This window comes from Cricetulus griseus, chromosome 6 (genome assembly GCF_003668045.3).
Source record: "Cricetulus griseus strain 17A/GY chromosome 6, alternate assembly CriGri-PICRH-1.0, whole genome shotgun sequence".
Classification (NCBI taxonomy): Eukaryota; Metazoa; Chordata; class Mammalia; order Rodentia; family Cricetidae; genus Cricetulus; species Cricetulus griseus.
The window spans coordinates 86541513-86610759 of record NC_048599.1 but is presented as its reverse complement, the minus strand read 5'-3'; the positions used below and the strand labels follow the sequence as shown (position 1 = coordinate 86610759).

At 39.3% G+C, this 69247-nt stretch overlaps 4 protein-coding genes and 1 pseudogene across 4 annotated transcripts; 3 read left to right on the top strand and 2 right to left on the bottom strand.

The window, feature by feature from the left end:
* Positions 1–502: 502 nt before the first annotated feature.
* On the bottom strand, positions 503–1429 carry LOC100763145 (olfactory receptor 4C3). The gene has a single exon (XM_027421049.1). It carries the CDS (start codon positions 1427–1429, stop codon positions 503–505), a length of 927 nt encoding a protein of 308 aa, XP_027276850.1.
* An 8937-nt stretch (positions 1430–10366) lies between these two features.
* LOC113836338 lies at positions 10367–13345 on the bottom strand (annotated as a pseudogene).
* Positions 13346–16965: 3620 nt separating this feature from the next.
* LOC100765183 (olfactory receptor 4C5) lies at positions 16966–17898 on the top strand. The gene has a single exon (XM_027421048.1). The coding sequence runs from the start codon at positions 16966–16968 to the stop codon at positions 17896–17898; it is 933 nt and encodes a 310-aa protein (XP_027276849.1).
* Positions 17899–39858: 21960 nt separating this feature from the next.
* Positions 39859–40785, top strand: LOC100764897 (olfactory receptor 4C45). The gene has a single exon (XM_027420906.1). The coding sequence runs from the start codon at positions 39865–39867 to the stop codon at positions 40783–40785; it is 921 nt and encodes a 306-aa protein (XP_027276707.1). The 5' UTR covers positions 39859–39864.
* A 24773-nt stretch (positions 40786–65558) lies between these two features.
* LOC100764601 (olfactory receptor 4C45) lies at positions 65559–66482 on the top strand. The gene has a single exon (XM_027420905.1). The coding sequence runs from the start codon at positions 65565–65567 to the stop codon at positions 66480–66482; it is 918 nt and encodes a 305-aa protein (XP_027276706.1). The 5' UTR covers positions 65559–65564.
* Positions 66483–69247: the final 2765 nt, after the last annotated feature.

The window sequence follows — 69247 nt, the reverse complement described above, 5'->3', positions numbered from 1 at the left end:
CTCAATTAATTGTCATACAGACCCAACTTGTCTTGTTGTTTAAAGACAATGATAGTGCTTTTTTATGTTTGGAATTTGCATTAAAAGCTTTGTCTAGATCACATATTGAAATAACACTTTGAAATAGTCTTCACATATTTTTCCCAGTTTATTGAGATACACAGTTAATATCTTTGAGGAGAATCCTGTCACAACAACTTATAATTGGTCAAATATAGCTGATTGAGTTTTGAAACTAGTTAACTTGATAAGTCAGTTAAAAACATCAGGCAACATGGTTTCCTTATTTCTAAACCAATAATAATGGTAATTCAGGCCATATATATCTTGTACAGGTAGTCTATATTAAAAGTGTGCAATTTAAATAAAAAGACTGTAAGTCATAGAAGCCTATGAAAATGGGAGGATGGATAACTGGAATAAGATAAGTGGTAATAAAAATGGCAAACTTTAGTTGTTTCACTTAGAGAACTAGAGTCACTGCTATTACCTTCTTCACCACTCAGGTACTTACAGTTTCTGAGCTTGTGATGAGCTTTCTCATGGCATTTTTCACCTCTTCATTTCTCAGAGTATAAATGAGTGGATTCAACATAGGTGTCAAAATGCCATAAAATACTGCCATGCTTTTGTCTATAGGTAAAGTAGTTGATGGTCTCATATAACTAAATATACAGGGCACAAAGAACAAAGTAACAACCGTGAAGTGGGCCCCACACGTAGACAAGGCTTTCCGTCTCCCCTCTGCACTGTGGGACCTCAAGGAGCACAGAATGACAACATAGGAGGCAGCCAGCATTAGGAAGTTCAGCAGGCAGATCACACCACTGTTGGCCACCACCAGCAGGCCAATGACATAGGTGTTGGTGCAGGCCAGCTCCAGTAAAGGGTACAAGTCACACACAAAGTGATTGATTACATTGGGTCCACAGAAGGGCAACTGAAGGACCAGAAAGAGCTGAACCGATGAATGCAGGAAGCCACCCAGCCAAGCCACAGCCACCAGCACAACACAGAGGTGCCTGGTCATGGTGGTGGTATAGTACAGAGGCTGGCAGATGGCCACATAGCGGTCATAGGCCATCACTGTGAGCAGAATAATCTCAACACCTCCCAAGAAATGAGCCCCAAAGAGCTGAGCCAAGCAGCCCTCATAAGAAAGAGTTGTCCCTTCATACAAAGAATCGGCAATGAGTTTAGGGGCCAAAGAAGAGGAATAGCAGGTGTCAATAAAGGAAAGATTGGAAAGAAAAAAATACATGGGGGAAGCCAGGCTGGAGCTGAAGGTGATAGTGACCACAATGAGCATGTTGCCACAAACTGTGACTGTGTAGATAATCAAGAAGACCACAAAGAGAGTTCTTTGGACCTCTGGTCTCTGGGAGAGTCCCAGCATAAAAAACTCTGTAATATTATGTGATATTTCCATAGACTCCAGAGGTAGTGAATATGCAAGTGCAGTGTCACCTATAAAGTGAACAAAAACATATGTAAGAAATTAACTCCAGGGGTTGGGAATGCTGCAAGGTTTCTTTTCAATATTCCACTCTCCTCTCAACATGCTTCTTTCCAAATGTCTTATACGAATAGAGTCTGTGATCCAGCAAATATTAGCATATGCCCTTTGCATCACTGGGAACTAGTTATTAGCTACAAATAATTATTTGTTATCTCAGCTTCGGTTAGTGATATGAGTGAACCTTTAACAGCCAGTGATTTTCTAACTCTCACTGAGATGTACCTCTGACCATTTTCATGATCAATATGATGGTATTTGAAGAAATACTTTGACTCTCCAACAATCTCTGCTTGTCTAGTTCACCCCTTTCAAATGAAAACATTCCACATAGACTATTCAAAGGTGTTTGCTTTCCTGTGTGTCAGTTTAGCTGATGGTAATACTAACTGGTATTGGAGGAGAAGGAGAAGGAAGAAGAGGAGAAAGAAGAAAAGGAGGAGAAGGGGGAAGAGAAGGAGAAGGAAGAGAAGCAGATTGGGAGAAGCCAGATGTGGTTGCAGTTGAAGATTTACATGTCTTCCTCTTCTGTTCATTTACTTCCCATGTTTCCCACACCCCAGGCTGTGGACAGCATCATGTCTAGGAAAACAACCTAACTTCCCATCCTCCACTCACATGTTTTACATTCTTCCGGATTTTGCTTGTCTTTGCTCTGCTAAAATCCACCTAGTTAAGTCTGCCACTCCCTCTATTGACTACAATGCAGACAAGGCGAAAATATTTTTTTATTTGCAGAAAAGACCATGTGCTACTCTGTAAGCATCTCTCTTCACTGTCTATACTTTATTGCAAGGAGGTAAATACAGTTTCTACAAGTGTCAGGTCTCATGGGGACACTTTAAGTCAAATTTTTTAGCAAAAAGCACAGACAGCAGTGGCAGAGCAAACACCTGCATGACCTTAGCTCTCCCCAAGCACTTTCCAAACTGCATTATATATTTCAGGTCATTTAACCCTCACATCATCCCCACAGAAAAAGTTCTCACCACGTACAGGAATAAAATGAGACACTGTGTTCAACAGCTGTGGGGTAGTCTTGAGCATGTTCATAGCACTCTGTCTTCCCTATCTTTCTTTTTTTGAGAAATACAAATAGCAAATTAGTGGCAGGTCTGAAACTCTGCAATGTGTACCCAGGCAATTTTGCCAGTGTCTATAGGCTGGGCTATATTTTGTTGGTTAATATTTCTATATTTAGATCCTGCCATTGACAATTACTCAATGGATAATGGGCAATTTCTCAAAACTTCAATGTTTATAATGTCTATAAACTAAAAATAGCGTGCTTGAAATTACTATGTATCAATCTTCAAAACTGGGCTAACAGTTTGGAATGAAAGAGTTCTCAAACAGTCTAATGCTGCAGAAAGAACATGAAAGAAATGCATGTTGAGTGTCTATAAGAACCTGGAAGTTACCAATATTCAATAAATAATATCTTTGACTGTCACTGTCATCAATATAATGGTCAAAACTTCGTGTGTCTTAAGGAACCAAGGCACATAGAGGACAGATACTTCAAAGTTGTACACATGAAATGTGAAAAGTGCCCAAAACTTTATTCTCCAACAGAAGGAAAACGAGTGCAGAAAATACAATCACTCTGAATTTTATAAAATATAGCTAAATAGTAAATTAATAGACACCAAAATAAAAAATGGTATGTTGATTTGTCTCTATGATTCACATTTGTGAGGAAGAGTAAGTATTCATTAAAATCTACTTTAAAAAATACTCTTCCATTTAGATTACCCACACAATTATTCTATGTAACATAATGAGACCTCTAATAAAACCATCTCAGGGTGTCTTTATTCTGGATATTTTCATCTTTTGTTTTAAAAATAGATTATCAAACCAGGCTTAGTGACACATGCCTATAACTATGGTACTCAAGATGTTGAGACAGGAGATGACTGTGAGTTCAAGGCCAGCCTGAGCTACACAATGAGCATCAGGCCAGCAAGGATCACATAGCAAGATCTTGTCTCTAAATAAATAAAATTTAAATTACAATACAAATAAAATATATGAAACTTACATTAACTAAATCTGTATACACCACAGAATATCCACAATTTTCTCACATCCCAACATCACAGACTGGTAAACCTGAAAAAGTTCCTAAAGGGTCATAAAGGCTAGCCCAGACATATGGTCTCAAATTTACAGTCTCAAAATTACAGAAATTAATATTTCTTCTAATCTTAGATAAGAATTGAACTATTTTTTTTACATTGACACAAAGCATATTACAGTTGCTACCAAATAAGGAAACTTGACTGAATTGAAAACTTAGTGAACTAAATGTTAAGTCCAAGAGGGGCCAGTCATTCATTTACAAATACCTAGGAATTCATTGCAGCACCACTTCCCTCCTATTTGGTGAAGAACATGACTTTGAAAAATCTCATCTTCTTAGTGGCTTTGAGACTTGGGAGAGCAGTAGCTTCAAAGCTGTGTAGGAGATTTGAAACAGAAGCGTGACTAGATCCTAGGTCCTTCCTCATGCCAAGCTGTGCCCTGTCCATATATAAAGATAAACTTCAACTTTCTGCTTTATCTGGCTTTGGCAAGTCAGAAAGGTCCTGCTGCTAATGGCCAGGAAAACGGAGAAAAGCTTCACAGAGGGGTAAGTGGCTGGGTCACTCTGCTTTATGCCAAGAGTTTTCATCCACACAGTCTCAGAGAAAGCCCTTCCCCTTCCACTGAAAATGGGTGTTTATAAGGTGGAAATATTACAGAGGGATTATTAGACCCAAGTGCTCTCTGCCTCCCTGAGGACGAACACCCCACCCCCACAGGATCAACTGCTGGAGCAGCACAAGAAGCAGCTTCAGGTCACAAGTTGGGACAATGTAGAGGTCATCATTTAATTAATCCCTGTAAATACAGTTTGATCTCCTAAGAAAGAAATATCTATCCAGCTTCTTAAGATGCCCAGCATACTTCTAGTGTCTAACAAGAGAGAGAGAGAGAGAGAGAGAGAGAGAGAGAGAGAGAGAAAGAGAGAGAGAGAGTACACAAGTTGCCATGAAGGAAAGAAAGTTAAGATATTGCAGCAACTGATCCTTCATGTCAGCAGTTTTAGGGATCACTGACAGAGAAGAAGCAAAACCAACACCATATGTTAAGCAGCCTGTTCCAGGCACAAGGACAAGGCCCCTTGCAGGCATCACCTCTTTCATCTGTGCCCTACAAAGCTGAGAGACAAAGGTCACTGTCCATTATCTACATCTCTACTGCAAGGTATGCTAACAGGCCAAGGGAGGCAAAGTCAAAACAACTTGAATTAGAATTAGACCTCCACCACTTCCATTCTCTGGTAAGTAAGCCAGGTAACCATCAAAATACTGTATGTCATTTGCAAATAATGAATATAGCAATTAAAATAAATAAATTAAAGACACATGTAACATGAGTACATCTCACAGACCCAATGTACAGCCCAAATAAGAAGACATAAAAAACTACATGTTGTATTTTTGATTAACTTGAAATTTAAAAATGAATAAAACTAAGAATTTATGCTTTGGTGATAAGTATATAAAAGCATAAAGAAAAATAATTTTGTCATAATGTACTCTTAATAGTATTGGGCTGTAAGTGACAATAAAGTGGTGGATCTTGAGTGACTAAGTCTACTACTTCTTAACCTCATTTATGAATATCTCGGCATTTCAATGTAATATTAAAGCATTTTTTGCTATATCTTAGATTACATTAATAAACATTTAAGGGATGCAATGTGGTATTGGAGTGTGCAATACAGATGTTTCTTCAATTATTTTTTGATTATATCCCAAAAATTATAAATTGGAGGAACCATATCAAAATGCACTTAACACATCTTAATCCACTGAATACCATGACTTAGCCTAGCATACCTCACATACTCTTAACACATTTACATAATTTCATAGTTGGGCAAGTTTTCTAACAAGAACACTGTTTTATAAACAGGTAGGTAAAGCCTTACATGAACAAACAGGTATTTTGTAAAGATAACAGAATGTGAAAACAAAATCCCCAGATACACTGGACAGGACACAGCACTGTACAACACTGGCTGTATACCCTCATGTATCTACTTTCAACAGTTCTTGTTTTTCTTATTGTTGATGATTGTCACGTCCACCCTTGACCAGCAAGAACGAAGCAACACTGAGGAATCTTCTTCTCACAGTTTATTCGGGAACCTTGATTTTCAGGAAGTGGCCCCGAACCAAGGAAGGTGGGGCTTAATATAGTCAGCAACTACCAATCATCTATGCCCAGGTGGCACGCTAGGATAGGTTATCACCAAGCAGATTTAAGAGGATACGTGGCCTTTACCAAATTAGGAGTTGTTTACCACAGAGAGCACTCGCCGTTGGGCTGGCAGAAGGCGGAAACCGGCACCATCTTTTAGGCGCAGTACTTTGCAGCTCCCAACAGATGATGTTGGGTTTTTTAAATTTAATTTAGAAACAAGCTTGCTTCACATGTCAATGCCAGCTCCCCTGCTTCCCTGCCCCTTGTCCAACCTCCACAACCCTCCATCCTATCCCCACTCTGCTCCCCAGGGAGTGTGAGGCCCTCCATAGGTGATCTCCAAAGTCTATCATATCACCCTGGGCAGGACCTAGGCCCTCTCCCATGTGCCCAGGCTGAGAGAATGTGTCTCTATGTGGAAAGGGCTTGCAAATTCCATTCATAAGTCAGGAATAAATGCTGATCTACTACCCAAGGCCCCAGAGATTGCCAAGGCTCCTTCATTGACATCTGCATTTAGGGGGTCTGGATCAGTCCCAGGCTGGCCTCTCAGCCATCGGTCTGGGGTCCATAAGCAACCCTTTGTTCAGGTCAGCTGTTTCTGTGGGTTTCACCAGCCTGGTCTTGACCCCTTTACAAATCATTCTTCCCTCTCCATATCTGGATTCCAGAGTTCAGTTCAGTATTTAGCTGTGGGTGACTGCCTCTGCTTACATCAGTCACTGGATGAGTACTCTAGGATGGCATATCAAGCAGTCATCAACCTCATTATCTTGGAAGCACTTTAAGGTAGCTTCTCAATCTATTGCTTAGATTGCCAGTTTGTGTGATTCTTGTAGATAAATGGAATTCTCACTACTACCAGATCACTCCTCAAACATATAATGGCTCTCTCTATTATGGTTTCTCTCATCCTGCTCTCCTCTGTTCTTCCCCTGACTCAAATTTCCTGCTCCCCCATGCCCTCCTCTCACCTCCTGTTCTCCCTATCTCTTATCCCAGATCTCTCTCCACTCCACCCATGCTCCCAATCTGCTCAGGAAATCCTGTACCGTTCTCCTTCTCCCAGGTACCATGCATGCCCCTCTTGCGGTTCTCACTGTTTTCCAGACTCTCTGATGGTATGGATTGTAGGCTGGCAATCCCCTGCTCCATGTCTAAAATCCATATATGAGTGAGTACATACTATGTTTGTCTTTTTGAGACTGGGTTACCTCACTCAGGATGGTTTCTTCTAGTGCCATCCATTTGCCTGCAAATTTCAAGATTCCATTGTTTTTTTCTGCTGAGTAGTACTTCATTGTGTAAATGTACCACATTTGCTCTATGCATTTTTCAGTTGAGGGCCATCTAGGCTGCTTCCAGTTTCTGGCCATTACAAATAATGTGCTACGAACATAGTTGAACACATGTCCTTGTTGTGTGAGTGTGCATCTTTTGGGTATATGCCTAGGAGTGAAATTGCTGGATCTTGTAGTAGACAGATCCCATTTTCCTGAGGAATCTCCATACTGATTTCCAAAGTGGCTGTACAAATTGACACTCCCACCAGCAGTGGAGGAGTGTTTCCCTTTCTCCACATCCTCTCCAGCATAAACTGTCCTTGGTGTTTTGGGTTTTAGCCATTCTAACAGGAGTAAGATGGTATTTCAGAGTTGTTTTGATTTGCATTTTCCTGATGGCTAAGGATGTTGAGCACTTTCTTAAGCATCTATCAGCCATTTTAGATTCCTCTATTAAGAATTCCCTATGTAGTTCTGTACCCCACTTTTTAATTGGATTATTTGATGTTTTGGAGACTAGCATCTTGAGTTCTTTGTAAATCTTGGAGATCAGCCCTCTGTCAGATGTGGGGTTGGTGAATATCTTTCTCATTCTGTGGGCTTCCTTTTTGTCTTGTTGACTGTGTCCTTTGCCTTACAAAATATTCTCCATTTCCAGAGGTCCCATTTATTGATTGTTGATATCAGTATCTGTGCTACTGGTGTTATGTTCAGAAAGCAGTCACCTGTACCAATTCATCCAAGGGTACTTCCCACTTTCTTTTCTAAGAGATTCACTATGACTGGAATTAGGTTGATGTCTTTGATCCATTTGGATCTAAGTTTTGTGCATGGTGATAGATATGGACATATCTGCAGTCTTCTACATGCCAGCACCATTTGTAGAAGATGCTTTCTTTTTTCCATTGTACAACTTTAGCTTCTTTGTCAGAGATCAGGTGTTCATAGGTGTGTGGATTAATATCATGGTATTCAACTTGATTCCATTGGTTTACTTGTCTATTTTTGTGCCAATACCAAGCTGTTTTAATTACTATAGCTCTATAGTAGAGCTTCAAGTTGGGAATGGTGATGCCTCTGGAAGTTCCTTTATTGCACAGGGTTGTTTTGGCTATCCTGGGTCTTTTGTTTCTCCATATAAATTTGAGAATTTTTCTTTCAAGTTCTGTGAAGAATTCTGCTGGAATTTTGATGGGGATTGTGTTGAATCTCTAGATTTCTTTTTGCAAGATGGTCATTTTTTCGAGGTTGATTCTACCTATCCAAGAGCATGGAAGATCTTTCCATTTACTGGTATCTTGTTTAATTTCTTTTTTTAAAGACTCAAAGTTCTTGTCATACAGCTCTTTCACCTGTTTGGTTAGAGTTACTCCTAGATATTTCATGATGTTTATGGCTATTGTAAAGAGTGACGTTTCTCTGATTTCTTTCGCAGCCAATTTATTGTCTGTATATAGTAGAGCTACTAATTTTTTTAGTTAATCTTTTATCCTGAGACTTTGCTGAAGGTGTTTTTTAAGCTATATGAGTTCCCTGGTAGAATTCTTCTTTATGTAGACTATCATATCATCTGCAAATAGTGAAAGTTTTACTTCTTCCTTTCCATTTTGTATCACCTTGATCTACTTTTGTTGTCTTATTGCTCTAGCAAGAACTTCAAGTACAATATGGAAGAGATACGGAGAGAGTGGACAACCTTGTCTTGTTCCTGATTATAGGATAATTGCCTTGACTTTCTCTCCATTAAGTTTGATATTGTTTGTCAGTTTGCTGCATATTGACTTTAGTATGTTTAGGTATGTTCCTGCTATCCCTGATATCTCCAAAACCTTTATCATGAAGGGGTGTTAGATTTTTGTCAAAGGTTTTTTCAGCATCTAGAGAGTTGATCGTGTGGTTTTATTTTTTCAGATTGTTTATGTAGTGGATTACATTGATGGATTTTATCTTGTGAGCAAAGAAGAAGAAATTAAAGTTTCATTTGGAGCAAGGATATAAACAAAATCAGGGGGATAACAGTGAAGGCTCCATCCAAACAACCACAGGTGTCCAGATGCATACATACCTCTAGGAATACAGAAGTACTTGTAGAAAAAGAACAGAATATGCAACAGAAGTGTTTTCATTGTGGTCCAGTATTATTTTAGAACTGAAGTTACTGTACCCCTTGACTAAATTAAGTTCTCGGCTCTCAGGTGAAGATGAGTGTCATGGTAAAGCAGAATATTTCCACAAAACTGGTTTTATGAACAGTGAAATCCATGTCCCTCACAAAACTAATATATCTACAATATGATGCCCTTCAAAACATACAAATTTATTCAATTCACAACCTTACTTAATGCCATAAAATATATTTCTCCTCCAGTAAGTACATGCTACTAGTTTTAAAGAAGAAAATATTTAAATACTAGACATAAACAAGCTGACAAAAATCATACCGCAGGGTGTAAGGTTTCAGTGATTTTAAGTCTTTCACATGAAGACATAATTCTGTGTAAACCTCAGTCATCAACACAGACCCTACAGGAGGCCCACGGACCCAGACATGCCTCCTCTCTACCCCACCCCCAGTTCAGCCCTGGCCCAGAGTCTCCATTGCACCAAGTAGCAGTATGTGCCACTCAGACCTGTATGGTTCCAGGTGCAGTGTGGCCCTTGGACACCAACATAGGCCCAGATGATGCTCAGACTCCTGGAAACCACACAGCCTTCAGTTGCAGCAGTAGCTGAAGATTTTGACTCAGACCCTGCCTGCCATAAGTTCACAGCTCACACCATGGCTTTGGAGGGCAACAAAGGCGACTCAGACCAGTGTGACTCTAGTGCCAGCATGTTCCTTGGACACCAACAAGGCCACATGTTGCAGCCCAAACCCAAGGCTTCCATGTGACTTTTGGTGGAAAAATGGGCTATGGATGTTAACACAGACACTGGCTGCTATAGGGCCACAGAGCCAGACATAAAGCTTGTCAGGAGCTCAGGACCCAGGTGGCAAGCAGGCCTCCCACATCCCCCTGTGTCTCACCTCCTTCACTTCTTTCATTCTGCCTCTTTCCACAGCACATGAACCATTCAGCTTCTCTTTTCTCTCCCATTTCTCCAACACATCCTTCTCATCATAATAGGAAACACTGTCCTGGATGTCTTCCCTTCAGCCTGGGCCTTGAGAGCCAGGCTTGCCCCTGGCTACATTCATGTAGTTTTATTCAGAAATTTTTGACAATTACTCAGATCACATATGAAATATGAATTGTTATAGCTATGATTTATTTCCCCACTGTAACTTGTGTCCTCCATTCAAAATGCCTCATTTTCTCCAGAGGTTCTTCATGGCATTTTTCACCTCTGCATTTCTCAGAGTATAAATCAGGGGGTTGAACATGGGTGTCAAAATACAGTAAAACACAGCTACAATTTTGTCTATGGACAGAGTAGATGATGGCCTCATGTAAATAAATATACAGGGAACAAAGAACAAAGCAACAACCGTGAAGTGGGCCCCACACGTAGACAAGGCTTTCTGACTCCTCTCTGCACTGTGAGACCTGAAGGAACCAGGATAACAACATAGGAGGCAGCCAGCATGAGGAAGTTCAGCAGGCAGATCACACCACTGTTGGCCACCACCAGCAGGCCAATGACATAGGTGTTGGTGCAGACCAGCTCCAGTAAAGGGTACAAGTCACATACAAAGTAATTCATTACATTGGGTCCACAAAAGGGCAACTGAAAGACCAGAAAGAGCTGAACTGATGAATGCAGGAAGCCACCCAGCCAAGCCACTGCCACCAGCACAACACAGAGCTGGTCATGGTGGTGGTATAGTGCAGGGGCTTGCAGATGGCTACATAGCGGTTATAGGCCATCACTGTGAGCAGAATGATCGTGGAACTCTCTCTGTAGACCAATCTGGCCTCAAATTCAGAGATCCACCTGCCTCTATGTCCAGAGTCCTGGGTTTAAAGATATAAACCACCACCACCCAGCTTTTACTTCCAATTTATTTGTTTAACATTATTATTTTAAAGACAAGTTTTAAAAAATCAATTCTTTTTCTCAGATTAAGAATAACCTTAATTCATAATGGAAATAAAATACAGGTCTCTGAAATAATGTGTGGTCTCTGTGATAAAGCTATACAAATGCCAATTGTTCCCAGAAGTATCAAGGATATTCTTATGGTTATCTCTAATTCCTATGCTAGGAAGGATGGGAAGGAGGAGCAGAAACTCAAAGCCAGATTGGTCTGCTTGAGACCTTGTTTAAAAACAAACTAACAAACAGCTAACCAAAACAACAGCTTTTTCCAGCTGTACCAAGCAGATTTCCTATTCATCCAGTGTCTCTACAGATGCTGCTGACCTTTCCAAAGTAGGTCAGGGGCAGTTGAGAGTTAGGAACTTGATATGGAGGAGCATACTGACCTGGGGATGTGACTCAGGGGTAGATTGTGGGTTTAGCATTCATGAAGCCTGGGTTTCAAACTCCAACACCAAAGAAGGAATATATGTGAAATAATTGCCTGGAGTTTCTTCAAGCCTCCTGAATAAAAGCAATATTTACAGTATAAAAGGACAAATTTTATAAATGATATAGGAATAAAATGTGGTGATACATTCTGTTCAGTTGAAATCAAGTGCTGTTTCTTTTGAAATAAAACAAATTTCTTCTTGGAATGACTTTAAAAGGGAACAGAGGGTAAGACACCTGGGTTTGACCTGAGTTCAGCATTCCTTGGATTGAAAGACACATTTATCAAAAAAATAAATAAATAAAAAAAAACCACTAAGCAAAATTGTAAGGATAACTCCACTGAAAACATTATAGCTCTAAGTACTGTAAGGTAAAAGCTAAGTACTGTAATATTTAAGCCTGTTATCTTAGAAAAATAATCCTATTGAGAGGTTTCTAAATAACTCAAATCTTACAAAACAGTTGACATTCATTCTTCCTCCTTTTCCTTAAAAGCCGATAGACACAGTGGGTGGTAGTATCACTGATTCACACAGACTAAGATGCTACTCTGCTACCTTCACAAGAGATGGAAAAGCTATGGTATACATGATTCTAGAATGAACACACAGATCTGTCTCCAAATTAATTCTACCTCTTGTGCATCAATACTTTAATGTCTGTCATTAACACAGTATGAATAATGCATCTCAAAAGCAAGAGATACATTCCACATAGAGGAATAATCCCTGAGCCAATACACATGGGGGTGGGCCTAGGCCCTATCCCAAAGAATATGATAGATTGTGATGACAACCTATGGAAGGCCTCACCATCCAGGGGGAGCAGAAAGGATATGTGGTAGGTAGGGTTTTAGTTGTGGGGAGGAGAGTAAAGAGAGGGAACTGGGACTGACATGTAAAACAATCTTGTTTCTAATTCAAATAAAAAATCTGAAAAAAAACTTGCATGAGATCCTTGTTAATCATTTCTAGGTAGACTTCATTCTGTTATCTCATTTCTCAGGGGTTAGAATAAGCTTAAATTTTAATTTTTATATAATAGAGAAATCAGTCTTTGTACCAGGAGTGTGGTTCTTTTGCTATTTAGACAGTTGAATACTTTATAAAGTTAAGAATTTTGTACTGTGTATTAAACAATAATATTTTATTCACAGAAATGTATTTGAAATGTTAGTATTTTTTATAAAAACTTCCCAGTGGAGAAGACAGCATGTCTTCATGGAGGTTTGTCATGATATCCTTCATTACAAGGCTGTAACTATACTTCATGATAGTCTAGTATATATATTGTGATGATCTAGATTAAAGGAGTTTGAAGGTTCAAAGCACAAAGTAAAGTCTAAAGAGAAGAAAGGCTGCTGCTGCTGTTACTGGTATAACACACATTATTCCAAATTTTAAAGAGAAGAAAATGATAATCACCTTTTTGTGACCAGTGCATGGTGTATGCTTCTGTTGAAATATCATACCACATTCTATTGTTGTATGCAATCATTACATATTAAGCAAAATTTGAATATGGTGGGGAAAAGCACATAATATGCCATAAGAATACATCATATGATATGGCACAAAGAATAGTCATCTTAAAATAAATAAATTGACTTAAACCTTATACTCTCTGACAAGCCAAAATGCAAAGAAGACCCTCAGATAAGCAAAGTGGCAAAGAAGACCCTGAGAGCAGACCAGTGGCCTGGAAGAAGCAGATACCAGATGATCTACCTGGAAATGTTTAGAACAAATGAGTCTCCTGGAAAGGACACTTTCCAAACTGTTGAGCTACCTGCAGAGTGTGCAGCATGCTCCATGTTTCCAGTATTGTGAGATATCTTCATACTTTATTTGGTGGGCTATGGTGATGCCACTGCTTTGAGTTATTTCTGCTCCTGTAAAACAAGTGGAATTACTGTTGTTTTATAGACAGAAACTGGACCCTTAAACCCATTTCTCTCCGACTACACTGTTCTGTGCTTTAGGTGCTTAGATCTCAGACTCTAAGATCACTTTATACACATAACAATAGAGATGCTACTTGCTCATTCTAACTGGCTCTTTCCCAAACTTCTGGTCACAGATGTCATGGTCACAAGAGAGAGAACAGGCTATATTGAGTTAGACGCCATCTTGCCTAAAGAAGTGAATTCTAGACCTCTGGGAGCTGAGAGGTCAGAGCATCCCTAACCTCTTGCATTTGTATAAAATGTATGAAAGTTTCCTGAGTCTGCTGATAAAATTTTTGATAAGGAAAGAATCTTGGGATTCCTGATTTAAAGATCACATAAGCATAAGAAGCTTAGGGGTTTACAACCCATTTGAGTCCAGAGTTTTAAGAATCTTTCATCTTTGAGCTGTGCATGGGCTTACTTAGAAAAAGGCTGGAAGTTTGAGCACCTGCTACTCCGGAAAAAAAAAATATGTATAGGACTGAACTGAGAGCTTTCAATGCCTAGCTTTTCTATGTTCATGTTCTTTGCTATTTGGAGATTCTTGTATCAACTGAAAAATCAGTTTCAGTGTTGGTTTATATTAAACCTAGTCACTCAGGCAGATGCATGGAATGGTGGCTTAGAGAAAGATGTTCTATAATGGTTGGGCTGTTTTGTCCTATCATCTTTTTGAAATATAGAACTTTGAAACTGACTAATTTTTTTTCTTATTTTCTAAGTTGGAATGCTTTTCCTAACATCAACAGGTTTGTACACTGAAAAAAAAGAAATCTGACCTGTCAACTTAGTTTTATTTACAAATCCTTTGTTAGTCACTAATGAAAATGGATATATTTAAAGAAAAATGGATGTGCTTGTGAGGAAGCAGCTAGTGAAGAAGCAGTGAATGCTAACCCCATGGGAACTGATCTCCACAAAAAAAACTAACTTGCTATGGAATGAACCTGTTGACCCCAAACACGCTTAAAGAGGTAGGTACAACCTGGGATTTCCTTATGAATGGGCTCTCTTTTCTTTTTGAGATAATGTCTCCTTCTGTGAGCCAGACGGCACTTGAACTCAATCATCAGGCCTCAATTTCTATAGTACTTAGATTACAAATGTGTGCTTATCTGTTTTTACTTTATGAGTAATATAATGAATAAATTGACTTCAGGCAAGATAGATTTAAACCCATTTCTAATGCCTTAAATTCAGTCATGATAGTGACCAAATCACCCACTGACTAAGAAAGGATCCCTCTGGAAACTACAATTTCAGACATGATAGTAAAATAGGAGTTCTTTTGTTAAAGTGTTTTACTGGCTGTAAAGGTAATGTATTTCCTTTGTACAAAACTCAGATCAGAATTTTCTATTGACACAAAAATTGTCCTAATCTCCACAATTCAGACATGCCTCATTAGTATTTGGTATGCTTTCCCTGAAATGTTTTTCTGTGGATATTTAGCTTTTGAGATAATATGAACTATTTTATTATCTGTGTTTTCCCACTAGTATGTTAAATTCTTTCAAAACATTAATTCTATTTGCAAATGATTTTAATGCCTACTTAACATTTATAGATCAAACACATTCAGTTAATCCTCCTTATGTAGACATTAAAGTTATTCTTTCTTTTTCACTATCATGAAGTGTGTGCTCTGAAACACCTGCAAGCATAATTCTGTCCTTATTTCTATTGAGTACATCTATAAGGAGTACTTAGTTATGACCTTGGTCCAGTACTCCTTATAAATGTGACTTCTAGGAAGTCACAAAATTTTTAGATATGAAAAGACTTTTATGAGAACTATTTTTATACTGTTTCTCTTATGTTCATAATGGTGCAAGTGCCCATTTAAATTTGTTTTAAAAACTACTTTTACTCACAGTCATCATGCTTGTTGCAAATATTTCCAGTGTTTTTCATGTCTTTATATAGGTGAATTCACCATTTTTACCTATGTCTTCTATTAGTGCACTTTCACTTAAAGTCCTCTTCTCTACTCATATGTTGTATGACTGTATCTGTGTGTATGTGTGTGTACATGTGTATATGTAAATATAGATAGATGATAGACAGAGGTACTTTTTCTGTTTTTCAAATGATCTATGTTTTATTCTCCCCTTTTGATTTCTGACATTTTTTTTGGTGCTAGCACTGAGGAAAATATTCAGTTTGAAAGTTTCCTGCCTAGTTACTGAAAATCTCCTGGAAACAACGTGTAAGTTTTTTTTTTTTTTATCATCTTGAGCATCCTTGAAAGATAATGTCCTATTGTTACTAAACCGTATTTGTTTTCTTGCTGTGTTCACCTGGTTTCATTAGTTTGCTTACATTTTAAAGTACCAAGAGTATTATGTATCTTTATATTTTTCTATGGCTCAATGTATTTATTTCTGCATTTAACCATTTTCTGAATTTATTCAATAGATATTTTCTCACTGATCGAGTTGCATTATCCATTTATCTTTTGATTAATATTATGGTGAATATTTTGAGAAAAACAAATAATAATGTGTATTTTGTTTACTGTTTTTCAGTTTACTATAAAAATCTAAAGTATATGTAAAATTATGTATTTTGGTGTTGGGGAGATGGCTCAGTGGGTAAAGCACTATTGTGCAAGCATAGAAGGACCTGACTTTGGATCCCTATCGCCATGTACAATCTGGACATGGCAGCTACTGCTTGTAATCCCAGCAGTGCGAGAGTGAAGAATAGCAAGGGACCAATACATTAGTGAATCATTGAGTTATGAGATAAGTCAGGAGGACCTATCTCAAACAATAAAGTGAAGGGAAGACACGTAATGTCAACTTCTACACTCCTGGTTCACAGACATATATATAAGTAAACACACACACACAAATGAACATGAACATACATCACATACACAATAAAGAGGTTTAAATTTTGATACACGTGATAAAGATAGTCATTAAATCTCCATATAAAGGAAATCATGGTGTTTTGGTATTTTATTTCAATAGAAATTTTACTGTATTTTTCTTAGTTTTTTTACTGTAGAAAATGCCCCCAATATCTAAACATGACTGAAGTTGTGAAAACATGAGTGCTAAAGTTCTAAGTAACTTTTTGAAATGTTACCTTGCATCAAGCTGTGTATTCTACAAACTATAATCTTTGTACAGGGTGTTTTCAGTAAGGTCGTGTGTGTGTGTGTGTGTGTGTGTGTGTGTGTGTGTGTGTGTGTGTGTGTCTGTGTGTGTGTGTCTGTGTGTGTGTGTATGTGTGTGGTGTGGTGTGAATGACTGTGTGTGTGTGAGATAAGAGGGCTATGTGCTCATTATATGACCAATAATATGATGCAACTTTAAGAAATTTTAAAACTAGGTTTTGCTGCTTGGGATGCCCATTTGCATTGCAGAGGGAAATAAATGAAAGAAACTGCTGACTTGTTCAACATTTGCCAGCCACAAATTCAATCTTCTTGCTATTCATAGATAAATCAACTATCCAAATGTCAAACTAGAATCATGAAGCCAATGAACAATGTGACAGAATTCATCCTGCTTGGCCTGACACAGAACCCAGATGTGCAGAAACTCTTGTTTGTCATGTTTGCACTCATCTACACTCTTACCCTCCTTGGCAATCTACTCATTATTGTTACAGTCATGGCTAGTCCAACACTGGGATCCCCCATGTATTTTTTTCTGTCCTTCCTATCCTTTGCAGATGGCTGCTCCTCTTCTGCCATGACCCCAAAAATGTTATTTGACTTACTTGCTGAAAAGAAATCTATCTCTTTCAATGGCTGCATGACTCAGATCTTTGCAGAACATTTCTTTAGTGGAGTTGTGATCATCCTGCTCACAGCCATGGCCTATGACCGCTATGTGGCCATCTGCAAACCCCTACACTACATGATTACAATGAACAGAAGGGTGTGTGGCTTCCTGGTTTCCATGGCTTGGACTGGGGGATTTCTCCATGCTCTGATTCAAATTCTTTTTATAGCCTGGTTGCCTTTCTGTGGCCCGAATGTCATTGACCATTTCATCTGTGACCTTTTCCCTCTCCTAAAACTCTCCTGCACTGACAACTATGCCTTTGGACTCTTCGTTGTTGCCAACAGTGGGCTAATGTGTATACTAATCTTTTCTATTCTTCTCACCTCCTATGCCCTCATCCTTTGCTCTCTGAAAACTCATAGCACTGAAGAACAGCGAAAGGCCCTCTCCACCTGTGCCTCCCATATTACAGTGGTCATCCTGTTCTTTGTACCCTGCTTATTCATTTACCTTCGGCCCACAGTCATCTTCCCCATTGACAAAGCTGTGACTGTGTTCTACACTGTGATAACACCAATGCTAAACCCTTTAATCTACACTCTCAGGAACACAGAAGTGAAAACTGCCATGAGGAAGCTCTGGAACCAAAGAAAACCTAGAGAAAGATTCACATGACTAGAAAGGACAGACAAAAATTCATTCCTATTTTAAAAAGTGTGACTCATGTAAAAGATACTATTATTGAAGTCTGAATTTGTGAGTGTATTTCCTTCTACTTGTCATCTAGATCTGTATGGATTTCTCTTTCAAAAAGTTGATATTTTGCCAAAGATAACTGAAAGCTCTTCTTCTTAAAACCTTTTGACCAATGAGAGTCTTTGGATCAAAACTCATCCTAAAATTTAGACTACCACAATGCACAGCACCAGGAGCAATGTTGACATTATAATCTTGCTGTTTGCGAATAAATAATTTTCTCTGATTAAAGACAAGAAGTAATACAAATTTCTTCCACATATAACCACAGAAAAGTCTAGATAACTAATTACCCAACCCCTCAGGTGGAAGGTGATTTTTGGAGATATTTGTGTTTGTGAAAAAAAAATTTTGTAATGTTTTCCTTTTAGATACTTTTCTCCTTTTTTCTTTTTTTTAAGTTTTATTTATTTATTTTTTCCAACTTTTTTATTTGAATTAGAAACAGGATTGATTTACATTACAATCCCAGTTTCCTTCTCCCAACCATCCTCCCTTCCAACCGCCACAACTAAAGCCCTATCAATCACATATCCTTTCTACTCCCCATGGATGTTGAGGCCTTCCATAGGGTGTCATCAGAGTCTATTGTATCCTTTGGGATAAGGCCTAGGCCCACTCCTGTGTGTGTTGGCTCAGTGTGTCTTCCTCTATATGGAATGGACTCCCAAAGTCCACACCTATGCTAGGGATAAGTACTGAAATTCTACAGGAGGTCCCATAGATTTCCGAAGTTTCCTCAGAGAAAGGCATGTTTTGGGTTGTGGATCACCCATGCTGGTATTCCAGCTATTAGTCTGGGCAGCAAGAGTTCCCTGATGTTCAGGTCAGCTGTTTCTGTGGTTTCACCAGCCTGGTCTGGACCCCAGTGCTCTTCACTCTTCCTTCTCTGAATCTGGGTTTCAGTTCAGTTCAGTGATTAGTTGTTGGTGTCTGCTTCTACTTCCACCAGCAGCTGGATGGAGACTATAGGATGGCATATAACTTAGTCATCAAACTCATTATCAGGGAAGGGCATTTAAGGTAGCCTCTCCTCTGTTGCTTAGATTGTTAGCTGGTGTCATCTTTATAGATCTCCAGTCATTTCCCTAGTGATGGGGAATGTACTACTGTGTATGTTTATCTTATTGATTGTTAAATAAAATACTGTTTGGCCAATGAGACAACAAGTTAGATGGGACTAGGAGTCAAAGAGGATTCTGGGAAATGTAGTAGAGAAGTGGTGATCCAGGCAGGAAGTGACATAGCAAGGAGACTCATATTTAGTAAGGAAACAGGAAGTGTTCCCTTTTTTTCCCCTTGCTCCTCCAGTGGCACAATGTGATCCACCGACAAGGTGGGATGCCAATAAGGCATCCGATAAGATAAGTCTTATAAAATATATAGGTTTATAATAGTTAAGACTTAGCTAACAGATGAGAATCCTAGTCATTGGCCAAGCAGCATTGTACCTAATACAAGTTTCTGTGTATTCATTTGGGCCCTAACTCAGGCAGGCTACTGGCATAAAGCTCACACTTGGTGGTGGAGTTCCGGTGGCTGTTGGCAGAAAGATTTATCGTAAAACCCTAGTGCTTAATTTCTCTGTAAACCAAGAATGTCTCCCTCTATTATCTTGGTATCATCTATTCTTCCCCTGACTCAACCTTTCTGCTCCCTCATATCTTCTGCATCCCTCCTCTTATCCCCTTCTCATTCTCCTAGCTCCTCCACCCTCTTCCCTTGATCCCAATTTGCTAATCAGATCTTGACCTTTTCCCCTTCTCCAGAAGACCATGTATGTCTCTCTTAGGGTCCTCCTTGTTTATTAGCTTCTTTAGCAGTGTGGATTGTAGGCTGCTAATCCTTTACTCTATTTCTAAAATCTGCATATGAGTGAGTACATGCCATGTTTGTCTTTTTGCAATTGAGTTACCTCACTCAGAATGGTTTCTTCGAGTTCCATCCATTTTCCTGCAAATTTCAAGATTCCATTGATTTTTCTGCTGAGTAGTACTCCATTTTGTAAATGTACCACATTTTCTCAATCCATTCTTCGGTTGAGGGGCATCTAGGCTGCTTCCAGTTTCTGGCTATTACTAATAGTGCTGCTATGAACATCATTGAACAGATGTCCTTATTGTATGAATGTGCATCTTTTGGGTATATGCCTAAGAGTGGAATTGCTGGATCTTGTGGTAGACTGATTCCCATATTCTTGAGGAGTCTCCATACAGATTTCCAAAGTGGCTGTACAAGTTGGCACTCCCACCAGCAGTGGAGAAGTGTAGCCCTTTCTCTACATCCTTTCCAGCATGAACTGTCATTGGTGTTTTTGATTTTGGCCATTCTGACAGGAGTAAGAGGGTATCTCAGAGTTATTTTGATTTGTATTTCCCTGATGGCTAAGGATGTTGAACACTTTCTTATGTGTCTTTCAGCCGTTTTAGATTCCTCTATTGTGAATTGTCTACTTAGTTCTGTACCCCACTTTTTTTGTTTTTTTCAAGACAGGGTTTCTCTGTGGCTTTGGAGGCTGTCCTGGAACTAGCTCTTGTAGACCAGGCTGGTCTTGAACTCACAGAGATCCTCCTGCATCTGTCTCGAAAGTGCTGGAATTACAGGGGTGTGCCACCAATGCCTGGCTTTTTTGTGTGTATCCCACTTTTAAATTGGATTATTTCATGTTTTGGAGACTAGTTTCATGAGTTCTTTGTATATTTTGAAAATGAGCTCTCTATCAAATGTGGGGTTGGTGAATATCTTTTCCCAGTCTGTGGGCTGCTGTTTTGTCTTTCTGACTGTGTCCTTTGCCTTACAGAAGCTTCTCAGTTTCAGGAGGTCCAACTTATTAATTGTTGACCTCAGGGTCTGTGCTACTGGTGTGATATTCAGGAAGAGGTCTCCTGTACCAATTAATTCAAGGTTATTTCCCACTTTGTCTTCTAATAGGTTCATTGTAGCTAGATGTATGTTGAGGTCTTTGATCCATTTTGTCTTAAGTTTTGTGCAAGGTGATAAGCTTGGGTCTAACTGCAATTTTCTACATGTCTGCAACCAGTTATGCTAGCACCATTTCTTGAAGATGTTCTCTTTATTCCATCGTATAAATTTGGATTGTTTATCAAAAGTCAGGTGCTCTTACCTGTGTGGATTTATATCAGGGTTTTCAACTCTATTCCATTGGTCTACTGTCCATTTTTGTGCCAATACCAAGCTGTTTTCAGGACTATAGCTCTGTAGTAGAGCTTGAAGTCGGGGATCATGATGCCTCCAGAAGTTCCTCTATAGTTCAGGGTTGTTTTGGCTATCCTGGGTCTTTTGGTTCTCCATATAAATTTGAGAATTGTTCATACAAGGTCTGTGAAGAATTGTGTTGGGATTTTGATGGGGATTGAATTGAATCTGTAGATTGCTTTTGGCAAATTTGCCATTTTTACTATGTTGATCCTACCTGTCCAGGAGCATGGGAGATCTTTCCATTTTCTGGTATCTTCTTTAATTTCTTTCTTTTGAGACACAAAATTCTTATGGTACAGGTCTTTCATGTTTTTGGTTAGTGTTACCCCAAGGTATTTTATGTTGTTTGTGGCAATTGAAAATGGTGATGTTTCTCTGATTTCTTTCTCCACGAAAGTGTCATTGGTATATAGTAGGGCTACAGATTTTTTTTTGAGTTGATCTTGTATCCTGCCACTTTGCTGAAGGTGTTTATCAGATGTAGGAGTTCCCTGGTAGATTTTTTTGGGTCATTTATGTAGACTATCATATCGTCTGCAAATAGTGAGAGTTGACTTCTTCCTTTCCGATTTGTATTCCCTTGATCTCCTTTTGTTGTCTTATTGCTCTAGCTAGAACTTCAAGGACAATATTGAAGAGGTATGCAGAGAGTGGACAGCCTTGTCTTGTTCCTGATTTTAGAGGAATTGCATTGGGTTTCTCTCCATTTAATTTGATGTTGGCTGTTGGCTTGCTGTCTATTGCTTTTATTATTTTGAGGTATGTTTCTCTTATCCCTGATTTCTCCAAGACTTTTATCATGAAGGGGTGTTGGATTTTTCAAAGGCTTTTTCAGCATCTAGTGAGATGATCATGTGGTTTTATTTTTTCAGATTGTTTATGTAGTGGATTACATTGTTGGATTTTCATTTGTTGAACCATCCTTGCATCCCTGGGATGAAGCCTACTTGATCATGGTGGATGATTTCTCTGATGTGTGATTGGATTCAATTTACCAGCATTTTATTGAGAATTTTTGCATCAATATTCATGAGTGATATTGGTCTGTAGTTCTCTTTCTTAGTTGTGTCTTTGTGTGGCTTAGATATCAAGGTTATTGTAGCCTTGCAAAAAGAGTTTGGCAATGTCCCTTCTGTTTCTATTGTGTGGGAAAATTTGAGGTGGATTGGTATTAGCTCTTCTTTGAATTTCTGGTAGAACTCTGTAGTGCATCCATCTGGTCCCGTGATTTTTTTGGTTGGGAGACTTTGATGACAGCTTCTATTTCCTTAGAGGTTATAGATCTGTTTAAGTTGCTTATCTGTTCTTGATTCACTTATGGTAAGTGATAACTGTGCAGAAAATTGTCCATTTCCTTTAATTTTCAAATTTTGTGGAGTACATGTTTTCAAAGTATGAGCTGAAGATTCTCTGGATTTCCTCAGTGTCTGTTGTTATGTCCCCCTTTTCATTTCTAATTTTGTTAGTTTGCATGTTCTCTCTCTGTCTTTTGGTTAGTTTAGATAACGGTTTGCTATCTTGTTGATTTTCTCAAAGAACCAACTCTTTGTTATATTGATTCTTTGAACTTTTTTCTTTTTTTGACTTTATTAATTTCTGCCCTCAATTCCTGGCATCTGCTCCTCCAGGGTGAATTTGCTTCCATTTTTTCTAGAGCTTTCAGCTGTGATGTCAACTCTCTGGTGTGACTATTCTCTAGTTTCTTCATGTGAGCACTTAGAGCTATGAACTTTCCTCTTAGTACTGCCTTCAAAGTGTCCCATAAGTTTGGGTATGTTGTGTCTACATTTTCATTGAATTCTAGGAAGTCTTTAATTTCTTTCTTCATTTCTTCCTTGACCCAGGAATGGTGCAATTGCATGTTGTTCAATTTCCATGAGTTGCTAGGTATTCTGCATTTTGTTTTGTTTTTGATTTCTAACTTTAAAACATGGTCTGATAAAACACAGGGGATTATTCCAATTTTTTGTACCTGTTGATGTTTGCTATGTTAGCAAGTATGTGGTCGATTTTTGAGAAGATTCCATGTGATGCTGAAAAGAAGGTATATTCGTTTGTGTTTGGATAGAAAGTTCAATAGATGTCTGTTAATCCCAATTGGGTCATAACTTCTGTTAGTTTGTCTCTTTGTTGTTTCTGTCTGGTGGTCTGTCCAGTGGTGAGAGTGGAATGTTGAAGTCTCCCACTATAACTGTGTGAGGTCTTATTTGTGATTTGAGTTTTAATAATGTTTCTTTTATGAATGTTGGTGCCTTTGTATTTGGGGCATAGATGTTTAGAATTTAGACTTCTTCCTGGTGAATTTTTCCTATGATGAATATGAAATGAGCTTCTTCATCTCTTTTGATTAATTTTAGTTTGAAGTCTAACTTGTTAGATACTAGGATAGCTAACCCAGCTCGTTTCTTGGGTCCATTTGATTGGAATATCTTATCCCAACCCTTTACTCTGAGATAATGTCTGTCTTTGAACTCCAGGTGTATTTCTTGTATGTAGCAGAAGGAAGGATTCTGTCTTCTTATCCAATCTGACAGCCTGTGTCCTTTTATAGGCAAGTTAAGACCATTAATATTGAGGGAAATTAAGGTCCATTGAGAGTTCATTCTTGTTTGTTTTTGATTTTTTGTTGGTACTTGTATTGTATGAGGATTTACCCTGCCTTTTATTTTATGTTTTAGTAGAGTGGGGTTATCTTTTGCCTATGATTATGTGAGTGTGGTTAATTTCCTTAATCTGGAGTTTTTCTTCCAGTACTTTCTGTAGGGCTGGATTAGTGTTTACATATTGTTTAAATCTTGTTTTGATGTGGAATATCTTGTTTTCTCCATTTATAGTGATTGAAAGCTTTCCTGGGTATAGTAGTCTGGGCTGGCATCCATGTTCTCTCAGAGTTGGTAGAATATCTATCCATGATCTTCTGGTTTCCAGAGTTTCCATGGAGAAGTCTGGTGTAATTCTGATAGGTTTGCCTTTATATGTTACTTGGCCTTTTTCTCTTGCTGCTCTTAATATTTTTTTATGTATTCTGTACATTTAGTGTTTTAATTATTATGTGACGAGGAGACTTTCTTTTGTGGTCCACTCTATTTGGAGTTCTGTGGGATTCTTGTACTTTCATTGGCATGTCTTTCTTTAGGTTGGGAAAGTTTTCTTCTATGATTTTGTTGAATGTTTTCTGCACCTTTGAGTTGTGTTTCTTCACCTTCTTCCATACCATTTATCCTTAGGTTTGGTCTTTTCACGGTGCTCATATTTCCTGGATATTTTGTGTTATGGATTTGTTGGACTTCAGATTTTCTTTGCTTGACAAGTTTATTTCCTCTAGTTGTCTTCAGTGTCTGAGATTCTGTCTTCCATCTCTTGTATTCTGTTGGGTATGCTTGCATCTGTGGTTCCTGATTGTTTACTCAGCTTTTCTACTTCCAGCATTCCCTCAGTTTGTGTTTTCTTTATTGTCTCTAATTCAGTTTTGAGGTCCTGAAATGTTTCCTTCAGCTGTTTAATTGTATTTTCTTGGCTTTTTTGGCTTTCCTTGATTTCTTGCATTTTTTGGTTCGTCTTTTCTTTCATTTCTCTGATTTTCTGATTTCCTCTTTCAGGTTTTCTATCATCTACATGAAGTTTTTGTTTTTAAGGTTGCTCTCTTCTGTGTTGGGATGCTCATGTCTTGCTGGTGTAGAGTCCCTAGACTCTGGTGGTGTCATATTGGTTTTCCTGTTGTTGGATATGTTCTTCTATTGTCGTCTTCCCATCTCTTCTTCCAGTGGGTACAGGAGGTGTCACTTCCTTTCCTGATGTGTATGGGTCTAGTGATATCTTCAGGTGTGTTCAATTGGCTCCAATATTCTGATGGGTCTCAAGTTGGGTGCAGGCAGGTCTAAGGCATTCACTATCTAGGTGGGTGAGAGCAGCACTGGTGCAGAGATGTCAGAAGAATCTGGGTTGCTTGGTCCTCAGGGGTCCAGCTGAACTGTCTGCAGACCCTGAGCGCAATTTGCCTTGGTGGGCAGGCAGAAGTTGGGCCTAAGGCAGGGGCCAAAGCAGCTCACCTCTGCACTCTCTGCACTCTGTGGAGGCCAGAATAGCCCAGCGATCTCAGCATAGTCAGGGTGCCAGGGTCCTTAGGGACTGATTCAGTCTGCCGGCAGACCCCAGGGTGGGATTTGCCAGGGTGGACAGGCGGAAGTTGGGCCCAAGGCAGGGGCAAAATAGTTCACCTCTGCAATATCTGCACTCTGTGGGTGCTGGAATAGCCCAGCGATATCAGCAGAGTCAGGATACCAGGGTCCTCAGAGACCATTCAGTCTGCCTGCAGACCCCGGGGCATGGCTCTTACATTTTTATGTTCCCTCTTTTTCTGTGATTACAGGCAATCAATGGCTGCTGACAGAAGGATAGTCAGTTTTCTCTAGGAACAAGTTCCCAGTGTTTATCAAATCCTAAGTGTTCAACTCTACACACACACACACACACACACACACACACACACACACACATCCACATGTGTGTGAACATGCATGTGTGTGCAAAATTAAAGAAGTTAAGAGGAGAAGGGTTAGAAGATAGCCACAGGGAGAACTAGAAGCAGAGAGGATTATAAATGATTTAAATGCAGTACCCAATGCAGGAAATTCTCAAAACAATATTAAATAAAAATATAATCAGATTTAGGTGGAAGAAAAAAAGATAGATCAGAGCCAAGATAAAAATCTTCCAAATCTCAGCAATTTCATTACTACCATCATGAAGATCAAATTAAGAAAAGTGACTCCTTAGCCATGCCTAACACATTATTAAATATGCTGCCATCTCATTTTCCAACCCAGATGTTTTAGGTAATACCTTATTTGCAGAAGCTATGTCACTTGCATGTTTAAGCATTTAGAAATCATGTACTCTTCTCTGCATCTCTTTTCCCTGGTGTAACAAGGCTAGAAGCTATGCATTGAATTGGAAGAGTCTTTAGAAAAACAAACTGGATTCATGGAGAATGGCTTCCTTCACCATCACACCATCAGGAGCAGTTAACAGAAAATGAAATTATATGGGTTTAACTAAGAATCCAAAATATATTTGTTATGTAACCACACAAAATGCAACTTACTTCTGACTAATAATTGTATCTGCTAACTTCAGTTTTAAAAAAATTATAGATATTAGACCAGAATTGGATAACATATAAATTTTGCAATTGTCTGAATCCTCCAATACTGTAGGATAGATAAATATCAATCCTTATAAAAGATCCTTTTTCTGCTGCAATATAACATGACATTTTAATATATTTAAGGAATTTAGTATCCCCTTTATTTAAAGATTAAAGGAAAAATGAGCAAAATTACAAAAATGTACACTAGAAATTAACTGTGAAATTAAGACATCAAATGTCAACTAGTTTTTCAAAGATCACCAAGAAAATCATCTTATTTTTTAAAAAATTTTCTTTCAGTACTTTGTACATGAACACTGCATCTACATCACTCCTGATCCTCCTTCCCTCCTCATACTTCCCTGATGGTCCCTCCCTTCAAAATTCATAATCTCTAATTATTATTTTCACATGTGTATACATATTTATATATGTGCATATATGAACACGTGCATATACAACATACTGAATCTATTTACTGTTGCTTATATGTTCATGTGTTCAGAACTGGTCACTTGGCATTGGGAAACCTGTGTGGGAGTTCATCCCTGGAGGAAACTGGTGCTCCCTCTGTCAGCAGCCATTGACCACCTACAGCTCTTCATCCAGTGGTAGGACCGTGTGGAATTTCCCCTATTTATGTTGACATACTAACTGGTGTTGTCATTGTGCAGGTTTTGTTCAAACAGCCACATTGCTGAGATTCTGTGATGCATTTTTTTCTGTCATATTTAGGGAACACTAATTAGCAACAGGAGTCCTGGGCCTCTGAGTTACAATCCTCTGTCCCCGTGATTTTCCATGAGCATTTTAACTACTTGCAGATCTCTGTGATAATCTCTACAAGTTGCAAAAGATGAGGAGTAAAACACACACTTATCTTTGAGCATAAGAATGGTTGTTTATAATTGTTTGGGGAAATGGCAGTAGTAGGTTCATCTGTCTGATCAATGATGGCTCCAGCCACAAGTGATTGTCTTGCTTAATAGTGCCAGGCATTGATTCTCTCCTACTGAGCAGGCCCTAAATCTAATTAGACAGCTGTTGGTTACTCAAAAGATAAAAGAGCCACTGTTGCACCATTATAGCAATCTTGCTAATCCAGTCATTGCATTGGTTCATGGGTTTTACAATCGGTAGGATTACCAGTTTCTCCTCTCCCTTGGCAACCTGCATAGCACCTTCCAATGCCATGAAAGCCAGTATTCAAGAAGGAACCTTCTGGGTCAGCTCAATTCCTCCAAGTCCTATGTATGAAATGTGTAATATCTACAGCAATAAGATCTTACCTTCATATTCTGGAAGGCAACCAAGGGCAATGGCAAGAGCCTGTATTGTTTTGGGAGACTCTTCTATTCCTGATTTCAGTAACTTGAGATGAGATTTTCTAAGCCCTGGCATTAGAGTTTTGGTTAGATCATTGATTTTGTGGCTGGGAGTGTTGGTTAGGAAGTTATCACCCAATATGGTGTAATGCCATGAATATACAGATATAGATACTTATCCTAAGACAACCATAGCTGCCTAGGAGTTATAACACTCAAAGAGACCTGGGCCCATTCACGTCAATGATTAATAAGAATAAGACTCATAGACATTTCCACAGCCCACTCTGGTGGAAGGAATTCCTCAGCCGAGATTTCATTTTCATATATATATATATATATATAATATATATATATATATATATATGTAGTTCTAGTTAGGGAACAAGCTTGTTTCACATGTAAGAAACTTCTTCCTCTCCCGCCCCTCACCCCCATCCCTTCTCCCTCACCCCCAGCCCACCCCAACCCCATCCACCCACCACTCCACAGGCAGGGTAGGGCCCTCAACGGGGGCTATGCAAAGTCCACCAAATTTCCTGTGCTGGTCCTGGGCCCTTCCCCATGTGTCCAGGACCTGAGTGTAACCCTTCATGTGGGATGGGCTCTCAAAGTCCCTTCTTGCACTAGGGAAAAATGCTAATCCACCACCAGAGGCTCCCTGGAGTGCAGAGGCCTCCTTATTGACATTCATGTTCAGGGGTCTGGATCAGTCTTGTACTGGCCTCCCCAACAGCATCTGCGGTCGATGTGCTCTCCCTTGTTCAGGCCAACTCTTCCTGTGGGTTTCTCCAACCTGGTACAGACCCCTTCACTCTTCATTCCTCCCTCTCTTCAACTAAATTCCCAATTTCAGGTCAGTGTATATCTGTGGATGTCTGTCTCTGCTTCCATCAGCAACTGGGTGAGGGCTCTAGGATGGCATAAAGAGAAGTCATCAATCTCATTTTAGGGAAAGGGCTTTTAGGTTATCCTCTCCACCATTGCCTGGATTGTCAGATCATGTCATTTTTGTAGGTCTCTGGCTCTAGATCTCTTCTCGGACCTATAGTGGCTCCCTCTGATATGGTATCTCTCATTCTGCACTCTTTCCTCTATTCTTCCCCCAACACAATATTTCTGCCCCTACATTTCTTCTTCTACTCCTCTTCTCTTACTCTTATTGTAGTAGCTCCTTCCCCCCTAGCCTCATGCTCCCAATTAGTTCAGGAGTTCATGCCACTTCCATTCCTGGGGACCATTTATCCCTTAGAGTCCTTCATGTTTCCTAGATTCTTTGGTGAAGAGGATTATAGGATGGTAATCCTTTGCTCTATATCTAAAATTCATATATCAGTGAGTTCATACCATATTTGTCTTTTTGTGACTGGGTTACCTCACTCAGGATGGTTTCCTCTAGTTCCATCCATTTGCCTGCGAATTTCAAGATTCAATTGCTTTTTTCTGCTGAGTAGTACCCCATTGTATAAATGTACCACATTTTCTCAATCCATTCTTCAGTTGAGGGGCATCTAGGCTGCTTGCAGGTTGTGGCTATTACAAACAATGCTGCTATGAACATGGTTGAACATATGTCCTTGTTGTATGAACATGCACTATTTGGGTATATACCCAAGAGAGGAATGGCTGAATCTTGAGGTAGACTGATTCCCATTTTTTGAGCAACCACCATACTGATTTCCAGAGTGGTCTTACAAGTTCGCACTCCCACCAGCAATGGAGGAGTGTTCCTTTTTCTCCACATCCTCTCTAGCATAGATTGTCAATGGTATATTTTATTTTAGCCATTCTGACAGGTGTGAGGTGGTATCTCAGAGTTGTTTTGAGATGCATTTCTCTGATGGCCAATGATTTTGAGCACTTTCTTAAGTGTCTTTCAGCCATTTCAGATTCCTCTGTTAAGAATTCTCTATTTAGTTCTGCAACCCACTTTTTAATTTCATTGTTTGGTGTTTCGGTGGCTAACTTGTTGAGCTCCTTATATATTTTATAAATCAGTCCTCTGTCAGATGTGGGATCGGTGAAGATCTTTTCCCATTCTGTGGGTGGTCGTTTTGTCCTACTTACTGTTTCATTTGCCTTATAGAAGCTTCTCAGTTTCAGGAGGTCCCATTTATTAATTGCAGACCTCAGTATTTGTGCTACTGGCATAATGTTCAGGAAGCAGTCACCTGTGCCAATTTGTTCAAGGGTAATTCCCACTTTCTCTTCTAGAAGATTCAGTGTGGCTGGATTTATGGTGAGATCTTTGATCCATTTGCACTTAAGTTTTGTGCATGGTGACAGGTATGGATCTATCTGCAATTTTCTGCATGTCTGAATCCAATTGTACCAGCACCATTTGTTGAAGATGCTATCTTTTTCCCATTGCATAGATTTAGCACCTTTGTCAAAAATAAGGTATTCGTAGGTGCGTGGGTCAATATCAGGGTTTTCAATTCGATTCCATTGGTCTATCTGTCTATTTTTGTGCCAGTACCAAGCTGTTTTCAGAACTCTATAGTAGAGTTGAAGTCAGGGATGGTGATGCCTCCAGAAGATCCTTTATTGTAAAGAGTTGTTTTGGGTATCCTGCATTTGTCATTTTTCCATATTAAGTTGAGTATTGTTCTTTCAATGTCTGTAAAAAACTGTGTTGCAATTTTGAAGGGGATTGCATTGAATCTGTAGATTGCTTTTGGCAGGATTGCCATTTTTACTATGTTAATTCTACCTATCCAAGAGTGTGGGAGATCTTTCCATTTTCTGGTATCTTCTTTAATTTCTTTCTTTAAAGTCTCAAAGTTCTTATTGTACAAGTCTTTCACTTTTTTGGTTAGTGTTACCCCAAGATATTTTATGTTGCTTGTGGATATTGTGAATGTTTCCCTGATTTCTTTCTCATTGGATTTATCATCTGTATATAGTAGGGCTACTAATTTTTTTGAGTTAATTTTGTATCCTTGTACCTTGCTGAAGGTGTTTATCAGCCCTAGGAGTTCCCTGGTAGAGTTTTTCGGGTCACTAATGTAGACTATCATGTCAATTGCAAATAGTGAAAGGTTGACTTCATCCTTTCCAATTTGTATCCCTTTGATCCCCTTTTCTTGCCTTATTGCTATAGCCAGAACTTCAAGTACAATATTGAAGAGATATGGAGAGAGTGGACAGCCTTATCTTGTTCCTGATTTTAGAGGAAACACTTTGAGTTTTTCTCCATTTAGTTTGATGTTGGCTATTGGTTTGGTGTATATTGTGTTTATCATGTTTAGATATGTTCCTGTTATTCCTGTTCTCTCCAAGATATTTATCATGAAGGGAAGTTGCATTTTGTCAAAGACTTTTTCAGCATCTAGTGAGATGATCATGTGAATTTGCTTTTTCAGTTTGTTTATATGGTGGATTACATTGATGGATTTTCATATGCTGAACCATCCTTGCATCCATGGGATGAAGCCTACTTGATCATGGTGGATGATTTTTCTGATATGTTCTTGGATTCGGTTCACCAATATTTTATTGAGTATTTTAGCATCGATGTTCATGAGGGATATCAGTCTGTAGTTCTCTTTCTAAGTCTTATCTTTGTGTGGCTTGGGTATCAAAGTGATTGTAGCCTCGTTGAAAGAGTTTGGCAATATCCCATCTGCTTCTATTGTGTGGAACAATTTGAGGAGTACTGGTATTAGCTCTTCTTTGAATTTCTGGTAGAATTCTGCAGTGAAGCCATCTGGCCCTGGGCATTTTTTGGTTGGGAGGCTTTTGATGACTGCTTCTATTTCATTAGGGGTTATTGGTCGATTTAAACTGTGTTTCTGATCTTGATTTAATTTAGGTAAGTGATATTTATCCAGAAAGCTGTCCATTTCCTTTAGGTTTTCCAATTTTGTTGAGTACAGTTTTTCAAAGTATGACCTGAAGATTCTCTGGATTTCCTCAGTGTCCGTTGTTATATCCCCCTTTTCATTTCTGATTTTGTTAATTAGCATGCTCTCTCTCTGCCTTTTGGTTAGTTTGGCTAGAAGTTTGTCTATCTTACTGATCTTCTCAAAGAACCAACTCTTTGTTTCATTGATTCTTTGTACTGTTTCCTAGTTTCTACTTTGTTGATTTGGCTCTCAGGTTGATTATTTCCTGGAGTCTACTCCTCCTTGGTGAGTTTGTTCTTTTTGCTCTAAAGCTTTCAGTTGTTCTGTCAATTCTCTAATGTGACTTCCTCCAGTTTCTTCATGTGGGCACTTAGTGCTATGAACTTCCCTCTTAGCACTGCTTTCAGAGTGTCCCATACGTTTGAGTATGTTGTGTCTATATTCTCATTAAATTCTAGGAAGTCTTTAATTTCTTTTTTTATTTCTTCCTCAACCCAGGAATGGTGCAATTGGGTGTTATTCATTTTCCACTTGAATGTAGGTTCTCTGCAATTCATATTGCTCTTGAATTCTAGCTTTAATGCATGGTGGTCTGATAAGATACAGGGGGTTATTTCAATTCTTTTGTAACTGTGGAGGTTTGCTTTGCTGCCAACTATGTGGTCAATTTTTGAGGAGGTTCCATGTGGTGCTAAGAAGGTATATTCTTTTGTGTTTGGATGGAATGTTCTATAGATATCTATTAAACCCAGTTGGGTCATAACTTCTGTCAGATCCTTTGTTTCTTTGTTAAGATTCTGTCTAGTGGTCCTGTCTAGGGCGTGTAAGGGGGTTGTTGAAGTCTCCTACTATAAATGTGTATGGTTTTATATGTGGTTTGAGCTTTAGTAATGTTTCTTTTACAAATGTGGGTCCTTTCGTATTAGGAGCATAGATGTTCAAGATTGAGACTTCATCTTGATGGACTTTTCCTGTGATGAGTATGAAATGCCCTTCTTCATCTCTTTTGATTGCTTTCAGTTTAAAGTCTAGTTTGTTAGATATTAGGATTGCTACACCAGCTTGTTTCTTGAGCCCATTTGATTGGAAAATTTTTTCCCATCCTTTTACTCTGAGGTATCGCCTGTATTTGAAATTGAGGTGTGTTTCTTGTAAACAGCAGAAGGATGGATTCTGTCTTCGTATCCATTCTGTTAGCCTATATCTTTTTATGGGTAAGTTAACACCATTGACATTTAGGGATATTAATGTCCATTGTTCGTTGGTTCTTCTTTTTTTTGGATTTATTGTTGGTGGTGTCATTGCGTGTGGATTTTGCCCTCCTGTTTCTTTTTGTGTTTGGTAAAATTAGATTATCTATTGCCAGTGTTTTTGTGAGTGTAGTTATATTCGTTGGGTTGGAGTTTTCCTTCCAGAACCTTCTCTAGTGCTGGATTTGTGGATATGTATTGTTTAAATCTGCTTTTGTCATGGAATATCTTGTTTTCTCCATCTATAGTGATTGAATGTTTTGCTGGGTACAGTAGTCTGGGTTGACATCCATGCTCCCTTAGTGTTTGTAGGGTATCTATCCAAGACCTTCTGGCTTTCAGAGTTTCCATTGAGGAGTCGGCTGTGATTCTGATTGGTTTGCCTTTATATGTTACTTGGCCTTTGTCCTTTGCTGCCCTAAATAGTTTCTCTTTATTCTGTAGATTTGGTGTTTTGATTATTATGTGTCAGGGGGACTTCTTTTTGTGGTCCAGTCTGTTTGGTGTCCTGTAAGCTTCTTGTACTTTCATAGGCATATCCTTCTGTAGGTTCGGGAAGTTTTCTTCTAAGATTTTGTTGAATATGTTTTCTGTACCTTTGAACGGTGTTTCTTTACCTTCTTCTACACCTATTATTCTTAGGTTTGGTCGTTTTATGGTGTCCCATATTTCCTGGATATTTTGTGTTAGGGATGTGTTGGACTTGAGGTTTTCTTTGGTTGGTGAATGTATACCCTCTAGCGAGTCTTCAGTAGCTGAGATTCTCTCTTCCATCTCTTGAATTCTATTGGTTATACTTACATCTTTAGTTCCTGATCGTTTATCCAGCCTTTCCATTTCCAGCATGGCCTCATTCTGTGTTTTCTTTATTGTGTCTATTTCAGCTTTCATGCTTTGAACTGTTTCAAGAGCTTCCTTCACTTGTTTGGATGTTTTTCTTGGGTTTCTTTAGATTCTTTAAGAGATTTGTTTATTTCTTGAATTTTTTGGTTTGTCTTTTCCTCCATTTCGTGTAATTTTTTGTTTGCTTTTTCTTCTATTTCTTTAAGGGATTTTCTTGTTTCCTCTTTAAAGGTCTCTATCATCTTGCTGAGATAATTTTTGAGGTCCATCTCATCTTCCTGCTCTGTGTTGGGCTTTTCAGATCTTGCTGGAGTGGAGTCCCTAGAATCTGGTGGTGTCATATTGGTCTTTCTGTTGTTGAGTGAAATCTTATTTTGTCTTCTTCCCATATCTTCTTTTAGTGGGTGCAGGTGGGGTCTCTCTATCTCCTCTTGTGACCCAGTGGTGTGTGGGGGCCAGGAATTCAATGTTCACAACTCTGCATGGTCTTGCCTCTCTTGGTATTCTCCGCACTAGTTCCTGGGTCTGTTGGCAGAATGGAAGAGTGGGGTGGTAGCAGATTCAGGGAGCAGGGAGCTCCTCCCTGCCTGGGTGTGTCTACTCCAAGCCAGCAGGTGCAGGCGTTGGGAGGGTGGGGGGATTGGGTTGAGTGATTTTTGGGGGGCGAGTTAGGAAAGGGCAGAGACTCACTACCTAGTTCCTGGATCTGTCACAGAAAGGCGGTTTCATTTTCTTGGTGATACTAGTTTAGTAGGTTGACAGAAAACACCCAGCACAATGTTCATTAGTTATCTTATCTGCTTTTGATATCATAATAATGCCTCTTCAGTCAGATTTAAAGTATTGTCTTCTAAATTTTGTAGAAAAGCTTGAGAAATATTAGAACTTCTTAAACCTTTGAGAAAATTTTCAATATCTGGATGAGATTTTTCTTTCACATATCACATTTTATTAATTATTCTCTTTTAAAAGAAGAAACGAAACTCAGGCTTATACTTCAACAAAAATGAAACTTAAAGCCATTATACTAAGTGCTGCTACAAGAGGGATTTTGTATATGAAGCCTTTACCCAGAAGGGCTTGTGTATGAAGCTTGTGGCTAGAACACTTGCCTGGCATGTGCAAGGCCCCGAATTCAATTCTTGGTACTCTATAAAAAGGCATATTTATGAAAGGGCAGATACTGCCCTGTTTAACCCTTGGGAGTCAGCTTGACTAGTAACAATTGTGAGACAGGAAATAGTACTTACCTGAACTTCAAAAAAGAAGTGTTATGAGAAACTTAGAAAAAAGAATAATAAATAGCTTTCATAACTAAGGAATATAGTTTAGAAATACAAAAATGTTCATAAGTATTGATGAGGAAAATGGTTTACAATAATGTGAATATATGTAATGCCACTGTCTTAGTTAGGATTTTATTGCTGTGGAGAGACACCATGACCTTGGGAACTCTTATAAAGAAAAATCTATAATATGGCACTGGCTTCCAGAACAAAGTTTTAATCCATTATTGTCATAGCAAGAATATGGCAGCATATGGTGCTGAAGAGATAGTGAGAGTTCTACATCTGGATCCACAGACAGCAGGACAAGAATGATATAATGGGCCTGGCTTGAGTACCTGAAACGTTAAACCCCAGACCCAGTAACACATTTCCTCCAATAGGGCCACATCTACTCCAAAAAGGGCACATAGCCTAGTAGTGCAACTCCTTCTGGGGGACTATAGTGGCCATTTTTATTAACACTACCACAGCCACTAAACTTTACCTTTAAATTTGTTAAATACAGAGAGGTCTATGACTAAGAATTATGGTAAACAAAGGCAACAAATGTTGAATATTACAATAGAGGTAGAAGATTTGCTTTTCTTTACTGGTCCTCAAATTAAGGTATATGTTAACCTTGTTTAAGTGCAAGACTGATAACATCAACTGGAAAATCATTACATGTGAGATTTCTGCTATTTAACATCTCCTCAGAAGCTACCGGAACCTCCTTCAGAATGATATTTTCCCTGACTCTGCATGTATTTATTGATCAGTCCCTGGCTGTGTGTGACATTCTCAACACCGACTTATTGAGAACATGGCACCAAACTCTAAGAATCATTTCTCTTCCACAAGGAGGAGACATAGCTAAAAAGTATGGGGGGTGGGAAGAAAAAAAGAATCAGTTTTCTTTCTGGAGTGGAGACTTAAATATGTATGTATCCATGCCCAAGACAATGAGTGAGGTAGGCAATCACACTGAAGGACAATGTTTTCTCTGACTTTTTAAAATTCCTATCCAGTCTATGGTAGGTTGTTATAGGACCAATTTCCCACCAGTGTGGTCTCAAAGCCATGTCAGCCCCAAATGAACACTAAAAGACTTAAATATGAAATTGTTGGCCGATGACTTGGGCTTCTTAATGGCTAGTTCTGTCTTAATTATTAACCCATTTCTATTCATCTATGTATTGCCACAATGCTGTGACTTACCCAGTAATGCCCGGCATGGTGTTACTCCTCCAGCAGCATCGTGACTGTGTCAGGTCTGTCTGCTTCCCTTTCCAAGAATTCTCATCCTCCTAGTCCCACCTATCATCCTGCCTTATTGGTCACACTGTTTTATTCATCAGCCAAGAAGAAAAACATATGTACAGAAGACATCCCCATCAGTAGTTAAGGGTCCTGCCTTATCCCTTTAACTAAATTCAGCAGGCCATTAATGAAAATGTCACCATCTCCAATGTCTAATGTTGTTATTTCTAGCTTTAAGTGACAATGTTCTTCAGACTAGTCATATTTTTAGAGAGGTATCCATCCTATGAATTCTAAACTATACCTAAAACTATTCCATATACTTGACCAACATCAATGAAGCTACAATTAGCAAAAGAAGTATTTATAAAACTTTAATAAAGGAGGTTTCAAAAGTATAACACCAATTTCTTATCCTAAAGTGCAGTGCACATACAAATTTGGCCACAGCCCAACTGCATTCCTAAAATAAGTTTGATAAAGAAGTTTGCAGGCACCAAATGGAAGTATAGAGAAGACCTTGACTACTGACTTGGCAGAGATTTTAAGAGAAATAATTATCAGTCCTTTGGGTACTTGAAAGGCCAAAGCATTACCACATCCTACATTCTTTCTGAAAGTCTACTTAAACAGTTGTTTAGAATCAAGAGAGAAGGAATCACAAATCATTGCTTTGTGAGCCAATGTAGAGATGTGGTAACAATGTTGTTTTCAGAGACACAACTTGGTATCACTGAGTTTCTGTAGAGGTAAGTTAAAAAAAAACAACTTAGGAATAAAAGAAATTCTCCCTGCACGAAAATTTTAATGGGCTACTAAGAAGCTAAAGCAGGTGCCCAAAATGGTAGAGAAACCCAGGACCAATCAAGCTATTTACATTTACTTACACATCTTGTAGTGGAATACACAAAGGCTTTCTGCTCTCAGATGTTAGTTTTTATGTTGAGTATTTTTAATTTAACATATATATATATATATATATATATATATATATATATATATATATTGTGTGTGTGTGTGTGTGTGTGTGTGTGTGTGTGTTTGTTCAACTATAAATATGTCTCAGGAAAGTGACAAAGTACATAGGAATTAATCCCTAGAACAGTCAAACTTTCCTAGCTAAAATAGTCCATTTCAGAGTAAATTTTTTATCAGTTCAAATTAGAAACAAGCTTGCTTCACATGCCAATCCCTTCTCCCTCTCCCCCCAACCCCCCACCAGCCTCCCACCTCATCCCCCTTTGCTCCCCAGGGAGGGTAAGGCCCTCCATGGGATTCCCCATAGTCTGTCATAACATCCTGGGCAGCACCTAGGCCCTCCCCTATGTGTCCAAGCTGAGAGAGCATCCCTCCATGTGGGATGGGCTCTCAAAGTCCCTCCTTACACCAGGGATAAATATTGATCCACTACCAGGGGTGCCAAAGGGTGCTGAGACCTCCTCATTAACATCCACGTTCAGGCGTCTGGATCAGTCCCATGCTGGTCTGGGGTCCATGTGCTCCCTTTTGTTCAGGTCAGCTGTTCTGTGGGTTTCACCAGCCTGGTCCCAACCCCTTTGTTTTTCTTCCTCCCTCTCTACAACTGAGTTTCAGAGTTCAGTTCAGTGTATAGCTGTGGGTGTCTGCCTCTGCTTCTATCAGCCTCTGGATGAGGACTCTAGGATGGCATATAAAGTAGTCATCAGTCTCATCATAGGGGAAGGGCATTTAGGGAAATCTCTACACCACTGCCTAGATTGTCATTTGGTGTCATCCTTGTAGATATCTGGAAATCTCCCTAGTGCTAGTTCTCTCCTTTGCCCTATAATGGCTCCCTCTATTATGGTGTATCTCATGCTGCTCTCCTCTATTCTTCCCCTGACTCAAACTTTCTGTTCCTCCATTTCCTCCTCTCCTCTCCTCTTCTCCCCCTCTCATTCTGCCAGCTCCCTCTCCCTTACCCTCATGCTCCCAATTAACTCACGAGATCCTGCCCTTTCCCATTATCCTGGGTCCATGCATTTTTTCTAGTAGAATACTTCTTGATTCCTAGTCATTTCAGAGTAAATTTTAAGTGAAAATGGAAATCAAAACACAGAAAACAACCATAATGGGGAACTGTATAGAGAGATGTCAGCTCACAGAGTCTGTGGAATTTTGTGCTACATGTGTCCAGAGGTGAAGAACCAATGACTGCACTAGACTACAAACAGGGACATCTCTACATTCAACTACACCCAGGTTGGTGAAAACTACATTATTTCTTTAAATACTTCAAGCAGATTCGCTTGATTTGAACAATTTGTTGTAATTGGAGTGGACCTAGTAATCTTATACAAGATTCAGTGTAATGTTTTGTTATGAAAATGAATGCATGAAACACAATAACATTAAATAATCTGTAGGAAACCCCATATCAGGTAATATTAAGAAGTCACCTTTAAAATGCTATGTCCAGTAGTCTCACTAAATACACTCATTCTGATGTCTTGTGTGTAACAGCCTGAGTGCTTTTCACCTTTTCTAATTTCCAGGCTGCTACGTTGAAGTTAGATCCTTAAGTTAAGTACAGTGTGAATGATGAACTACATAGTTGCCATGTACATGTCCAATGAATAAAAGGGAAATACTCAGGGACTAAGCCACCCTAAAAACCAAGTATATTTTCCTCAAGTGTATTGTAACTGAGGAGTTTCAATGATGACCTCTCTATCCAGAATGTGGATGTTATGGGAAGAAAACTATGTCAATTGTTTTTTGGCAGGTGTTGTGGGAAAAGGCAGAAAGGGGAAGAAAACGAATAAAATCTCTCCTCTTTTGTAAAAGCAATGACATGTTAGTGAAAGTACACATACAGAAATTGAAAGAAAGCATTTTTGTATGACATCAACATTTCCACTAGTTGTCAGTGAAAACCGTACATTCATCTATTTTGCCTGGATATAAACCAAAAACAAAGAGTATATTTTCTTAGCCAGCCTCTCATAGGTGCCCTCACCTCATATAACTCTGAATATAATCCTATATGAGGAAATAGTTCAGCTTTTTGGAATGACATTGGAGCCTTTGCATGTATACATCCAATGATACAAAAAATGGATCATGAAAGAAGGGACCATGGGATATCTGGCATAAAAGCTTCTGTTCTAAAATTAATTATACCAAATGAGCTATTAAAAAATGTTCTCTCCCTGTAATTATGTCCCTATCCTCTGGTTCATGTGCATCATATGATACAGAGAAGTCATACATACAGAACACAGGAGCATTGTGTCCAACAAGGCTTTAGTTCTTTGCTGTCCCAATAAATTTCATGCACAGAGTGTTCATAGACTTTTAACATTCACATTAATGCACAAACATAATTTCATTTAAATTAAGATTCATGATATTTTTGACACAGGAAAAAAACAATAAAGTAAAGCCAAGTTTGAGATTGTTTCCAGGATTTAATAAAAGTGGGGTCAGTGACAGCATTCAGCCAACCACCTTAATAAGACTTTGCTTTGTTTTGGTATTATAATAAAGTATTAGTACTAAGCTAAACTACTTGCAAACTTCAAAATTGTCTGCAAAGTGATCCAAGGTGCAGAATATTGTAGCTTTAATATTTCATCAATTATAACAATGAGATCACAAAATATTTTAATTTAGAATTTAAAATATGATCACAGACATTCTATCTTTATTTTTCAGATGAGCACATTCATATATTCATACAACTTGTACCAAATTTGGGAAAAGATGAACAATATCACAGAATTTATCCTTCTAGGCTTGACTCAAGACCCAAATCTGCAGAAACTTTTATTTATTGTATGCTTAGTAATCTATTTGATCACACTGGCAGGTAACATGCTCATCTCAGTCACCATCTTCATCAGCCCAGCCCTGGCTACTCCCATGTACTTTTTTCTCTCCTACTTGTCCATTGCAGATGGTTTGTACTCCTCTTCCATAGCACCCAAAATGATCCTTGACTTGATCTCTGAGAAGAACACTGTATCTTTCAATGGCTGCATGACTCAACTTTTTGCTGAACATTTTTTTGGTGCAGCTGAAATCATCTTGCTGATTTCTATGGCCTATGATCGCTATGTAGCCATCTGCAAGCCCTTGCACTACTTGACCATCATGAGCAGACCTGTGTGTGTATTCTTGGTGGGGGCTGCTGTAGTCCTGGGATTCATCCATGGAGGAATACAGACTTTATTTATGGCTCAGTTACCATTCTGTGGCCCAAATATCATTGACCACTTCATGTGTGACTTAATACCACTCCTGGAGCTGGCCTGCACTGACACTCATACTTTAGGTCCACTAATTGCTGCCAACAGTGGATCACTGTGTTTACTCATTTTCTCTATGCTGGTTGCTTCCTATGTAGTCATCCTTCACTCCCTGAGGAATCACAGTTCAGAAGGACGTCACAAAGCCCTGTCTACCTGTGCCTCTCATGTCACTGTTGTTGTCTTATTCTTTGTACCTTGTTCATACCTGTACCTAAGGCCCATGACCTCATTCCCCACTGACAAAGCTGTGACTGTGTTTTGCACTCTGGTGACGCCTATGTTGAACCCTTTAATCTATACCCTCAGAAATGAGGAGGTCAAAGGGGTTATGAAGAAGCTTTGGCGTCAAATGAGGAAAGTTGGTGATACATAAGCCTGGTGATTTGTGTTTTAAAATGTCTAGCACTGTTTCATGGACATTTGTTCTCCTTTTTAAAGGGTTAAAATGATGATAGTGAATTCTATCTCATCTATACCAAATTTTCTTTTTAATTCTTTGTTCTCTCATTCTATACATCTCAACTTCAGCCTCCCCTCCCGCCACTCCTCCCAGTTCTCACCACCTCTCCTCTGCCCCAGATCTGCTCTTCCTCCATTTTCAAATTTTATTTGAATAATAATTGTATCTCTGAATGGTGTACAGTGTGACACTGCATGTAGATAATATATATGATAAATGGAGCTTTCATTTTTGTAGCAGATGAAGACTATTACAGGGATCCGCACCTAGTTCAAATGCACAAAATAAGTGGTCAAGTGGTAAACTGCCCAAATGGTACATCTTAAATGCCATCCCTATACATGAATCTCAGAGAACATTTCAAAAGAGGGGACAAGAACATTGCAACGGCCAAAAGACTAGGATACCAACTACATGATAATGACACTAGACATACAAGGAAGGACACAACAGTATGAAGTCTCAACAGTATGAATGCTGAAGCATATTGCATTTTTAATCCATTCTTCTACTGACAGAAATATCAGTTCACATTAAGAGTATATATGAGGGGTCTGGATAGACTTTAAGACTCAGAAAGAGCAGTTGTAGCCCATAGTATTTTTAGAACCCCTACAATACTCAATTTCTTATAATAAGAAGAAAAATAAATATAATGTTAATCTCATTTGTATAATACTCATCATTATACCAATGATTTCATAAAGCATACATTTTAATATTCTTGTTAGGAGAATAATTATGAAGAGAAAATGGGGTGATATATTACTTATGATTTATTAAAGCTTACCTGAAGAGTTGAAAGCAAAGATAGCCACAAGCCATAGAATCCAGATACACACCTTTCTTCCCAGCAGCCAGAAACTAGGAGGTGGTACACACCTTTAATCCTAGGACTCAGGATTAAGTGGTAGATAGATCTCTGGGAGTCCAAGACCACCCAGATCTACACAAGATAATCTCTGCATGTGGGATCACATGCCTTTAATCCCAGCACTACAGAGGTATAAAAATAGGAGCAGGGTCTTCAGTAGTCAGTATCAAGTAGTTTTTCTCCTGCCACATTGGGGATAGGAAGACATTCAGTCTCAGGATTCTCCAGCCAAACTGAGGAGAGCCAACAGGATCAGACCATTCCACCTGATAGTGGTAAGAGCTAGCGGCCCAATACTTTGCTTTTCTGTTTTTCAGCTTGAAATTTAAACCCCAATATCTATCTCTGGGTCATTTATTTTTCATGCAACAAGAAAAGAAACAAGAACTGGCATAGTTCTATTGTATGTGGGAAGTAGATCAACACCAACACACTTGGTACCTTTCATGCTCTGTACTGGAAGTTGTGTTTTAAATGTGGTTGTATTTTAAAAGAGAGAAAGACAACTGTATGTGAAAGTAATACAGAAGGTGGGACAAGTCTTCAAAAAAATGTTCACCAAAAATGCTTTCTATCTTCCTAAGTAAGAGAGAATTCCAAATGCTTAATAGAGGAGTAGAATAATTTTCATTTAACACAACCACACAGAGGGAGCATCTCTACTTCATTTTCACACATACACACACACACACACACACACACACACACACACACACACACACACACACGAACATTTCTTTCAGAACTTCTTCTATGTATAAAGTTATCTGTTTAAAATAGAAGAATTGAACTGCAGAGATGATTCTCTGTGCACAGTACTTGCCCTGAGAACCTGAGTTTGGATCCCCAATTTCCAAAAAAGCCAAGCATGGCAGAAAGCACCTGTAACTTTACTGTGACAGGTGGACTCCAAGGCTTACCAGCTAACACTCTACCTAACAGTGAACTCCAGGTCAGTGAAAGAGACCAATGTCACAAAGTAAGGTAGGAAATAATTTAGTCACCCAACAGAGACACACAGGCACACACACACACACACACACACACACACACACACACACACACACACACACACACACACAATAAAAACCCACAAAGTATACACACACACAAACAAACAAACATTTTAAAATAAATATAGGTAAAACTCGTTTTTAAAGAATTGAAGAAATTAAGCCAGGCATTGGTGGCGCACGCCTTTAATCCCAGCACTCTGGAGGCAGAGGCAGGCAGATCTCTGTGGGTTCAAGGCCAGCCTGATCTCCAGAGAGAGTGCCAGGATAGGCTCCAAAGCTACACAGAGAAACCCTGTCTTGAAACCCCCCCAAAAAAGAGAATTGAAGAAATTGTCTTGAGTGAAAGAAAATGTGGTAGACAAAGCCTGGGTCAATAGGCCTTATCTGTCATCTTATCTCCTGCACTAATTAGTACTGTGAACACATGCCAGGGGCTCCACTCTCTGCCTGCTTCATCTTTCCAATTCTTCAGTAAAAAGAAGCAGGTTTACATACTCCTTAAATAGCAGGAAATAAATTATTTGCACAGTAGAAGTGTATCAGTTAAAAATTGTGAAATTTTCTCTAACCGTGGACAAGATTCAGGGATGACAGCAGAGGGTAATGGATGCTGGGGCTGCCACTCTAATGGAAGAGTCATAGCACACAACTACTGTCCTGCTCTATACAGGACTGCAGGGGATAGAGACTTGTGTCCTAGCCTTGGCTCAGTTCTAATATATCACAAACAGTACCAAATTACACATAAGAACATCATCACAGTGGGTTATGGTATTAGTAAGGTTGCTCCATGGGTCAGTAGCCAGGTCCCTAACAGACAAGAAGTTCCTCACCAATCCCAATTCTAGGATTAAGATGCTTCTGTGTCTAAGAACCTGAGACTGGACAGGCCATGGGCCTGTGGGAAAAATAAATACTATTGTTCTGCTAAAGGAACCCAGAAATAAAATGACTCTTAATGTCATTCTGCTATACACATAGATCAGTGCCATTCACAGCCATCATTATCAAATCTTCTTCTGGCATTATATGGGAACCTATACAGAGACCCACTACTGGACAACAAGCAGAGGACAAGAAACTTCGGAACACTCAGTCCTAAAGAAGAGGTCCTCATCAAAGCTGCCCCACAGGACTCAACTATGCAGAAGAGGAGGAAAAAGGAATATAGGAGCCAGAGGACACTACACCAAGGAAATAATGTCTTATGACACAACAGGCCTGCTGCACATATAAACTCACAGACTGTTACAGCATGCACAAGGTCTGTACAGGTTCAAGTCAGATGGGATCCCAGCACTGAGAAGGAGAAGTAGACATGAGCTCTTGTCTCTAACCAAAAACCTTTCTCCCTTTAACTACTTCTTTCAATGAAAAAAATCAGTTTTCTCCAATGGAGTTTCACTGGGTATACAAACTACTCTTAAGGGTAGGCTCCATACCCAGGACTAGATGCCCAACACCAAAAACTCAGTGGTGGTTTATAGATTTTTTTTTGTTTCATATGCTTTTGAGAATTCATTTTATCTTACTGGTCTTTTGCTAGTATATTAGGGTTTCCAATTTTGGCAGGAAAGTGGGGATTGTGTTTGTGTGTTATGCTTTTTTTTTTTTGGTTTTTTGAGATAGGGTTTCTCTGTGTAGCTTTGAAGCCTATACTGGCATTTGCTCTGGAGACCAGGTTGGTCTCAAACTCACAGGGATCTGCCTGCCTCTGCCTCCCGAGTGCTGGGATTAAAGGCGAGCGCCACCAACACCCAGCTGTGCGTTATGCTTTTTAATTCTTCTTTGTTTTCTTGCTGGTTTACTTGCCAGTTTGTTTTCTAAAGAGAGAGAGAAAGAAGGCATGGAGTTGGATGGATGGGGAGATGAGGAGGCTCTAGCAGGTTGGGGAGGGAAAACTGTGATCAGAATATATTACATGAAATTGTTTTTCTTGTTTTTACTTTCGTTGATTCTTTCATACATTTTGATCCCATATATCTGCCTGTCCCCTTGAATCTGCCCTCTGCCCTTGCAACCTCCCTATCAAAACAACACCAAATGTAAAAGAAAAGCCAAAAACCAAACCAAACAAAAACAGAGAATCTTTTGTGCATGCTCTAGTGTGGCCCAATGGTCACACAGCTTTAGTCCATTCATTCGGACTTGCACATGTTCATTGTCTCTCTCAGGGTCTTTGGTTTCTGCTACACCACAGATTATGGACTCTCACTGTGGCTCCTCTTGGCTATCCTCTTCCTGTCCTGAGTCACAAAAATCCTGCTGTTTTGGATCTGTAGGTTTGCCATCTTCAAATGCTCCAACAGATCATAGATGAGGTAGATGTTAGGGTGGGCCAACTCATAGCCCTGGTTCTGGGCCTGAGTGGTAGCTGTGTTGCTCAGCTCCTAGCTTTCCCTCATCCTCACTACCCAGATGAGCTCTCCAGCACTGCCTCATCTAGCTCACCCATGCAGCCTACAGGAAGGAGCTGGACCAGTTTTCCTGCTCTTGGGCCCTCAGACCTGGATCCCGCTCATTCATTATGACCAGAATCAGCTCTATTATTTTGCCCAGGCCAGGTGCAGGGCCTTCTCTTCTGATTGCTGTAGGGGGCATACAAAGGGGTTTGTGGTCAGCAATCATGCTCACACCTTCAGGACTTAGTTAGTTGCACACCCGACAACAGGGTAAGCTCTATCTAGTGTGCTGCCCAGGTCAGGTGCAGGGTCAGCTCTCCTGTGTGCTGGCTGTAGCTGGTGTAGGGCAGGGCTTGTTCTCACACACTTGTGACCTGGAGACCAGCTAGCTATCTCACCTTCCACAGGTAGCAAGGGGAGAAGGCAGGGGCATCATTTCTTCACATATACCACTGCATGACAGATGGCAGTTGGGGGTCAGCTCTGTTGCTTTCATGCCCTCAGGTCTGGCTCCTGACAACAGGGACAGCTCTAGTGTGCTGGGAAGCAGAGGCTGCTTTCTCATGCACTGCAGCTGGTGAAGGTCAAAGCTAGCTCTTTCTTGTGACCAAAGGACCTCCTCCCATCTACCACAGGTGGTAATGGGTAAGGAGAAGAAGGCATCCTTTCCATCATCCATGACACCACATGCAGACGAAGGGAGACGACAGCTCTCCTCCCTCATGCCCTTGGCTGGCATGCATCCCTGACCATGGTGTCAGCTCTAGTGTGTTTCCCGGTTGAGATACTTCCCTATGGTGAGGGGTGGATCCATCTTACTTGAGTGTGAGGGTGATCTCTCTCCTGAGAGGGCAGAGCCAGCTCTCCTGCTGCAATATCCATCAAGGGGCAGGGCCAGCCATCCCAGGGCCAGTGAAAGGTGGCACCAGCTCAGCACAGCATGGTTCCAATAACCCCATGCTAACACAGGCCATGAACATCCAAACAGACCCAATATGCAGCAGGACCCTCCACAGAAGCACATGTCCAGACATTTATATGTTTCTAGGTGGCAGCACTGGCCACCAAGACCAGCATGGTAAAGGGCACACCATGGACCTGAGACACCAACATGGTCCAAAGCGGCTGACCAGACTCTGGCCATCCACATGGTCCTAGGTGACAACAAGAGCCCAGGACAAGCCACACCCTGTCTGCTGTAAAGCTGTGAACCCAGAAATAGCCCTCTGTAGCACTCCTGGCCCTGATGACACCATGGACCTGAATGATAACACAGACCACAAAAACCAGGATGTACCTGGTAGCAGCATGGCCCTTAAATGCCCCCATGGCCACATGTTGTGGCCCAGACCCTGGGCATCTATGTGGCATTTGGTGGCAACACAGGCATAAATACAGCCCAGGCCAGGATGTCATCATGGTCTCAGGTGGCATCATAGGCCATCCACACCAGCATGGCCCAAGTAAGGATAGGAGCCACAGACATCAACACAGGTTCTCATAGCTGCTCTAGGGCCCCAGATCAAAAACTGGCCCTTGGTCATACCCCAGGCCCAGACATCTCCCTGGATTTGAGCAGCCAGCTGGCCATTCACATTAGCCCATTCCTCAGCACCCTCACATCCATATCTGCCTCTCTCCCGATTCTACCTCTCCCTCTCTCCACCTACTCTCTCTTGCTCCATGGTGCCCAACAACCTACACCAGGGCTCTTGGTTGGATCACAGGAAGCAAGTAGTTGAATAGTGCTGGCCCCAGCCACAATGGATGGTGGAGCTGTTGCCTTTCCTCTCTCCTGTACCTGGGCCTAGAGACCTTGGGCAATACTTGGTATGGGGGTACCTGATCATCAGGGCCAGTTGCTGGCTGATTGTGTCCCCCATAGACCCAAATGTCTTGGGGGGGAGGCATCTGTGTCCATCACAATTTAGGCCCTGAAAAAAAACATTTTTTAAAAAAGTAAAATAAAAATTATGCTAGTGTGAAAATATTTTCTGCAAATTAAAACATTCCTTCATGGAGGTATGGTACCTAACTTGAAATAAAATTTACAAGGCTCAGAAAGTAAACAAAATCGGTGTCAAGAAATTCCTGAAATTTGCAAAGTTCACAAGATTCTTCCCGAAGTTCTATAGACAGGCAACACTTCAAGGAAAAGGACACTCTCCAAGTGGTTGATCTATCTGCAAGTCATTCAGGGAGCTCCACACATGCAGTTTGCATGAGTCATACACCAGTACTGAGGTGGGCTTTTCAGTGACACAGTTAGCTGTCTTTAAGTCAACACTGCTCCTACATAACCCAATATCCCATTGGCATGCTAGACTGAACCCGATGGGACTGTTCTGTTGGTAGTGGCAGTGCCCTGTCTGGGTTGACCAGATGTTTACCCAAGTCTCTCCAGAAAAAGTTATACAACACTAGATAAATCTTTTCTTTTGTGAAATATAATTTGCCAAACCATATTTTGTGACTTTTGGTGTCTTTTTTCATTTTTGTTTTAGTTTTGAGACAGGATGTGACTGTATAACTTCCTCTGGGCTCAGGCTCAATATCTCCCTGCCTCAACTCATGAATGCTGTGATTACAGGTGTGCACCTCTTCAACCAATGACATATCAGTGTTTAACCCACTTTTCACTCAATATTAAGTTTTCCAGCTCAATCTCTATTGATGGATACAGATTTGATTTAATTTTACTCATTTCAAAGTAATCTATTGAATCTGCAATGCATTGCTTTCACCTATTTTACTACAAAACAATTAAATGGTGGATATACATGCTGCTGTGTACACATTCATGATGTGCTTTTATAAATCAGTATCTGCAACTGCATCAAAGGATTTAACTTGGGAAGTCTAAAGACATTTTTGTCTGTAATTTTTTTGACAATTTCATATACTAGTTTACACTCCCACCAATAATCAGCTGTCATCCTTGCCAGAATTTGCTGTTGCTTACTTAGTATTTTTGTTATATTTTATTAGTTCTTCAAGAACTTTATACAACATGTATTGCTCATATTCACTCCACAGCTCCTCCCAGGTCTGCCCCTATTTACTTGCCCAAACAGCTATGTGTCCTTTTTTGCTACCAATTCCAGTTCTGCTGCCTAACTCTCTTTGATGTGTGGCCTTTCGGTGGAGCATAAATGACTTACCAGGGGCTACATACTTAAAGAAAACTTATGCTCCTTCTTCCAGCAGCTGAAAATTGCCAACATTGCCTCAGCTAGTGAGGACATTTCATACATAACTCCTCTCTTCTGGATGGGATTTGGTCTACCTTGGTTGCACAGGTCTTTTGCATGCTTTCAAAACTGCTGTTGAGTTCATATGTGCAACTGCCATCCTGTTTCCAAAGATGATGTTTTCATTTACTAAATTCATATTTTTTATTTACTATTCTACAAAATATTTTTCAATAATTTGAATTGTGAATTTAATTTTTAAGCTTGACAAGACTATGGAATTTATTTTTAACATAACAAAATAAAATATAATAATATAAAACAAAAACCAGAGCATCAAAGTTGGACAGGGAAAGCAAACAGAAGAAAAAGATCCCCAAGTGAAGGCAAAATAGTAAGAAACCCACTCATTCATGCATTCAGGAGTCCCATAAAGTATTACACTAAAATATAAGCAGAGGGCCAGATGTAGACCCATGTAGGCCCTGTGCATTCTACTTCATCTCTATGGGTTCCTGTGAGATTTAGAGGGCCTTGTTCTCCTGGTGTCCTCCATCCCCTCTGGCTCTTACATTTTCTGTCTCCTCTTCTGTGGGAGTCCCTGAACTCTAAGGTGAAGGATTTGATGGAGATATCTCATTTAGAACTGTTTGTTCCCAAATCTCTCTGGGAATAATTTCTGTGGGCCATGCTGCAGAAGGAAGCTTCTCTGATGGCAGCTCAGCAACACACTAATTCATGAGTATAGCAGAATATCATTAGAAGTCATTTTATTGTTACTTTTTTTTTTAAGATCAACACTATTGGTTTTACCCTAGGTCTCCGGGCTCTCTAGACTCTGGTTCTTGATCACTCAAACAGTGTCAAGTATGGGGTACATCTTGTGGTTGGGCCTTAAGCCAAATCAAATACTGTTCAGTTACTCCCATAAGCTTTGTGCCACCATTGCCCTAACATATTTTGATGGCCGGACAGTCTGTAGATCAAAGGTTTTGTGGTTGGCTTGGTGTTTACATTTCACTTTTAGAAGCTTGAAGAGTACCTTCCCCCACCAAAGACACTAGAATATGGGGTGAAGGTTCTCTATAGGTAACAGCTCTACCTATTCATGTTCGATGAGTTGTGTGGGAGTTGTCTTAAGCAAAATGGGGCCTTGCTGTCAGTTGTGAAGAGCAGCATATTAGCTTGGCAACTGCCTGGGTTGTTTGGATATTTCCATGGGACCCTTTTGCTCAACAACTGGGTAGGATATAACCCAGTTCTGTTACTGGAAGCTTCATTTGATGGCAAGAGATTGCCAGTTGGGACTCTGTCTCCCTCATTATTTGGAGACTTCATTAGGTTCACCTTCATGTATTTTAGGAAGTTATGATTTTCATCCACTCTTCGTCTCTTACACTCTTTCCTTAGATAGCTCAGCCATGCTACCAATATTGCTTACTCTTTCCATCCCCTCTTCTACAATGATCCCTGAGCCCTGGGACAAGGGGTTGTGGTATGAAATTTTCATTTAGCAGTGAGTATTCCACAGTCTCTTATTCTTGCATTCATCTATGGGTATAACAATAAGTCATCAGATGTCAGTAAGTAGTACAACCATTAAATAGTAATAGTAGTAGGTCCTCTTCTGGGGTCTATGATCTTCCTAGCCATAGATATTATACCCAATGATGAATCCAGTTATGGGTTTCACCTTGGGGCACATGCCTTAAGTCCAATCAGAAGTTGTTGGTTATTCTCATAATATTCATAATATTACTGCATCAGTATGTCTTGTTAGGTCAGTCCTTATTACAGCTTATATAGTACGCAGCTAAACATTCTGTCAGATCCCATTTCTCTACATGTCCTTTTGTTTGGTAGTATCATGCTGTCTTTATCACTATGGCTCTGTAATTTAGTCTGAGGTAAGGTAACAGAATGCTTCTGTGCTCTATCTGCTTAGAATTTTTGGATTTCCTGTGATCTTTTAGTGTTCCATATGAATTTTCAGATTTTTTTTCACTTTTGTGATAAATGTCTTTGAAATGTTTATATGGATTGGATTAAATAAATAGATTGATTTCTGAAGTATGGTCATTTTCTTTTTTTGAAGATTTCTTTTTTTTGTTATGAATACTTGGCCTTAGCTTTTATTTTTTATTTATTTATTTTTTTACTGTCTTTCAAGGATAATTTTAATTATTTTTTTCCAACTTTTTTATTTGAAATAGAAAGAGGATTGCTCTACATGACAATCCCAGCTCCCCTCTCCTACCTGTCCTCCCTTACCACCCCCCCCAAACTAAAAACCTATCTATCACATATCCTTTCTGCTCCCCCTGGATGGTGAGACCTTCCATAGGGTGTCACCAGAGTCTAATGTATCCTCCGCGATATAGGCCCACCCCCATACGCCCAGGCTCAGGGAGCATTCCCCTGTATAGAATGGGCTCCCAAAGTCCACACCTATGCCAGAGACAAGCACTGAGGTCCCATAGATTTCCGAGGTCTCCTGACAGAAATCCATGTTCCAGGGATCCGGATCAGTCCCATGCTGGTATCTCAGCCATCAGTCTGGGGAGCAAGAGTTCCCCCATGTTCAGGTCAGCTGTTCCTGTGAGCCCAACCAGCCTCATCCCTCTCTGCACCTGGGCTCCATTTCAGCTCGTTGATTAGATGTGGATGGCTGCCCCTACCTCCACCAGCCGCTGGACGAAGGCTATAGGGTGTCACACAAGACAGTCATAAATCTCACCATCAGAGGAGGGCACCCAAGGCAGCCTCTCCTCAGCTGCCCAGATTGCCAGCTGGTGCCATCCCTGCCTGTAGATCTCCAGACATTTCCCTAGTGCCTGATTTCTCTGTAAACCCAAATGTTTCCCTCTATTATGATATCTCCATTCTTGTTATCATCTATTCTTCCCCTGACTCAAACTTTCTGCTCCCTCATGTACTCTGCATCCCTCCTCTTCTCCCCTTCTCGTTCTCCTAGCTCCCCCCCACACACCATGCTCCCAATTTGCTCAGGAGATCTTGACCCTTTCCACTTCTCCAGGGGACCATGTATGTCTCTCTGAGGTCTTCCTTGTTTATTAGTAGTGTGGATTGTAGGCTGGTAATCATTACTCTATGTCTAAAATCCCATGTGAGTGACTACATATCATGTTTGTCTTTTTGTGATTTCGCTCAGAATGGTTTCTTCTAGTTCCATCCATTTTCCTGCAAATTTCAAGATTCCATTGTTTTTTTCTGCTGAGTAGTATTCCATTGTGTAAATGTACCACATTTTCTCTATCCATTCTTCGGTTGAGGGGCATCTAGGCTGCTTCCAGTTCTGGCTATTACAAATAGTGCAGCGATGAACATCGTTGAACAGATATCCTAATTGTATGAATTGCTTCTTTTGGGTATATGCCTAGGAGTGGAATTGCTGGATCTTGTGGTAGACTGATTCCCATTTTCTTGAGGAATCGCCATACTGATCTCCAAAGTGGCTGTACAAGTTGGCACTCCCACCAGCAGTGGAGAAGTGTAGCCCTTTCTCTACATCCTTTCCAGCATAAACTGTCAATGGTGTTTTTTATTTTGGCCATTCTGACAGGAGTAAGATGGTATCTCAGAGTTGTTTTGATTTGCATTTCCCTGATGGCTAAGGATGTTGAGCACCTTCTTATGTATCTTTTAGCCATTTTACATTCCTGTATTGAGAATTGTCTGTTTAGTTCTGTTCCCCACTTTTTAATTGGATTGTTTGGTGTTTTGGAGACTACCATCTTGAGTTCTTTGTATATTTTGGAGATCAGTCCTCTGTCAGATGTGGGGTTGGTGAATATCTTTTCCCAGTCTGTGGGCTGCTGTTTTGTCTTACTGACTGTGTCCTTAGCCTTACAGAAGCTTCTCAGTCTCAGAAGGTCCCATTTATCAATTGTTGATCTCAGTGTCTGTGCTACTGGTGTAATGTTCAGGAAGTGGTCTCCTCTATGAATTAATTCAAGGGTATTTCCCACTTTGTCTTCTAATAGGTTCAGTGTGGCTGGATTTATGTTGAGGTATATGATCCATTTGGACTTAAGTTTTCTGCAAGGCTATAGGCTTGAGTCTAACTGCAGTCTTCTACATTCCAGCATCCAGTTATTCTAGCAACATTTGTTGAAGATGCTTTCTTTATTCCATCATATAAATTTAGCTTCTTTGTCAAAAAACAAGTGTTTGTATGTATGTGGGTTAATATCCGGGTCTACCTATTTATTTTTGTGCCAATACCAAGCTGTTTTCAGGACTATAGCTCTCTAATAGAGATTGAAGTCAGGGATGGTGATGCCTCCAGAAGTTCCTTTATTGTACAGGGTTGTTTTGGCTATCCTGGGTCTTTTGTTTTTCCATATAAAGTTGAGAAATGTTCTTTTGAGGTCTGTGAAGAATTGTGTTGGGATTTTGATGGGGAGTGCATTGATTCTGTGGTTTGCTTTTGGCAAGATTTCCATTTTTACTATGTTGACCCTACCTATCCAAGAACATGGGAGATCCTGCCATTTTCTGGTATCTTCTTTGATTTCTTTCTTGAGAGAGTCAAAATTCTTACAGTATAGGTCTTTCACTTTTTGGTTAGCATTACCCCAAGGTATTTTATGTTGTTTGTGGCAATTGTAAAGGGTGATGTTTCTCTGATTTCTTTCTCCATAAATGTATCATCTGTATATAGTAGGGCTACAGATTTTTTGAGTTAATCATGTATCCTGCAGTTTTGCTGAAGGTGTTTATCAGCTGTAGGAATTCCCTGGTAGAATTATTCAGGTCACTTATGTAGACTATCTTATCATCTGCAAATAGTGAAAGTTTGACTTCTTCCTTTCTGATTTGTATCCCCTTGATCTCCTTTTGTTGTCTTATTGCTCTAGCTAGAACTTCAAGGACAATATTGAAGAGATATGGAGAGAGTAGACAGCCTTGTCTTGTACCTGATTTTAGAGGAATTGCCCTGAGCTTCTCTCCATTTAATTTGATGTTGGCTGTCGGCTTGCTGTATATTGCTTTTATTATGTTAAGGTATGTTCCTGTTATCCCTGATTTCTCTAAGACCTTTATCATGAAGGGGTGTTGGATTTTGTCAAAGGCTTTTTCAGCATCTAGTAAGATGAACATGTGGGTTTTTTTCCCTCAGTCTGTTTATATGGTGGATTACATTGATGAATTTTCATTTGTTGAACCATCCTTGCATCCCTGGGATGAAGCCTACTTGATCATGGTGGATAATTTCTCTGATATGTTCTTGGATTCGATTTGCCAATATTTTATTGAGAATTTTTGCATCAATGTTCATGAGGGGTATTGGTCAGTATTTCTATTTTTTAGTTGTGTCTTTGTGTGGCTTGGGTGTCAAGGTTATTGAAGCCTTGTAAAAAGAGTTTGGCAATGACCCTTCTGCTTCCATTGTTGGAATACTTTGAGAAGAATTGGTGTTAACTGTTCCTTGAACTTCTGGTAGAATTCTGCACAAAAGCCATCTGGTCCTGGGCTTTTTTGGGGAGGGAGAATTTGATGACTGCTTCCATTTCATTAGGGAATATAGGTCTATTTAAGTTGCTTATCTGTTCTTGATTTAATTTCGGTAAGTGAAATTTGTCCAGAAATTTGTCCATTTCCTTTACATTTTCAAACTTTGAGGTATACAGGTTTTCCAATTATGATCTGATGATTCTCTGGATTTCCTTTGTGTATGTGGTTATGTCCCCCTTTTCATTCCTGATTTTATTAATTTGCATGTTCACTCTTTGTTGTTTGGTAAGTTTGGATAAAGGTTTGTCTATCTTGTTGATCTTCTCAAAGAACCAACTCTTTGTTTTATTGATTCTTTCTATTGCTCTCCTAGTTTCCACTTTATTGATTTCAGCCCTTAATTTGATTATTTCCTGGTATCTACTCCTCTGGGGTGTATTGGCTTCTTTGTTTTCTAGAGCTCTCAGTTGTGCTGTTAATTCTCTATTATGATTATTCTCCTGTTTCTTCATGTGGGCACTTAGCACTATGAACTTTCCTCTTAGCACTGCTTTCAAAGTGTCCCATAAGTTTGGGTATGTTGTGTCTGCATTATCATTGAATTCTAGGAAATCTTTAATTTCTTTTTTTATTTCTTCCTAGTCCCAGGAATTGTGCAATAGGGCATTACTTCATTTCCATGAGTTTGTAGGTTTTCTGCAATTTCTGTTGTTGAATTCTAACTTTAAAGCATGGTTGTCTGATAAGATACAGGGGGTTATACCAATTTTTTGGTACCTGTTGAGGTTTGCTATGTTGCCAAATATGTGGGCGATTTTAGAGAAAGTTCCATGTGGCTCTGAGAAGAAGGTATATTGTTTTGTGTTCAGACAGAATGTCCTATAGATGTATGTTAAGCCCAACTGGGACATAACTTCTATTAGTTCCTTTGTTTCTTTGTCCAGTTTCTGTCTGGTGTTCCTGTCCAGTGGTGAGAGTGGGGTGTTGAAGTCTCCCACTATAAGTGTGTGTGGTTTTATGTGTGATTTGAGTTAATGTTTCTTTTACAAACATGGATGCCTTTGTATTTGGGCCATAAATGTTCAGAAATGAGGCTTCATCCTGATGGATTTCTCCTGTGGTGAGTAGGAAGTGACCTCCTTCATTTCTTTATTGATTTTAGTTTAAAGTCCAATTTGTTGGATATTAGGATTGCTATCCCTGCTTATTTCTTGGGTCCATTTGATTGGAAAATCTTTTCCCAACCTTTAATTCTTAGGTACCATCTGTCTTTGAAGTTGAGGTGTGTTTCTTGTATGCAGCAGAAGGATGGATTCTGTCTTCTTAACCATTCTGCTAACTGTGTCTTTTTATGGGCGAGTTAAGACCATTGATATTGAGGGATATAAATGACCATTGATTATTCATTGTTGTTTGTTGTGGATTTGGTGGTGGTGGTGAAATTATGTGTGGGTTTCAATCCCTCTTTTCTTGTGGCTGTTGGCAAAGTGGGATTATCTATTGCCTATATTTTTCCTCTAGTTAACTTCCTTGGGTTACAGTTTTCCTTCCAGAACTTTCTGTGGGGTTGGATTGGTGGATATGTATTGGTTGAATCTGGTTTTGTCATGGAATATCTTTTTTTCTCCATCTATATTGACTGAAAGCTTTGCTGGATATGTAGTCTGGGCTGGCATCCATGGTCTGTTAGTGTAGGTAGAATATCTATTCAGGACCTTCTGGCCTTCAGAGTTTCCATGGAAAAGTCAGGTGTAATTCTGGTAGGTTTGCCTTTATGTGTTACTTGACCTTTATATTTTCTCTTTATTCTGTATGTTTGGTGTTTTGATTATTATGTGGCAAGGAGACTTTTTTTTTGGTCCAGTCTATTTGGTGTTCTGTAGGTTTCTTGTATTTTCACTGGCATGTCTTTCTTTAGGTTGGGAAAGTTTTCTTCTATAATTTTGTTGAATATGTTTTCTGGGCCTTTAAGTTGGATTTCTTTAACTTCTTCTATACCTATTATTCTTAGGTTTGTTCTTTCAATGGTATCCCATATTTCCTGGATATTTTGTGTTAGGGATTTGTTGGAATTAAGATTTTCTTTGGTTGATGAGTCTATTTCTCCTGGTATATCTTCAACTCCAGAAATTCTCTCTTCCATCTCTTGTATTCTGTGGGTTATGCTTGCATCTGTAGTTCCTGATTGTTTAGCCAGCTTTTCTATATGCAGCATTCCTTCAGATTATGCTTTCTTTGTTGTCTCTATTTCAGTTTTTAGGTCTTGAAGTGTTTCCTTGAAAAATTTGTTGATATATTGTAATTTTTGGTTTCTTTTTTCTTCATTTTTTTGCGTGATGGAGTGATGGTAGACTGTACTTTTTTAAATTTATTTATAAGTTCCAGTTAGGAAATAAGCTTGTTTCACATGTAAGTCCCTTCTCCCTATCCCTCCACTCACCCCATCCCTCCTCCCCCACCCCCAGCCTACCCCCCACCCTATCCACCCACCACTCCACAGGCAGGGTAGGGCCCTTAATGGGGGCTATGCAAAGTCCACCAAATCTTCCTGTGCTGGTCCTGGGCCCTTCCCCATGTGTCCAGGGCCTGACTGTAACCCTTCACGTGGGATGGGCTCTCAAAGTCCCTTCTTGGACCAGGGAAAAATACTAATCCAGCACCCTAAGCTCCCTGGAGTGCAGAGGCCTCCTTATTGACATTCATGTTCAGGGGTCTAGATCAGTCTTGTACTGGCCTCCCCGACAGCATCTGGGGTCGATGTGCTCTCCCTTGTTCATGCCAATTGTTCCTGTGGGTTTCTCCAACCTGGAACAGACCCCTTCACACTTCATTCCTCCCTCTCTCCAACTAAATTCCCAATTTCAGCCAGTGTATATCTGTGGATGTCTGTCTCAGCTTCCATCAGCCACTGGATGAGGGCTCTAGGATGGCTTAAAGAGAAGTCATCAATCTCATTTTAGGGAAAGGGCTTTTAGGTTATCCTCTCCACCATTGCCTGGATTGTCAGATTGTGTCATCCTTGTAGGTCTCTGGAGAACTCCCTGGTTCCAGATCTCTTCTGGAACCTATAGTGGCTCCCTCTGATATGGTATCTCTCATTCTGCTCTCTCTCTTTTATTCCTCCCCAACTCAATATTTCTGCCCCTCCATTTCCTCTCCTCTACTTCTCTTCTCTTGCTCTTATTGTAGCAGCTACCTCCCCACGCACCCTCATGCCACTTCCACTCCTGGAGACCATTTATCATTTAGAGTCCTTCATGTTTCCTCGTTTCTTTGGTGAAGAGGATTATAGGCTGGTAATCATTTGCTCTATGTCTAAAATTCATATATGAGTGAATACATACCATATTTGTCTTTTTGTGACTGGGTTACCTCACTCAGGATGGTTTCCTCTAGTTCCATCCATTTGCCTGCGAATTTCAAGATTCCATTGCTTTTTCTGCTGAGTAGTACTCCATTGTATAAATGTACCACATTTTCTCTATCCGTTCTTCAGTTGAGGGACATCTAGGTTGCTTCCAGGTTCTGGCTATTACAAACAATGCTGCTGTGAACATGGTTGAACATATGTCCTTGTTGTATGGACATGCACTATTTGGGTATATACCCAAGAGAGGAATGGCTGGATTTTGAGGTAGACTGATTCCCATTTTTCTGAGCAACCACCATACTGATTTCCAGAGTGGTCTTACAAGTTCGCACTCCCACCAGCAATGGAGGAGTGTTCCTTTTTCTCCACATCCTCTCCAGCATAGATTGTCATTGGTATTTTTGATTTAGCCAAAATCCAGTGATTTTGAGCACTTTTTTAAGTGTCTTTCAGCCATTTCAGATTCCTCTATTGAGAATTATCTATTTAGTTCTGCACCCCACTTTTTAATTTCATTGTTTGGTGTTTTGGTGGTTAACTTCTTGAGCTCCTTTTATATTTTGGAAATCAGTCCTCTGTCAGATGTGGGATCGGTGAAGATCTTTTCCCATTCTGTGGGTGGTCGTTTTGTCCCACTGACTATTTCCTTTGCCTTGCAGAAGCTTCTCAGTTTCAGGAGGTCCCATTTATTAATTGCAGACCTCAATTTTTGTGCTACTGGCGTAATGATCAGGAAGCAGTCACCTGTGCCAATTTGTTCAAGGGTAATTCCCACTTTCTCTTCTAGAAGATTCAGTGTGGCTGGATTTATGCTGAGATCTTTGATTGATTTGCACTTAAGTTTTGTGCATGGTGACAGGTATGGATCTATCTGCAATTTTCTGCATGTCTGAATCCAATTGTACCAGCACCATTTGTTGAAGATGCTATCTTTTTCCCATTGTATAGATTTAGCACCTTTGTCAAAAATAAGGTATTCGTAGGTGCGTGGGTCAATATCAGGGTTTTCAATTCGATTCCATTGGTCTGTCTGTCTATTTTTGTGCCAGTACCAAGCTGTTTTCAGAACTATGGCTCTATAGTAGAGTTGAAGTCGGGGATGGTGATGCCTCCAGAAGATCCTTTATTGTAAAGAATTGTTTTGGCTATCCTGCATTTGTCATTTTTCCATATTAAGTTGAGTATTGTTCTTTCAATGTCTGTGAAAAACTGTGTTGGGATTTTGATGGGGATTGCATTGAATCTGTGGATTGCTTTTGGCAGGATTTCCATTTTTACTATGTTAATTCTACCTATCCAAGAGTGTGGGAAATCTTTCCATTTTCTGGTATCTTCTTTAATTTCTTTCTTTAATGACTCAAAGTTCTTATTGTACAAGTCTTTCACTTTTTTGATTAGTGTTACCCCAAGATATTTTATGTTGCTTGTGGATATTGTGAATGTTTCCCTGATTTCTTTCTCATTGGATTTATCATCTGTATATAGTAGGACTACTGATTTTTTTGAGTTAATTTTGTATCCTTCTACCTCGCTGAAGGTGTTTATCAGCCATAGGAGTTCACTGGTAGAGTTTTTCGGGTCACTAATGTAGACTATCATGTCGTCTGCAAACAGTGAAAGTTTGACTTCATCCTTTCCAATTTGTATCCCTTTGATCCCCTTTTCTTGCCTTATTGCTATAGCCAGAACTTCAAGTACAATATTGAAGAGATATGGAGAGAGTGGACAGCCTTGTCTTGTTCCTGATTTTAGAGGAAACGCTTTGAGTTTCTCTCCATTTAGTTTGATGTTGGCTATTGGTTTGGTGTATATTGCATTTATCATGTTTAGATATGTTCCTGTTATTCCTGTTCTCTCCAAGATCTTTATCATGAAGGATGTTGCATTTTGTCAAAGACTTTTTCAGCATCTAGTGAGATGATCATGTGGTTTTTCTTTTTCAGTTTGTTTATATGGTGGATTACATTAATGGATTTTCGTATGTTGTACCATCCTTGCATCCATGGGATGAAGCCTACTTGATCATGGTGGATGATTTTTCTAATATGTTCTTGGATTCGGTTCTCCAATATTTTATTGAGTATTTTAGCATCGATGTTCATGAAGGATATCAGTCTGTAGTTCTCTTTCTTATCCATATCTTTGTGTGGCTTGGGTATCAAAGTGATTGTAGCCTCATAGAAAGAGTTTGGCAATATCCCATCTGCTTCTATTGTGCAGAACAGTTTGAGGAGTACTGGAACCAGCTCTTGTTTGAATTTCTGGTAGAATTCTGCAGTGAAGCAATCTGGCCCTGGGCATTTTTTGGTTGGGAGGCTTTTGATGACTGCTTCTATTTCATTAGGGGTTATTGGTTGACTTAAACTGCATTTCTGATCTTGATTTAATTTTGGTAAGTGATATTTATCCAGAAAGCTGTCCATTTCCTTTAGATTTTCCAATTTTGTGGAGTACAGGTTTTCAAAGTATGACCTGAAGATTCTCTGGATTTCCTCAGTGTCCGTTGTTATATTCCCCTTTTCATTTCTGATTTTGTTAATTAGCATGCTCTCTCTCTCTCTGCCTTTTGGTTAGTTTGGCTAGGGGTTTATCTATCTTATTAATCTTCTCAAAGAACCAACTCTTTGTTTCATTGATTCTTTGTACTGTTTTCCTAGTTTCTACTTTGTTGATTTTAGCTCTCAGGTTGATTATTTCCTGGAGTCTTCTCCTCCTTGATGTGTTTGTTCTTTGTGCTCTAAAGTTTTCAGTTGTTCTGTCAATTTTCTAATGTGACTTTCCTCCAGTTTCTTCATGTGGGCACTTAGTGCTATGAACTTCCATCTTAGCCCTGCTTTCAGAGTGTCCCATATGTTTGGGTATGTTGTGTCTACATTCTCATTAAATTCTAGGAAGTCTTTAATTTCTTTTTTTATTTCTTCCTCAACCCAGGAATGGTGCAATTGGGTGTTATTCATTTTCCACTTGAATGTAGGTTCTCTGCAATTCGTATTGCTGTTGAATTCTAGCTTTAATGCATGGTGGTCTGATAAGATACAGGGGGTTATTTCAATTCTTTTGTAACTGTGGAGGTTTGCTTTGCTGCCAACTATGTGGTCAATTTTTGAGAAGGTTCCATGTGGTGCTGAGAATAAGTTATATTCTTTTTTGTTTGGATGGAATGTTCTATAGATATCTGTTAAACCCAGTTGCGTCATAACTTCTGTCAGATCCTTTGCTTCTTTGTTAAGTTTCTGCCTGGTGGTCCTGTCTAGTGGTGTAAGGTGGGTGTTGAAGTCTCCTACTATAAGTGTGTGTGGTTTTATGTGTGGTTTGAGCTTTAGTAATGTTTCTTTTACAAATGTGTGTCCTTTTGTATTAGGGGCATAGATGTTCAGGATTGAGACTTCATCTTGATGGACTTTTCCTGTGATGAGTATGAAATGCCCTTCTTCATCTCTTTTGATTGCTTTTACTTTAATGTCTAATTTGTTAGATATTGGGATTGCTACACCAGCTTGTTTCTTGAGCCCATTTGATTGGAAAATTTTTTCCCATCCTTTTACTCTGAGGTATCGCCTGTATTTGAAATTGAGGTGTGTTTCTTGTAAACAGCAGAAGGATGGATTCTGTCTTTGTATCCATTCTGTTAGCCTATATCTTTTTATGGGTAAGTTAAGACCATTGACGTTCAGGGATATTAATGTCCATTGTTCATTGGTTCTTTTTTTTGGATTTATTGTTGGTGATGTCATTGTGTGTGGATTTTGCCCTCCTGTTTCTTTTTGTGTTTGGTAAAATTAGATTATCTATTGCCAGTGTTTTTGTGAGTGTAGTTATGTTCGTTGGGTTGGAGTTTTCCTTCCAGAACCTTCTGTAGTGCTGGATTTGTGGATATGTATTGTTTAAATCTGCTTTTGTCATGGAATATCTTGTTTTCTCTATCTATAGCGATTGAAAGTTTTGCTGGGTACAGTAGTCTGGGTTGACATTCATGCTCCCTTAGAGTTTGTAGTGTATCTATCCAAGACCTTCTGGCTTTCAGAGTTTCCATTGAGAAGTCGGGTGTGATTCTAATTGGTTTGCCTTTATATGTTACTTGGCCTTTTTCCTTTGCTGCTCTTAATAGTTTCTCTTTATTCTATAGATTTGGTGTTTTGATTATTATGTGTCAGGGGGACTTCTTTTTGTGGTCCAGTCTGTTTGGTGTCCTGTAAGCTTCTTGTACTTTCATAGGCATATCCTTCTGTAGGTTGGGGAAGTTTTCTTCTGTGATTTTGTTGAATATGTTTTCTGTACCTTTGAGCAGTGTTTCTTTACCTTCTTCTACACCTATTATTCTTTGGTTTGGTCTTTTTATGGTGGCCCCTATTTCCTGGATATTTGTGTTAGGGATTTGTTGGACTTGAAGTTTCTTTGGTTGATGAATGTATACCCTCTAGCGAGTCTTCAGTAGGTGAGATTCTCTCTTCCATCTCTTGAATTCTATTGGTTATACTCATATCTTTAGTTCCTGATCATTTATCCAGCCTTTCTATTTCCAGCATCGCCATATTCTGTGTTTTCTTTATTGTGTCTATTTCAGCTTTCATGCTTTCAACTGTTTCAAGAACTTCCTTCACTTGTTTGGATGTTTTTTTCTTGGGTTTCTTTAGCTTCTTTAAGAGATTTGTTTATTTCTTGAATTTTTTGGTTTGTCTTTTCCTCCATTTCGTGTATTTTTTTGTTTGCTTTTTCTTCTATTTCTTTAAAGGATTTTCTTGTTTCCTCTTTAAAGGTCTCTATCATCTTGCTGAGATAATTTTTGAGGTCCATCTCATCTACATGCTCTGTGTTGGGCTTTTCAGATCTTGCTGGAGTGGAGTCCCTAGATTCTGGTGGTGTCATATTAGTCTTTCTGTTGTTGAGTGAAATCTTATTTTGTCTTCTTCCCATATCTTCTTTTAGTGGGTGCAGGTGGGGTCTCTCTATCTCCTCTTGTGACCCAGTGGTGTGGGGGGGCCAGGAATTCAATGTTCACAACTCTGGATGGTCTTGCCTCTCCTGGTAGTCTCCTCACTCGTTGTGGATCAGGTGGCTGAAAGAGATGGAAGAGTGGGGTGTTTCCAGATTCAGGGAGCTCCTCCTTGTCTGTGCGTTTCTACCCCAAGCAGGCGGGTGCAGGCCTGGGGTGGTCAGAGTGAGTGATGGTTTGGGTGTGGGTTGGGTAAGGGCAGAGGCTCACTCACCTACTTCCTGGGTCTGTCAGCAGAAAGGGCTCATGAAGATGTTTTTAAGGTCATTCTCTTCTGCTTTATCTGCCTTGTGGTGTTCTGGTCTTACTGGAGTATGGTCACTAATCTCCTATGGGACCATACTCCAGTAAGAGGAGACTAGGGACCATACTCCAATATGATGTCATATTGGTTTTTAAGTTGCTGAATGTGCTTTTATATTGGACTGTTACCAGGGCCTTGGCAGTATGTGGGTGTGCTGGAGCCCGCAGGCCGAGTTCAGATCCCATGAGCAGACCTCTGGATTCGGGTGTCCCAAATAGGGCTGAGGCACCCAAAACAGAAGCCATAAAATTAGTTTTGAAGTAGTCTTCCTTCTCAATTTTGTGGAAAACTTTAAGAAATGTCATTATATGTCTATAAAATGTTGGAAGAATCAATAATCACAGCCATCTGTTCAAGATTGTTTATTCTTTTTTTTTAAGATGACCTGCTTTGGTCTGAAAAGGGAATCACATTTATGATCCAACATAAATAAAGCCATTACTCTAAATGAAACAGTGCATACACAAAAAAAGGGGCTTATGAAGTTCATTGTTAGAATACTTGCCAGAATATAAGACTCTGAACTCAGTTCACAAAGCAAATGCATTTCTGACCACTGATGATGATGTCTGTGTGAAGCAAGTGGGAGTAATCAAAAAGCCCTGGCAAAAATTTCAAAAGAGCCAATTACCAGTCCTCTGGGTACTTGCTAAGCCAAAACATCACCAGCCCCTCCAGATTGTGTAAATCTATTTAAGTAGATCTTTAGCTTCAAGGAAGGAAGAATTGAAACAAAAGGTCATTGTGTTGATGACTGGAGCAGGATGTAAATCAGTAAGAGGATGATTTAAGAGGAACTACTCTCCATGTTGGTAGATTTCTAAGGTGATGCAGTTAAAGAGGAGCCAGAGTTGAGAAATGATAGGAATTCTCTCTTCACATTGTTCATAGACTCTTAGGAAGCAAAAAAAAAAAAATGCCCCAAAGGTAAGGGGCAAAGTCTAACCAATTTGATTTTATTCTCTTATACTTGTTAAAGTTGAATGGACTAATATTTTCTGATTTGAGTAATTGGGCTTTGTTGTCAGAATTGTTATCTGGAAAGAATAGAATCTATTAATGTGGTGTGTGTGTGTGTGTGTGTGTGTGTGTGTGTGTGTGTGTGTGTGTGTGTTTTCATACAACCAGACACAGGAAATCAAGAAAGTGGGTTTTCAATACTATGGATATCAAAGTTCCTAACTGAAATGGTTAATTTTTGAAGTACATGCTGACTATAGGGCCAAAAAATAAATAAATCAAAATGTCATAATTAAAGTATTGCTAGAAAAACAATAATTCCAGTGTTGGTTTAGAGAGTCTACTGAACACTCCACTGGCTGTGCCTAGAGGGGAAGAAACAATGACTTCAGTCAATCAACAAACCAAAGAATCCCCACCAACTGCAACCTGGTAAGTGAAAACTAAATCTTTCCCCTGAAAATTTAAGCAGATTAACTTGATTTAGCCACTTTATTCACATTTAAATAGACTTTGCAGACATGTTTGACATGAAGTTTTATATTTTGCTGTGAAAATTAATTTAGGCACAATAGCATGAAAATACCATAGGTAATTTTTTACTTAATCAGGTGTTGCTGAGAATGATTGAAATCACTTCTAAGATGTGATTAATGTCTACATATGGCTAAATGCATTGATTCTAAATGGTTGTTTGCAGTGACTTGAAGTTTTTCCCTTCCCATGATTTCTGCACTATCACTTTGATATTAGGATTTGTGAATTGATTTTAGTGATGATGATGAACTTTATTGTCACTATCTATATGTGTCATGAACAGTTGTGACACTCTGGGGCTGAACCAAATTAAAGACCCAATGTGCTTCTTCTTACTTCATATTCTCCTCAATCTTCTGAGGCTGAAACATTATGCTGATGATCGCTGTATTCAGAATTTTACTTTTTGAAGCTGGAATATCCTCACTGGATTTTTTGGTATCATTTCAGGTGAGGAAAATGTTAAAGAAGTATAAAATACCTCAGCTCATTGGTGACAACCCTAATTGATACTTGAAATTCTGCATCTAGTTCATTTAGAAGGAGATATTACACGAACCTCAATATTTCTTCAACTTGGCACAGGAAACTAGAAGATCATCTTATTTTGGGTGAATTTACTGTTAAAAGAAAAAGTGTGGTGTCTTACCTAACCCCATCATTTGTGTGTTACCAATAGGAAATTCAGGATAACATCATATCTAGTTTAATTCTAGTTATAAAATGTGATTAGGGAAGATAGATTTACCTAATTCTGAAAATGAACTTATATTTGATCAAAGTGAAACCACAAGAAAAATTTATTGATGAAATACTGTGGTGCTTTATGGAGATTTTGTGCCACTGACACAAAAACATTCAGATATGGAGAAAAGACACATGAAAGAAATTGACATGGAGAATCAGGAATAAAATCTGTGTTTCTGGAATGCAGTATGTTCAATGAGCTATATAACTCATATGGTTTGTTGACATCCAGAGAGAAGATTACCCCCTCCAGAAAAACATAACTATCTCTAGAAGCAGATGAATTCATACGAAAGTGAAGAAATATAGATTAAAGGATGTGAGAGCTTTAAGTTTGGAAACACTTGTCTTTTTAGTGTGTAATGCCCAGTTGTTGTCCATTAAATATTGTATTTTTATCAAAAATATCTATGTTAATAGACAACCAAAACTTCAAAATAATTAATATTGACGATATCTGCCCTCCAAAAACACATGAAATAAGCCATTTCAGGGAATCCCTGGTTAGAAGAAAATTTGGAAATCACCCCTGTCATCAATTATAATGACAGTTAGGTTTCTTGTAATATTTGTAAGGTCTTGTCACTATTCCATGAAAATTCATTAGGAATATTGGAACCTACTTTTGTTCTTCATAAGTGCATGGGATGTTATACTATCAGCAAATGTGAGCAGATGTACAATTACTTCAACTTAGGGACCAGAAGTAATTAGATGATAGAATATTTAAGTATTGAATTTTAAATACCATCACTGAGACACCCTATGGTTTCTTTTCAGCTGACCATATGTTCACAGCCTGAGCTAAATTGATGGTAAAATGAGTAATGTCACAGAATTCATCCTCCTGGGCTTGACTCAAGACCCAGATCTGCAGAAACTCTTATTTATTGTGTGCTTAGTAATCTATTTGATCACACTGGCAGGTAACATGCTCATCTCAGTCACCATCTTCATCAGCCCAGCCCTGGCTACTCCCATGTACTTTTTTCTCTCCTACTTGTCCATCACAGATGGTTTGTACTCTTCTTCCATAGCACCCAAAATGATCTATGACTTGATCTCTGAGAAGAGCAGCATATCCTTCAATGGCTGCATGACTCAGCTTTTTGCTGAGCATTTTTTCGCAGGAGCTGAAATCATCTTGCTGATTTCCATGGCCTATGATCGCTATGTAGCCATCTGCAAGCCCTTGCATTACTTGACTATCATGAACCGACCCATGTGTATTTCCTTGGTGATAGCAGCTGGAATTGTTGGATTAGTTCATGGAATAATACAGACTGCATTTATAGCCCAGTTACCCTTCTGTGGCCCCAATACCATTAATCATTTCATATGTGATTTAATACCACTTCTGGAGTTGGCCTGCACTGACACTCACACTCTGGGGCCCCTTATTGCTGCCAACAGTGGGTCAATGTGTTTACTCATTTTCTGTATGCTTATAGTTTCCTACGTAGTCATCCTTCACTCCCTGAGGAAACACAGTTCAGAAGGGCGTCACAAAGCCCTGTCAACCTGTGCCTCTCATGTCACTGTTGTTGTCTTATTCTTTGTACCTTGTTCATACTTGTATGTAAGACCAATGACCTCCTTCCCCATAGACAAAATTGTGAGTGTGTTTTACACCCTAGTGACACCTCTGTTGAACCCTTTAATCTACACCCTTAGAAATGAGGAGGTCAAGAAAGTTATTAAGAAACTCCTGGGTCAACAAAGGTCAAATACTGGTTAAAGAAGTTCAGTGATTTTCCATACTTAGACAGTAATCTATTGATACTTCATGTGGATTTCTCTTCCCTAAATGATTTAAACTGACAATCTCCAATATACTCTACACCAGAATTAACACATGGATGACTTTTGTACTAATACAATAGGAATAGTGTACTAAATAATACACACGGAAAACTTGTATGAACACATCAGGAATTTGAAAGAGAGCAAGAAGGGTTATAAAGGAGGATTTGGAGGGAGGAGAAGGAGGGGCCATGATGTAATTGTATTAATATCTCAAAACATAAGTAATTAAAAACAAACAAAAATACAATAAAATTAAGCTGAAAAAATCAACCAATAATGACTTTGACTCTAGAGGGATTTTAACTTAAATACAGAAATCTCATGCTAGAATCCACATGTGTAAGAACATACACTATTTCACTCTGGTCCTGGGCTATCTCTTTCAGTATAATGTTTTTTGGAATCAACTATTTATATGAAAATTATTTATTTTCATTTTTCTTTAGTGTGGAGTAAACTTCCATTATATATATTGCCATATTGTCGTTATCAATTCATCAATTGATATGCATCTTCGTTAATCCTATTTCTTAGCTACTATGAATAGAGCAGAAACTGACACAGATGTATAGATATCTCTGTTATAGGTTCCAGTCTTTTGAGTAAATTCCCAGGAGTGTTATATCTAGGTCTTGTTTTTAGTTCTAAAAATATGTTCTATATTTTAGAACTAAAAATATTTTCTATTTTTAGATTTTTTGGGGGAAAAAAACCCTATTTCCACAGTGGCTGTATTAGTTTAACCTTCCACCAAGGCTAGGAGAATGAGAAGGGGAGAAGAGGAGAAGTGAGGAGGATATAAAGGAGCAGGAAGGTTGTGTAGGGGGAATAGAGGAGAGCAAAAGAAGAGATACCATAATAGAGGGAGCCATTATAGGTTTAAAGAGAAATCAGGTACTAGGGAAATGTCCAGAGATCTATAAGGATGACACCAACTAACCATCTAAGTGACAGTGAAGAGGCTACCTTATATGCCCTCCCCTGATAATGAGATTGATGACTAACTTATATGCCATCCTGGAGCCTTCATCCAGCAGCTGATGGAAGTAGAAGCAGATACCCACAGCTAAACACTGAACTGAACTGGAATCCAATTGCAGAGAAGGAGGGGTGATGAGCAAATTGGACAAAACCAGGCTGGTGAAACCCACATAAACAGCTGACCTGAACAAGGGGGAGCTCTTGGCCCTCAGACTGGTCACTGGTAAACCAGCATGGAACTGATCCAGACCCCATGAATGTGGGTGTCAGTGAGGAGGCCTCAGAAATCTATGGGGCCTCTTGTAGTAGATCAGTACTTATCCCTAGCATAAGAATGGACTTTGGGAGACCATTTCACATAGAGGGATACTCCCTCAGCCTAGACACAAGGGGGAGGGCCTAGGCCCTATCCCAAAGGATATGACAGACTCTGAAGACCCCCATGGAAGCCCTCACTCTCCCTGGGGAGCAGAAATTGTATGGGATAGGTAGGGTGCTAATGGGGGAGCAGGGGAGGAGGGGAGGGAGAGGGAACTGGGATTGACATGTAATACATTCTTGTTTCTAATTTAAATAAAAATGGAGGAAAGAAAAACAAAGAAAAAGAGAAAATTGTTTATTTTCATTTTTCTTTAGTGTGGAATAAAATCCCATTATGTATAATGCCATATTTTCATTATCAATTCATCAGTTGAAATGCATCATGGTTAATCCCATATCTTAGCTACTGTGAATAGAGAAGCAACTGACACAAATGTACGGATATCTCTGTTGTAGGTTAGAGTCCTTTGAGTAAATTCCCAGGAGTGTTATATCTGGGTCATGTTTTTAGTTCTAAGAATATGTTCTATTTTTAGCTTTTTTAAAAAAAAACAAACAACTATTTCCACAGTGGCTGTATTAGTTTACCCTTCCACCAAGGTGAACAAGGGGTCCCCTTTTGCTGGTTCTCATCAGTATTTGTTATCTTGTTTTTTTGTTTTTTTTTTTTTTTTAGCTCACTGAAGTTGAGAGTAAATGCCACTGTAAGCTAGAAAGGGTGAGAAAGAGAAGGAACAACATGAGCTGGGTAACAAATCCCAAATTATGGTCAGATGGGAGAAATAGTCCTAAGTAGACAATAGTTTATAACTTATTTTAGATACTATACAAAACTGGAACAGAATTTAAAGGTTCTAAACACAAGACCTCTTCATCACCCCCCTGGCAAGACCCAGAGAACATTGTGCAAAGGGGAGACAGAAAGAGCCAGAGGATAGAGAGGAGCTATGAAATATTGTCTTTTGCATATGACATGGCCGTTGCAATCCTGAACACACAATAGCTGAGGCTACTGCATAAGACGTACATAAAAACAAGGACATGGAAGTGTAAAGGGACTAGAGGAGAAGTCAGCAGGAGTGACAAGAGCATGAGAGAGGTTAGTGGCTGTGCACACAATCACACCACATTGTGTACATGTGTGGGACTGCCAAAGAGAAAGTAACATACGATCTGCTTAAACAATGAAATTTTTCAGTCATAAAAAGGAAGTTATATCATTTATAAGTAATGAATGCAACAGAAAATAATCATATTAAGCAAACTAAGAAATACAATATTTTTTCCCTAGTGAAGTCTACGTTTTATGCATATAAAATCATGTGTTTATGTGTATATGACATAATAGTAGAAAAAACTGTCTAGAATAACAAAGAGGAAAGAGAGGGATCGGGA

What these genes read in the sequence shown, in the direction of transcription:
- LOC100763145 (XM_027421049.1), bottom strand. Translation starts at nt 1,429, where the DNA reads ATGGAAATATCACATAATATTACAGAGTTTTTTATGCTGGGACTCTCC.
- LOC100764897 (XM_027420906.1), top strand. Translation starts at nt 39,865, where the DNA reads ATGAACAATATCACAGAATTTATCCTTCTAGGCTTGACTCAAGACCCA.
- LOC100764601 (XM_027420905.1), top strand. Translation starts at nt 65,565, where the DNA reads ATGAGTAATGTCACAGAATTCATCCTCCTGGGCTTGACTCAAGACCCA.
- LOC100765183 (XM_027421048.1), top strand. Translation starts at nt 16,966, where the DNA reads ATGAAGCCAATGAACAATGTGACAGAATTCATCCTGCTTGGCCTGACA.